This window comes from Lissotriton helveticus, chromosome 7 (genome assembly GCF_964261635.1).
Source record: "Lissotriton helveticus chromosome 7, aLisHel1.1, whole genome shotgun sequence".
NCBI classification, from domain to species: Eukaryota; Metazoa; Chordata; class Amphibia; order Caudata; family Salamandridae; genus Lissotriton; species Lissotriton helveticus.
In genome coordinates this window covers 1,394,268,078-1,394,340,166 of record NC_136068.1, presented here as the reverse complement: position 1 = coordinate 1,394,340,166, position 72,089 = coordinate 1,394,268,078, and the positions used below count along the sequence as shown (strand labels likewise).

General features: G+C 44.5%; 1 long non-coding RNA gene across 1 annotated transcript; it reads left to right on the top strand.

The window, feature by feature from the left end:
- The first annotated feature begins 35,039 nt into the window (after positions 1-35,039).
- Positions 35,040-64,817, top strand: LOC144770311 (uncharacterized). Its single transcript, XR_013598861.1, has 2 exons — positions 35,040-35,546; positions 61,652-64,817. It is a non-coding gene; the product is annotated as an uncharacterized LOC144770311 (long non-coding RNA).
- The last annotated feature ends 7,272 nt before the right edge of the window (positions 64,818-72,089 follow it).

The window sequence follows — 72,089 nt, the reverse complement described above, 5'->3', positions numbered from 1 at the left end:
GGGTCTGATCTGCCTACTAATGGACCAGCAGCATCCACCAATAACCAATAGCGTTCAGCCATAACACAATTCCATCTGATTTGCGTTCAGACAAATGATGAGTCTCATTTTGCGCCATATCATTAATCTCAGCAGCAGTAATATTTGCTTTCAATTGCCAACCTGGGAATTGTGTTAAATTAACTTTTGCATTAAAGGTAGTATTTAGGTCGCTAGACACAAACCCTATGTATGTAATTTGCTGAATCGTTTTATTAGTACATTTTCGCTGGGAAGTATGTATGTTTACAATAACGTTTTATGTACCCCAAATACTTTTTTCATTTATATTTTCTTTCTAATATTTCTAACTTATAACAGCAAGTGAGTTAAACTGTATAAAATAAATTAACCTCTCATTGGTGACCAGAACCTTTCCAGTTCTTGGGAATATTAAAAGGCAGATGGGTCTGACCTGTCAATACAGGTAAAATAAGAGAACCTTTTTTGGAAGCTTCTAGGACTTTTTAGAGTAGGAGTCCTACAATGCTCCCACTGTGTATAATTGTATATTTCTTGAGGACTACATGTTCTATGAATATTGTTAGAAATTAGGCTTCTGGTTGGCTAAGATATACACCCAAGCCAGGCAGAACGACCACTCTAGTCAGGGTAAGCTAGATACACAACTGAGATAAACTGTGCTCATCCTCTGGTAGCTTGGCCCAGAGCAGGCATGCTTATCAAAAGAGGCAATGTGTACAGTATGTGTGCTACACACACACATATATACACAGTAACACAATGAATAAACCACAAAAAGACTCCACACCGGTTTATAAAAATAGATTCTGTTCATCTGATCAATAGGAAACCAAAATAGCAACAATGAAATCAAGAATAGTTAAGTTATAAAGTTTTAAAAATAGGACTAGAAAATCGCAGTGCTAGTAATAAGTTCGCTTTCATTAGGTGGATTATGGTAATGTTTACGGGGAGTGCTGGAACAGGCACTCAGGAGTTTGGACTTCGTTGCTGTATGGCTCGACTGAGGTGATTGTGAGCTCTGTACCATGCAGGCGCCAACTTCTCTAAAGAGGATCAAACCACAAGCCCCATGAGTAGCAAACAACTGAGAGTTGCCACGTGGAGCCTCGCCAGTCTGGCTACCACAGTCACAGTACCTGGCCAGCATCTCAAGTGCTGTGCTGAGGTGTTCTTCGACCGTCTAGACATTCTCAGTGGTCCGCTGCGATCCTTGCTCTGGTGGCCAGGCCCCACCGATGGGAGGGTGGTGCATGGCTGACGTTGGCAAAGGTTTCTGTGTTACTGGGGCAACCCTCTGGATTCACGATGCAGGGGCTTCCCTCGGGGCTGTGGTGACCCTGGAAAAAGCACAAAGCGCTGGGAAACGTGCCGCTCTTGGAGAAATACGAAACATTCAACACACACTGATTGGGTGAAATACAAATTACTCCACACACTCGCTGATCTCTGCCACTGCCAGACTCACCAGGGGCGGCTCTAGGCTAATGGCGGCCCTGGGCAGGGCCAAATCCTTGCCAGGGGCCGCCACGCAAATACGTATCCATCCTCAGAGGATTATTATATTAAGTATATATATTGGCGTGGTGGCCCCTGGGGTTTGGTGGCCCTGTGCAGGTGCACAGCTTGCACATGCCTAAGGCCGCCCCTGGACTCACGAGTGACAGAGTCCCACAGCAGCTGTGCAAAGGAGAAATCTTTGAAGGCACTGAGATTTCAAAACAGGGAGCAAGCCAACAAGCCCTTGGAGTGCTTGGGTTTCAAAGTTGTTGAGGGCAGTTTCAATCCTCCCTCACTGCAAGAGGCAGCAGTCAGCAGCCCAACAGAGCAAAGCAAGTTGCAAAATGGCAGTCCCTCTTGGCAGTACAAGCATTCAGCACACATCTGGCCAACACAGCAAAGCAAGTATCAAAGTGGCAGTCCCTCCTGGCAGCACAACTCTACTTCGATGCAGAGTCTCCTCTGGACCCCAAAGTGAACTGAATTGGGGGTGTCTGGGGTCCAGTACTTAGACCAAAATGTGCCTTTGAAGTAGAGGAGACATCAAAGAGGTCTTTGAACCTCACAAGGTCCCTGCCCTTCCTTCCCTGGGTCTGAACTCACTACAGGGGGGTATGCAGCTCTTTGTGGTGTGGGTACAGGCACAGCCCTATTCAGGTGCATGTGCCAGCTCCTCTGTAGTGTCAATAATCTAATCCTGGCCTAGAATTGCCAAATAGAACTTGGAATGTCATGGTAGTGAAATATTGTCTCTGAGGTTTCAGAAGTAGTTGGATAGCATGAGGCACATAGCTGTAACTGCTGGGGACATCAACTGCAAATAAACACACTGGACAAGACTCTGGAGTGGTGTATTTACTACATTTACTGACAACGATCTGCGTCTGAGCAGGGGGCAGACTGAATGGTGTCCTCACCCCTGGTCTAAAAGAATTGAGTTGTAATGTAATCTACAAGAGCAGTAAGATTACATTTTTTTTGTAAGAAAAATATATTTGAAGTTCTTTGTAGGATTAATAAACCTACCGAGGGTCGAACTTCCTGTTCCTCGTTGGATTTAAAGGATTTTATTAACCTTGTCGATTCCGATCTTGCTGATTGCAGTTATTGCGTGAGCAACACTTTACAATTGGATGCTTGTGACTATTCTGCCACTACCGCCTCTCCGTGAAGCACGCGCTGCCTGGATTGCAAGCTGCATAACAACCGATCACATGCTCAATCGGCGCATGCTACCCCATCATAAATCCTTCACGCCGCATAGGCGTATACATTCTTTATGCCGAGGGGGAGGCGTCAGGCACATTACTCTAGTGCAGGTGTTCATCGGGCACACTGTTTGGGTGCTGGCGTGTTTGGATGTGCACAAAAGCAATACAACTAATAAAAAGGAACTTTACTTACCTTATGGCTTATGGCTTCTGGCCTCTGTATGTTTCCGAGGTCGTGACAGAATCCTTTTTCTCTCCAATGTCATATGTGAGATAAACACAAAGAAAAAACTGAGGAAAAAAAAGGAAAATGTGTATCCACATATTTAGGAATAGGCAAAGAAGAAGAACAAGGAAGGAAAATGGAATAGTGTTTATCTACATATATTTGGACATAGATAAAGAAGGACAAAGAAGAACAAGCATTTACAATGCAATGGTTTCGCCTTTGGAAAAGTTAGAGCTATTGGCATTGCTCATGACATTTCTTTTTTTTTTTTTTACTTATAAATAAATGGCATTGTTATTTACATTGCCAACAGCTCTCTCAGCCCATACAGCCCACACAGCTCTCACAGCCCACACAGCTCTCACAGCCCACACAGCTCTCACAGTCCACACAGCTCACACAGCCCTCACAGCTCACACAGCCCTCACAGCTCACACAGCCCACACAGCTCTCACAGCCCACACAGCTCTCACAGCCCACACAGCTCTCACAGCCCACACAGCTCTCACAGCCCACACAGCTCTCACAGCCCACACAGCTCTCACAGCCCACACAGCTCTCACAGCCCACACAGCTCTCACAGCCCACACAGCTCTCACAGCCCACACAGCTCTCACAGCCCACACAGCCCACACAGCTCTCACAGCCCACACAGCTCTCACAGCCCACACAGCTCTCACAGCCCTCACAGCTCTCACAGCTCTCACAGCCCTCACAGCTCTCACAGCTCTCACAGCTCTCACAGCCCTCACAGCCCACACAGCCCACACAGCCCACACAGCCCACACAGCTCTCACAGCCCACACAGCTCTCACAGCTCTCACAGCCCACACAGCTCTCACAGCCCACACAGCCCACACAGCCCACACAGCTCTCACAGCTCTCACAGCCCACACAGCTCTCACAGCCCACACAGCCCACACAGCCCACACAGCCCACACAGCTCTCACAGCCCACACAGCTCTCACAGCCCACACAGCTCTCACAGCCCACACAGCTCTCACAGCCCACACAGCCCTTATGGTACCTGTCAATCAATGTCCAATAGCTTAACAGGAGCACTCAAAGCAAAACTCTTCTTAAAGCACCAGGAGAAATCCGGTTTCAAGTGGCCCTCTGCCGGTGGTGTGTGCAGGTTAAATGGATAGGTCAATAGTATATATCAGCATGAATACTAATCAACAAAAATAAATGGCATTGTCATTTACAATGCCAATAGTTTAATCTCTGGCAAATGCCACACAAAAACACACACCCACACACACCAACTGAGCCCCCCACACACGCACAGAGCCACACACACACAGACCCCCACACACACGGACCCCCACACACACAGACCCCCAGAGCCACACACACACACACACAGAGCCACACACACACTCAGGAGAGCAAGTACAGTGAGTGGGCAGGGAAGCAAGCACAGCGAAGGGGCAGGGAAGCAAGCACAGCGAGGGGGCAGGGAAGCAAGCACAGCGAGGGGGCAGGGAAGCACTTCCTCTCACTCCCAGACCCTCCCAACATCCCGTCAGCCTTGCGCAACATCCGAGGGCTTCACCATCCCTGCATGACACACGGTCAGCAACGGCCTCTTGGGGTCCGAGGGCATCCGTGTATCATGATCACCACAGAGAACAAGGGGATTCAAGTGAAAGACTGGGCACGGATTGGGGCGCAATTAAGCCAACAGACCAATTCTCCTTGTTTGTGCAACACAGGCCCACCTTACAGTAGGTGCAATCGTGGAAAAGCACAGGCTAAATCTTCAAGAGGTGGGCATAGTTTGCCAGCCCCCTTCACTCGTGTTCTGGGAGTATTAATCAAAGATGAACCCGTCAACGTACACTCGCGGCTCAGTAAACATGACCTAGCAGTCACTACTACTTTAAATGCTACGGCACACTTAATGAATGGTTTGACAGCTAATACACCCAGCCAAGTATTACTCGCAGAAACTAGTAAGAAACATGGCCCACTCATTATTTGAGGAGTAGGCAATATATCAGATGTGAAAATCCAATGTTGGGAATAACAGATGCCCATCCTTTTGCCCCTACTCATCCTTCACCAATTCATCAGTCTCAGATGGGACATGTGTGCTTTTGCTCGTTTGGAAGAACTTTACCGCCCTTATCCTTTCTGCAGACACACATGGCCCATCATGTAGCGCCACTGCCTTCTGAATGGCCCTCGTGCACAGCTAACCAATGGCTCTTTTGCAGAGCTCTAAGCTACCACTGTTAATACCAGCACTCATAGCATCTACTGCAGCTTCCATTGCCTCTTACACATTGCATCTCTCCTACAGAACAAAACAGCTAATACCCAACAGCGTCTGTCCTGAACACACCACCGGCAGAGCCACCGCTGTATGGAACTGTCATAATCCGTTATACCGCCCCAATGCTTCTCCGCAGCCTACCTGCGTTTACCCTCCACAGCTCATCGGTGCCTCTCCAGCTAGGACCATAACATACACTGCCCACCAGCCTCTCCTCCACAGCTTATCAGTGCCCCTCCCGCACAGACCACCGGCGCTCGTGCGTTTACCCTTCGGTCACGAATTAGTTTAATTACATATACATCCAGCTCCCACGGTACCACTGAAACATCCCAGTGCCCAGGACTCACCATGAAGTCGCTACAGAAGCTGTCGTCACCGCAGGGCTCCTTCCTCTCCATGGCTCTCACCCGCTGGATAAAGCTCCGTAGGATCACCGCCTGCTCCATGCTGCCTCGCGACGTGCCCGTTCCCCTATATCAGCAATTGCTTTCTGGGATTCTGTACAGGCTGGGATCCAGTAGAGGTTATGGATCTGATGCAAGCCAGGATCTTGTGGCAGGATTGGAATCTATTCTAGAGCAGGATTTGGAGAGATTGCAGATAGGGGAAGGAGTAGAGGCCTTAGTTCTGAGGCAGACTGGATTTGGATCTAGTGCAGTCTGGGGAGTCAGAATCTAGTCCAGTCTGGCTATTCGATGCATGCTGTAAGGAACTGGTGCGAGAGGGGGGATCCACTGCTGGCTGGGGATCAAGTGAATGTGAGAATCCCGTGCTGACTGGAAATAATATGCAGCTGAGAGAATACAGCGCATGTTGACAGCCTAGAGGGGGCCAGAAGAGGCAACGGATCGAATGGATCTCGAGATCTCTTGCAGCCTGGCCGGCCCACTACACGCATGTAGATCCCGAGTGTCTGGAGCAGCAGTAGATGCAGTACAAGCGATGCACCAGGTGATCCGGGGATGACTAGTTATGAAGAACTGACTAGGCATACAATGCACCGGGGATCTGGTGCCGTGTGGGATCAAGTGCCGGCTGTCATCAGATGCAGTGCATGCGGCGCTTGCAAAGCACGCTGGGGGCAACAATTACAGGCTGAGGAACTACTGCCAGGTGAGCGGGTTTCACAGAGCGTAGAACTAGTGCAGAGAAGGGTGGGGAGCCAGGGCAGGCTGGGATCTGGTGCAGGGTAGGGAGCCAATGAACGGTGGGGAGCCTGGGCAGGCTGGGATCTGGTGCAGGGTAAGGAGCCAATGAAGGGTGGGGAGCCAGGGCAGGCTGGGATCTGGTGCAAGCTAAGGAGCCAATGAAGGGTGAGGAGCCAGGGCAGGCTGGGATCTGGTGCAGGGTAAGGAGCCAATGAAGGGTGGGGAGCCAGGGCAGGCTGGGATCTGGTGCAAGCTAAGGAGCCAATGAAGGGTGAGGAGCCAGGGCAGGCTGGGATCTGGTGCAGGGTAAAGAGCCAGTGAAGGGTGGGGAGCCAGGGCAGGCTGGGATCTGGTGCAAGGTAAGGACTCAGTACAGCCCATGAAACTAGCGGCAGGTTGGGCGGGGAGTTCGTGACGACCAACAGACCAGGTATGAAGCGCGTGTCTGAGGGGTGAGTGCAGGCTGGGGTAACTACGGGGTAAGACGTTTCTACAGACCAGTGTGTATGATGGAGGGAGTTACTAGACTTGGGGAGGGGTGGGGGGAGAGAGAACTACTGGCTTGCCAATCGTGCAAGCCAGTTGTGGGGTGGGGGTAGTGCAGGCCGCGGTGCAACTACAGACTAAGCTCGTGCGGGCCAGTGTGCGGGAGCTTGTGCTGCGTGGGAAGCAACCTCGGATCTGGTGAAGACATCTGTAGAACTACCGCAGCCTGGGAGCTGGTGAGGGCCACGGACGTCTGGCAGCGCAGCTAGTGTCCCCCTGCACAGACCCCTCCCACCCCCGACCCCACAACCTCTTACCTTGGTGTGCCGGATCTCCAGCAACAATATGGTTTAGTAAACTGGCCCTAAAATCCTAGACTCGCGGCTCGGTAAAGGAGACCTTGCCATTTAACAGCACCACTGACGGTTCTCGTTAAAATGAATGGAACAGTCACCCTTCACATTACACATTGGGCAGAGCTGATGTGTCTATGTTTGTAATAAAACTGAAGTACCTTTAACTCCGCCAATAATGCCCGCAGCATCGGGAGGCGAATCCAAACAACACTCTTAAATGATTGACACTAAATGCGTACTGTACAATCCTGGGTGAGGGGGGCGCCCAAGTAACTGAAGTAAGAACAGATATATAATGTCCCCCTCCTGACTGGGTGCAGAAGCTTTTGGGCGCCCCACTGGGCGAGACACTTGATCGCATCTCTGGGAAGCCTCTGAACGGAAACCGATGCTCTGGTTTAATCTGTGCCTGGGGAGAGGGATCATGATCCCCTTTGAAAAGCTTTTTAAGCCTCCAATTACCGCTCAATCAGCCGCAGGGGGCTGTGGGCGGGGTTGCGCTGATGACTTTAACAGGGCCTTAATGAGCAAATGAGGGGGGTGATAGAAAGGGTTAATGTTTCCCCCTTATCCACCCTCAAATCTCCTCCCCCTGTTCACTGCGCCTAGAAGCGGCTCTGTCCGGGCTCTGCTTCCCTGGGAGCACCTGCTGAACTCGAACATAGGACAGGTCACTATCAGGGTCCCTTCCCATAACAAACCCCATACCTAGGCCGGCCTTTGGGCTGGTTCTCTCCCGAGCTGGACCCAGCGTTCATCACATTCAGTAGGACTAAGAAGAGCAACGCAGCACTTGAAGTTCATTCTGTCCCGTTACAGACCCACGTGAAAATAAAGCCCCGATGACGAGTTCATGAGGGAGGAAACGTCAAGCCTGGAACACAAGAGGCCAGCCTCAGAAAGCACCACGTTCCCGCTGAACCAGATCGCCAGAGCCGTTTACAACCGAGGCCGTACCCAGGCCGCAGGAGTCCCAGGTAAGATACTCGGGGCGGGGAGTACTTACGTCTGGAGAGGAGCCCCGGCTCAGGGCCCCCTGCCTTTGTCCTGCCTGCCACTGGAGGATGTGTGCGACCAGTGCGACTCAATGCCGCTTAGAGTCATTTAAAATAGCAATGGCTTCAGGGAGTTGTAGTCCCAGTTAATCTCAGTGAAACTGAGTGGGTGCGTGCAAGTGTTACCATACATTGGGTGCTGAAGTGAAAACTGAACCCCCGGCAGAGTCACACGGACAGCGGGAGGGGGGCGGGCAGCGGGAGGGGGTGGGCAGCGGGAGGGGGGAAAACGGCCGGCAGAGTCACACGGACAGCGGGAGGGGGGCGGGCAGCGGGAGGGGGGAAACGGCCGGCAGAGTCACACGGACAGCGAGGGGGGGGGGGGAAACGTCCGGCAGAGTCACACGGACAGCGGGAAGGGGGGGGCGGGAAAGGAACGGACAGCGGGAGGAGGGGGGGCAAGGAAGGCACTCACCTGGACTTCTTCCGGCGGCCGTGGTCGGCATGGAGTGATAACAACAAACCCAGAAGAACAAAAAAAAAAAAACTCCGCCCACCGCCCAATGACGATGCAAAAAGGGTGGAGAGCGAAAAATTCTCGGGAACGCCCCCGAATCTGGTCCGGCCTTGACGGACAGATCTCTGTTCCAATGGCTAGCCTCCATTTATGGAGCTAGCCAATGGAACAGAGGGCGGATTCAAGTGTCCCTTACTGAAGACTACAGATTTCTCCTGGGGGCGAAGCTAAAGATCCGTGCCCCAGGCGAAACCTAAAAAGGAAAGAGGAGGGGAAAAAAGAAAAAAATTTATATTAGCTTATTGTGTTAGCTTATTTTATTAACTTGTTCTTTTACCTCCTTACTTTAATTAATTATCTAGGGCCAGATGTAGGTGGCCAAATACCGGTCGGTAACGGCCGAATTCGGCCGTTACCGACCGGTATTTGGCTTTTGAGATGTAGGGGGCAGGAAACAGGCCATTTCGGTAATTTTACCGATTCGGTAAATATACCCGTCGGTAAATTTACCGACCGGTATTTTTACAGAATCGGTAAAATTGAGATGTAGGTGGGACTCTTCTGAGTCCCACAAGCCCTACAAATTCGGTATTTTACCATCAAATTCAATTTGATGGTAAAATAGCGATTCAGGTGTGCATGCACATGTGTGCATGCACACCTGTGCCATATGACAGGCAGACCTGCCCTTAGGGCAGGTATACCTGCCACATGGCCCCCAAACCTTTTTTGGGGGTGCTAGAGGGTGTCAAAGTGACACCCCCTGCACCCTTATCAAAATCGGTATTTACCGATTCGGTAAATACCGACCGGTAATGCCCCATTCATTCCTATGGGCTTCAAAGCCCATAGGAATGAATGGGGCATTACCGGTCGGTATTTACCGAATCGGTAAATACCGACTTTTAAAGATTCGGTAATCCACATCTGGATTTACCTACATCTCGGTACTTCTATTTTACCGATTCATAAATACCGAATCGGTAAAATTCGGTATTTATGAGTCGGTAAAATAGGATTACCTACATCTGGCCCCTAGTTACTTATTTTAAATTCTTATTACATGTATCAGAAATGACCTACCAAGCTATGGCATCACCCCCAACTTTACTTGCCACGCCTGGTAATCCACCTATTCCGTGGGAACAGTGGCAAAAACAGTTTTTTATCTGCATATTGCCCGTTGGTGGTGATAGATATAGGCCTTTTTGACGCCAAGCTATTCTGGTACACCATTTGGGGGTAGAAGGGACAAGATTGTATGAAAACCTCCATGAGGTTTCTGTAGGAATGGGGATGGTCAGCCTAATAATGTGTATGCAATGGCAACCATATATTAGATGCTAAGTCTTTTCAAGCGCTCAGTTAGTGGAGGAAGATATAAATACGTATGTAGCAACATTGCAAGGGTTATTTTGAATTATAAATTTTAGAATTTATGTCATTGACTCATTAGTGATCAGATTGTAAGGTGTACTAATTATAAAAGAGCGAGAGAGGTTATTGATGATGGATCTCAATTTGACAGAAGCCATTCAGGTTGTGAAAAGCATGGCACAAGCTGCAAAATTGTTGAAGGAAATTGACACTTCATCAAAAGTAATTCACAATGTTGAAGGCGAGTGTACTCCGATTTTAGAAGTAAGAGGTCCCAGTGGAAACGCAGGAAAGAATACTACAGGAGACGTGAAGACGTGCACGTCCGGCACAAGGGGAAAGAAAGTAGATCCTACAAGAGAAATAAAGTGTTTTAGGTGTGGTGCTTCCAGACACATTGCTACTAGCCTTAAGTGTGCAACAAGAGGTATAGTATGTCATAATTGTGGTAAAAAAATGGCATTTTGCTAAAATGTGTAGGGCAAGATCTAATCCAGCGAGGGTAAAGGAAGTTGAAGAAGTATGTGAAAGCATTACTGAAATGGTGTTGACCGTTCATGATGAGGAACAAATTATACGATTTCTCAGTGACATTACACATGAATCTGCTAGGAGAGTGGATGGTGTGAAGAAGGAAAGCAGTAAGAAGTTGGGGAAACCACATTTCATTACGTACTTATAAAAATGCTGGTGGATTCGGGGAGTATGTACACTTTAGTGTTAAAAGACACTTTATCTAAAAGTTTACTTGAGGATTGGTCTGATTGTTTGGCTGTCCGATTGTTGGCAATCTAAGTACCCCCAAAAACAGGGTTTACATTCTTCTCCCATCCTCATCAGAAATTTGCTAGATTAGACTTTATGCTTGCCTCCCACACTATTATAACGAAGTGTCACATAGATAAATTACCCAGGGTCCTGTGAGATCACAACCCATTAATCTTAAGTCTTGATATCGATAAAATCTAACAAGATTAAAATAATTGGACATTTGAAAGGGCTCTACTATTAAATGAGAAAGATTGCCAACTTATTGAGAAGTGGATACCGGAATTTCTGGAAGACAACCTGTGTAGTGCACCATTAGAAATAGTGTGGGATACACTTAAAGCCGGAATCAGGGGCGAAACACTACGGTTCTCAATAAGGAATAATCAAGCGGCTAAACAAAACATAACAGAACTACAAGGGAAACTGACAGAAGCGGAGGAAGGGCTTATAAGTGCAATCAAAGGGGGTATAAACACAGAAACGCCGTCACGAAAAGTGGCCATTGCAAAAAATAGACTAATGGAAATATTTGCGGAAAAAGCAATTAGCAAAGCCACAATGCATAAAGAGAAAGTATATGAATTAAGCGAGCAAATAGGGCATCATCTCACTATCCGTACCAGACAGCAAAACACTGCAAATACAATCAAAGATATCAAAGATCATAACAATATCCTTAGCAAGACCCAGAAGAGATTAGGTCAGAATTTCAGAAATACTATCAAGAGTTATATAAAGAGACCGATAAGGATCAAGAATCCATTAAAGAATATCTAGAACAGGTTACTACGACCCAACTTCCACAAACCAACCAAGATAATTTAGCTGCTACACCTCAGTGGGTGGAAATCTTGTTATCCATCAACTGTTTAGCCCCTGGGAAAGCAGCAGGATTGGATGGAATACCCGCTGAATTCTATGTCAAATTTCATAAATCACTAAAAAAAATGTTAACAGATTTAATGATCCAAATCTTCCTAGGGGGGAACCACCAAAATCATGGGCACTGGCCAAAATTGTGGTCTTTCCAAAGAAAAACAAGGACCCAGTAGAATTGGGATCCTATCGCCGATCACATTAATCAATTGCGACTCCAAAATCTACGCTAAATTGTTAGCTAGCCGATTAGCCCCTATTATCTACAAGATCATCTCGGTCCGGCAACATGGATTTGTCCCCGGCAGATCCACGACTGATCATGTACAAAGGGTAATCACACTCTTTGACATAGCGGAAGTTGCAGGAGATCATATGGTGCTCATACTTCTGGATGCAGAAAAGGCCTTTGATAGGGTCTCCTGGCGATATTTATGGACAGCTATGTCAAAGAGTGGAATCGGGGAACAATTCATAAATGCAACACGTAGCTTATACAATAATCCAGAAGCTGTTGTTATGATAAATGGTGGATTGTCGGGCAAGATTGATGTGACCAGAGGGACAAGGCAGGGGTGCCCGTGCTCCCCCTTACTGTTTGCAATATTTATCGACCCATTTATCTGCAATCTAGAGACTAATCAGAATATATTACCCATTATAACTCCAAATGGAACCACCAAGACCCTGGCATACGCGGATGACATCGCGATCGCCACAAGTAATCCTAGCAAAGCCGTCAAAGTGATGGAAGAAGAGGCTAGGCGCTTCGGAGAGATCTCCGGGTATAAATTCAATCAGGGGAAGACCCAGATAATTTAATATAAAAATACAAACTACAGAGATGAAAGGATAGTGGGAAATGCTGTATACCTGGGTGTCAATATTACCTCCAATCTAGATCAATTAGTTAAAATTAAACTACATAATTTACATCTAACCTTAATAGGTAGATGTAACGTAATTAAAATGATCTTTTTTCCGAAATGTTTATATTTTTTCAGAACTATCTGCCTAAACTTTGAACAACACATATTTAAGGAAATAGATAAGATATTTTCTCAATTTATCTGGAGATACACAAGTTCACGCAGAGCCTACAAATATATCTCGCTCCAGAGAGATGGAGGGGGTCTTGCTGTCCCTAACCTCAAGGTCTACTGGTGGGCCACACTTCTGAAATATAGTAAGATCCTACTGGCCCCAAATAAGAATCTCGTACAAGAGGGGGGTTCCGACTCCACAAGAACTCATTCTCGGAACCAAAGCAGGCGAAAATCTGTGGCAACTGACCTACGATAGTCACTACAAAAAAGTCCGCTTCAAAACACTAGCCGACATATACAATGCTTGGAAACATATACGTAAGCTTCTAGGAATTGGAAGGTATTCCTATTACACAAGTCTATCTAGAAAAAATAATTTACCAAATATATTCACAGATATATATATGAAAAGATGGTTGAACATAGGGATCTCTCAATGTGGTGCCTTCTTTTCATCAAAAGGCTTGAAGTCACTCGAAGAACTAAAGAACGAGTACGGGTTAGAACACACAGATTTTTTCAAATATTTACAAATTAGAGACTTTCTAATGCAAAAAAGGGGGGGTAGAGCAGAGTTCCATAAAATCCAAACAATTTAGGTAATTAATCGAAACATTACAGTCAAAATAGGGGAACTATATAATAGCTTAGTCTCTACCCTGCCGGACGATATGGATAAACACATTTTAAAATGGCAAAATAAATTAGATATGAATGAGAACTCAGTACAGCGGGCATTTCAGCTTTCGCAAACATCACTAATGTCATCTAAACTACAAGCACAATATTATAAAACCTATTTGCAACTATACTATACACCATATCAAATAGTTAAATGAGGCACTAGCAAAGGTACACAGTGTTCAAGATGTTCATTAAAGGAAGCGGATATAGTACATATTTTCGCCACATGTGATACACTAGGACTCATCAGACGCGAAATATCAATCAATCAATCATAACATTTGTATAGCGCACTACTCACCCGGCAGGGTCTCAAGGCGCTTGGGGGAAGGGGTCCGCTATTGCTCGAACAGCCAGGTCTTGAGTTGTCTCCTGAAGGCGAGATGGTCCTGGGTCAGCCGCAGATGGATGGGGAGGGAGTTCCATGTCTTGGCCGCCAGGTAGGGGAAGGATCTACCTCCGGCGGTTGCTCTTCGGATGTGTGGTACGGCGGCGAGGGCGAGGCTTGTAGAACGTAGCTGGCGGGTGGGCGTGTAGAAGGTCAGGCGGTCATTGAGGTACTTGGGGCCCAGGTCGTGGAGAGACTTGTGTGCGTGGGTGAGGAGCCTGAACGTGATCCTCTTGCTGATGGGGAGCCAGTGCAGGTCCCTCAGGTGGCCGGAGATGTGGCTGCGTCGGGGGATGTCCAGGATGAGTCGGGCGGAGGCGTTCTGGATGCGTTGGAGTCTTTTCTGTAGCTTGGCTGTGTTTCTGGCGCAGAGGGTGTTTCCGTAGTCCAATCGGCTGGTGACGAGTGCCTGGGTGACCGTCTTCCTGGTTTCGGTCGGGATCCATCGGAAGATCTTGCGGAGCATGCGTAGGGTGTTGAAGCATGATGAGGAGACGGCGTGGACTTGTCTGGTCATCGAGAGGGAGGAGTCCAGGATGAAGCCCAGGTTTCGTGCGTGGTCTGTTGGCTTGGGAGTGGTGCCCAGGGCGGGGGGCCACCAGGAGTCGTCCCAGACGGAGGGCGATGGTCCCAGGATGAGGACTTCCGTCTTGTCTGAGTTCAGTTCCAGGCGGCTGTTCTTCATCCACTCTGCGACGTCTTTCATCCCTTCGTGTAGGCTCGTTCTGGCAGTGGCGGGGTCTCTGGTGAGGGAGAGGATCAGTTGGGTGTCGTCGGCATAGGAGATGATGTTGAGGTTGTGTTGGCGGGCGATGGCTGCAAGAGGTCTCATGTAGACGTTGAAGAGGGTGGGGCTGAGATGATCCTTGCGGTACGCCGCAGATGACTTCGTTGGCCTCGGATCGAAACGGGGGAGGCGGACTCTCTGTGTTCTTCCGGCGAGGAACGAGATGATCCAATCAAGTGCCTTCTCTTGGATACCGATGTTGCTGAGGCGTTGAACTAGGGTGCGCTGGCAGACAGTGTCGAACGCTGCAGAGAGGTCCAGGAGGATGAGGGCCACTGTTTCCCCGTTGTCGAGCAGGGTTCTGATGTCGTCGGTGGCTGCGATGAGGGCGGTCTCTGTGCTGTGGTTGGCTCGGAAACCGGACTGCGAGGGGTCGAGGGGTCGAGGGATCCGTTCGTCTCGAGGAAGGCTGTAAGCTGTCTGTTGACAGTCTTCTCGATGACTTTGGCAGGAAAAGGGAGGAGCGAGATGGGGCGGAAGTTCTTGAGGTCGGTGGGGTCCGCTGTTGGTTTCTTCAGTGGGGCGTTGAGCTCGGCATGCTTCCAGCTCTCCGGAAAGGTGGCGGTGTTGAAGGAGGTGTTGATGACGTCCCAGAGTTGGGGTGCGATGATGGAGTCGGCCTTGTTGAAGACGTGGTGGGGGCAGGGGTCGGTTGGAGATCCGGAGTGGATGGTGATCATCGTGCGGGCTGTGTCTTCGGTGGTCACCGTGGTCCAGGTGCGAAGGGTGGCGGTGGGGGGCGTTGGTTCGACGGTTGGGTGCGTGGGTGGTGCGCTGAAGCTGTTGTGGATGTCGGCGATCTTGCGGTGGAAGAACGAGGCGAGAGAGTCGCAGAGATCTTGTGAAGGCGTGATGTCGTTATTGCCGGTGCTGGGGTTGGAGAACTCCTTGACGATGCTGAAGAGTTCCTTGCTGTCGTGGGCGTTGTTGTCCAGTCGTTCCTTCAGTGATTTCTTCTTGGTGGTGCGGATAAGCTCGTGGTGCTTGCGGGTGGCGTGTTTGAGGGCGGTCATGTTGTCTGTGGTCTGGTCGAGGAGCCAGGCTTTCTCGAGGGTGCGGCAGTTTTTCTTGGAGTCCTTGAGTTCGTCGGTGAACCAGGAGGCTTTCTTGCTTCTGGGTCTGCTGGGAGGGTTCTTTAGTGGCGCGAGGTCGTCGGCGCAGGCGGTCAGCCACTGTGTGAAGTTGCGGGCTGCTTCGTTGGGGTTCGTTGTGCTGGCGGGTGGGTTCTGGCTGAGGGAGGTGGTGAGCTGCTTGGCGGTGATCTTGCTCCAGCTCCTGTGAGGAACCTGTTGCGGGTGGTGGGGGGTCGTGGTTCTTCTGAAGCTGAAGTGGACGCAGCTGTGGTCGGTCCAGTGAAGTCCGGTGGAGTGGCTGAAGGTGATGTGCTTGCTGGATGAGAAGACGGGGTCAAGCGTGTGGCCGGCGTAGTGGGTGGGGGTGTTGACCAGTTGTTTATCCGGTATCTGGAACTCAAGAACAGAAATCACTTTAGCGGAAATAATGCTAGGAGTTGACGGGGATATCAGGCCAAAGGGAATACAGGGTCTCATGTTCATCTCCATGGCTGTTTACAGAATTTGCATAACATCTAGCTGGCTGGATCCGAACCCCACCCCCCCAACCTTCTCACAGTGGCGGGCAAGACTCCTAGCTACATATAATCTAGAGATAGCTATATATAGACGGAAGGGAGTAAAAAGGAAAAAAAAGGGCCTTGAAATTTGGGATCCCCTCATACTGTGGATGCAACATCATGAATCTTAAAGCATAATGTCTTATATATGATTTAATCCTAATATGAATGCAATATTAGGTAATATGTCGGTTATTTATGACTATGCACTAATGAGATGTAGTCCTTCTCAAAATCTCGGATCCCCTCATACAGTAGACGCAATACTACAAATGTTAAAGTATAATGGCTAGTACTTGAAATAATCCTAATATGATGTCAATATGAGGCACAATGTTGGTGACATAGGACTATGTATTAATGAGATATATATCTCTTTCCTTATTTTTCCTTCTCCTGTTTTTTTTCTCTCTTTTATTTTCTTTTTTTCTTCATATAATATATACTACATGAAAAAAGTGACCAGATCGGGGTAGGTATGGTATGGGGGGTGGGGACATTGTTTGTTGTAAAAATATCCTAATAAAGAAAGGTTTAAAAAAAATAAAAGAGGATTGGTCTGAACCTGACATTAGGATGTGGTATATGGAGGGAAAAGAATTGAGATTCTTTTAATGATATGGATGAATATATTGTTTGAGGGACAAGTGGTGCATGGTCAAGTGTATCTAACCGATTTTGGTACTACTAACTTATTGAGATGGCACCATTAGAGGGACTTATGCATAATTTTAAATCCTGTCATGTTATTAACTAAGGAACCGCAATCTGTCAGTCAAATGGATACGTTTGACAAATGGGTGGAAAGAAGTTTCCCCATGTATTCAAGCACAATTTGGGATTACTTAAGGGATTCTCACACATGATTATCTTTAAGAGTGGAGCAGTTTCAGTAGTACATAAAGTGAGAAATATACTGATTTTGATGAAGGAGCCTTTGCAATTTGAATTAAACAAGTTGTTGATTCAAGGGATAACTGAACCCATAGCATCATCTAAATGGTTATCCCCAATCATTGTTGCTGCAAAGGAGGGTGGTAAAAACAGGTTATGCAAAAATTTAAGGGACCTCAATAGGAATATTTGGGTTGACAGACATACACTTCCAAACATTTCAGAAATGTTATCAGCAATGACTGGGGAAAAGGTGTTCAGTGTTGTTGATATATCGGTGGCATATCAGCAGGACAAATTGCATAAGGATTCCAGGTACTTGACGTCCTTTGTTACCCCATTGGGTGCATCCCGCTATTTAAGGATGCCGTTTGGGCTAGCATTGGCATCAGCAGTGTTTCAGAGGGTGATGAAACAGGTTTTTGAAGGCATGGAAAACGTGTGGTATTTCCAAGATGATGTAGTGATAGCTGGAAGAGATGAGTTGCATTATGATGAGCTGCTTGGACAGTCGATGAAACGTCTGGATGAGCGAACGACTGTTAAGCGAGAAAAGTGTCAGTTCAGAAAGAAACATGTCACGTATCTTGGATATGAGCTATCAAGTGAGGGGAGACAACCAAAGGAGAGTATTGTCCAGGGAATAAGTGATGCTCCTTATCCAATAAATAAGGATCAATTAAAATAATTTCTTGGATTAGCAAAGCACTGCTTGAAATTTGTGAAGAATTTTACTGACACCGTTGAGCCTTTAAGGATATTAATGAACAAGAATGCAGAACTTGGAATTTCATGGTAGTGAAATATTGTGTATGAGGTTTCCGAACTTGTTGGATAGCGTGAGGCACACAGCTGTAACTGCTGGGGACATCAACTGTGAATAAACACACTGGACAAGACTCTGGAGTGGTGTATTTACTATGCACGTGGAGTGACACGCATGAAAACGGCATTTCAACAGGTCACGGAAAGAATTATGCAAGCTCCTTCCCATGGTCACTTTGAGATTACAGCTAAAGCATATTTAACAACTGGTGCTAGTAATGTTGGCTTAAGTGCAGTGTTGACTCGAGTGGAGAAGGATCAGGAGAAAATAGTAGAATTTGCTTCCAGGAGGTTGAAGGTTGCGGAGAAGTTATAATCTGTAATTGTAAGGGAGGCTTTAGCATGTTGTTAGGGCATTAAGAATTTTCAGTATTTTCTGTGGGGTCTGCCTTTTAGAGTCAGGACTGACCATAAGCCGCTGGTGCACCTGTTCAAATGTGGCAGGGGATTGGAAGGAGGACTTACACCAAGGATTTCTAGATGGATGTTATCTGTCCTGGAGTTCATTTTTGAAATGGAGTATTTGAAAGGGTTGAGGAATGTAGTGGCAGATTGCCTATCCTGCTTGCCTACCAAGGGGATTGTAAAGGTCGAGGAAATTGATGTGAATGACACAAGTGATATCCAGGAGGGTATGGCATTGAAAATAGAAGAATGGGACATTGCCATGGATGAAGAGTTAGTGTTGAAAAAAGTGAAAGAGAACATAAGGCAGGGGTGGCCACAGGAACTGTGTCACGATATCACGTGGAGGAATATTGGGGTGTTAGAGAGGAGCTAAGCATTTTCTGTGTCAAAGTGATGAGAAGGAATCGTATTATTCCTCCTGTGGTACTTCTTGATCGGATTGTTCAATTGGCACACGAGAGACATCCTCGGAGGACCATGACCAAAAGTAAGATAAGACAGACATATTGGTGGCCAAAATTGGACAGCATGGTGGAAGATGTGGTGAGACATTTCTGTGCTTGTTCCAACAGTGATAAGGTGAAAACGGTGAGGCAACACCCACTGAAATGTGTTGAAATACCTGCAAGACCTTGGGAGAGATTAGCCAGCGATTTTCTTGGTCCCATATATAAATTGGGTTGTGAGTGGAGGTTAATTATGGTACTTGCTTACTATCACAAAGTGTTTTGTGATCAAACCGATGAATAGTATCAATACCGAGAGTGTGATGGACTTTCTAGAAGAGGTTTTCTTGGAGGAAGGTGTGCCAAAATCCATTGTTTCTGACAACGCTGTACAATTCGTATCACGTGTGATGAAACTTTTTATGAAAAAATAAGCCATTGTCCATGAAAGTGTAGCCTTATTTAGGCCACAAGTGAATGAAACGGTAGAGAGAATTAATCGTTTAATCATGGACAATAAACAATTGTCATTGGCCAGTGGGTTGTCTTTGAAGAAAGAACTGAGGAAATTGGTTTGGGTCCACAGGACTACTCTTCTTGCCGCGACTGGGGTCTTTCCCTTGGTTTCCCTGAAGGGAAGAGAACCTGGTAGGAAGGAGAATCCAGATTGGTTAGTTGCCAAGAATCGTTTGTGGGTGGATCACAAAGCAATAAAGGCTGGAGTTACTGGAAAACAGAAGGTTGCAGAAAAGTACTATAATATTAGAAAAGGTGTCAAGGAACCACAAATTAAGGTAGGTGATTGGATTGTCACAAAGAATAGTGAAATAGTCGCAAAAGAAAATACTAAATTCTCCAGCCCACATAAGCTTGTTGAGGTAAAGCGAAATGTGGTTGTCTTGGAAATGGGACTGAATGGAGTGTAGGATATGTCTGCAAGGTTGCTGAACATTCCAGGTAAAAAATACAGTTTGTATATTATCTATATCTATAATAGAAAAACATGTTTGTTTTCTCTCCTATGTTATATTGGTTTTATTAATGTAATTGTGTGGGTTCATGGTTAATTTACATTGGAGGGATTTAGTGGCTTGTTGATATGTTTTTGTATTTTACTTTTTTTTTCATAAGGGAAGAGATGTGTAGTGTTAATTATATAATCCTGGCCTAGATTGGCCAAGTAGAACTCGGAATGTCATGGCAGTGAAATGTTATGTATGAAGTTTCAGTACTGATTGTACAGTGTGATGCACATAGCTGCTGGGGACATCAACTGTGAATAAACACAACTGGACAAGAATCTGGAGCAGCATATTTACTACATCCTCCCTCTGACTCCACCTCAGGATAGCCCATAGGCCCAGATGTCCCCCTAACCCAGACATGTATTCAGAGACAGGCAGAGGCACAGAATGGCTTAAGTAAGAAAATGCCAACTTTCGGACATGCAATTAAAAAAAATGAAGTTTACTAAAGAAGTGTTTTTCCATTGTGCGTCCAGAGACACCAAACTCAATTATCTATCTGCTCCCAAAAGGAGATTAGACGTAAAAGATTTTTCAAGGCAATCCCCATGTTAACCTATGGGAGAGATAGGTCTTGTAGTAGTAGAAACTAAATTATCTGTTTTTCACTACCAGGTTAGGTAAAACTCAAACGTACATGTCCTACCTTTTAACCGCATGCGTGCGGTAGGATTTCCGCCCGTACGCTGGGTTTTAGGGATTCGCACTTTACATGACGAGCTGGGCTCGTCATGAGCGAGCGAGGAGGCTACCTCATGTCGAGCCCAGCTCGTCATGAGCGTCGAAGGGGTTAAATACACTGCACCCAACCCTTTGGGCTGCCTTGGGGGTGACCTACATGTAACAAAAAGGAAGGTTTTGGGCATGGCAAGTAGTTTAACTTGTGAGGTCAACGTGGCAGTTTAAAACTGCAGTGGCAGGTCTGAGTCATGTGTGAAGGTCTTCTGAGTGTGTGGTACAACCAGTGCTTCAAGCCCACTAATATAATTCACAGACCCCTGGCACATATATTGCACTTTGCTAGGGACTTATAACTAAATGAAATATGCCAATTGTGGATAAGCCAATGTCACCATGCTTAGAGAACAGAGCATGTGCATGTTAGCACTGAATTGCAATGGTAAAGTGCCAAGAATCCTAAAACCAGCAAAAATTTACAAAGCAAAACAGGAGGTAAGGAGGCATAAAGTCAGGGGAAACAACATCAAGGATGCCAGGTCTACATAAATGTTATGATGTCCGTAATTATGAAAGCAAAACAGCTCCTGGTGATTTTCCGCATGAAATAAGGATCTTCATTATGTTATGTTATGTTATGTTATGACAATTTATATCGCGCACAGCAGCTCCAGCAAAGGAGCGTCCTGGCGCTTGACAAGGTAAACAACACAACTAAGAAGGCAGCAGACTAAAGAAGAAGCCAACGGGCTTAAAGGAATAAAAAGGTCTTAATGGCCCTGCGAAATGAGAGATCATCGAGCGCACGTATCTTTAAAGGCAAAGAGTTCCACAAGACCGCAGCTCGAACTCGGAATGAGCGGCCTCCCGCTCGGCTAAGCTTAAACCGAGGAACCACTGCGAGTTCATGACCCAAAGATCTTTAAGAACGGGCGGGGGACATACGGGAACAAAAGATTCATAAGAATCGGGGCAGGAGAGCCCTTAAGGATTTTGTAAGACAGGCAGAGCACTTTAAATTGAATCCTCTGCTTAACCGGTAGCCAATGAAGGGAACGCAGAGTATTGGCAGCGGAACAGAACCTGGGCAGACCCACCACTGCTCTGGCTGCCACGTTCTGAACACGTTGCAAACGTGTAATTTCGGCCTGATTCACCCCTACCAGGAGGGAACTGGCGTAGTCAAGCCGAGAGACCGTATCTAAAGAAACATAAGACCTCAAATCATACATCAGTTATTTAACAGTATTTATGTCCAATGAATTTGCAACGGAGCCAGGAACTATAATATGATATTTTCAAAACAAGCAATCTGAATCATTTCTGGCGGACCCATGACTCAATAAGGAACCTTTTACAAAACAATACTGTGTAACACAGGATATGCAGTGATGTTCACAGCACGATGATCCTGATGTGCTTTGTGAAAGAAGAATGCAGCTGCAATTCCCGAACCAAAGGAAACATTGTTGCCTTATCAATAATATAGTTTGAATGCAAACGAAGAATTATCAATATTATAATCCACATTAAAAGTGAGAGCACTCCAGTAGAAAGCAGATGTAGGACCATGGTGGAGAAAGATATCTGTTGCAAAACCAACAGCAAGAGAAACGCCATCGGTGTTGTTGATTAACTGGAGAAAAGTTTATTACTTCTCCTCTTACAAAATCTGCATCAGAGTCTCTCTAACAACACAATTTCTCATAGGGGAATCATTTCAATTGATGTGGGTTTTGTACATGGGTCATAATAAACTACAGCAGTAGTGTTGATGGCTGGGATGGTTTTAATCGCAGCATCAGGTTCACTCGTTGACAATTGTTCTTGGTGTAGAGCTAGAGACACAGCAGACTCCTCAGTCCCCGAAATGGGACTCAGGACTTCAGCATGACTGTACTCTTCTTGTGATAGTACTGCCAAAATAGGGAGATGAAGGGTTGATCTACTCTAAAGTCATTTTGTTGTCAGTGAGGATCTGTTAACAAGACTTTGTCACCTAATGATTTTTCATGTCACTGATCAACACCTTTCTGTTTTTCATTGAACCAGGAAAAGCGGCAGATTGCTGCTCTAGTGCCTTCTATCCCAAGACTTAAAACAGGCAGTATGTAGGATGATCAGGAGACTTTTTTAAATCAGGTATCTTCTCCTGCACCAACCCTCATGCTTTGAGGACTCACCTGTCACCAACTTTAGGAATCTTATCTTTTATCAGTGACAGAATAAGAGTTCTTCACATTAGTTAACGTGGTTCTAGTTTCATGAATGTTCTGTAACAGAGTGAAATGAGTTAAAGTATCATGTATTTTCAACACTGCCACCATTCCACAGACACCAAGATAGGGCACATAAAATGGTACTCTAAAGAGCATGTCAGTCAGTCAGTCATAAAACTTTTATTCGGTTAAAAAAACTTTTGAAACCATAAAAAGTGCAAAAACAGAACATATAAAACATCTCAATATAATTAATTAAGAAAAATGACAAAGACAAAAAAAATAAAACGACTGATTAAATTTAACATTTCCATGGTTAGTGCGTTTAGATGACAGGTCAGTTTGAAAAAAGAAATTAATGTAATATGGTTAATCAATCAAAATTTGAACGATATTTTAAGCAGGATTTTAAAAAACAGGCTACACATTTTGCGACATATTCTGAGTTCAAACATTTCAAAGCCAAATAGGCCGGACGACAGGATCTCATACCAAGTGTGCGTAGGAGCGGCACAATCCAGCGCTTACGGGCAGAGACATAACATCTGCAAAAAAGAGTGACGTGCATTGTTGATTGTGGGGATATTCCGTCACACGGGCACTTTATAATAGTGGGAGACCAGTCCTGTTTTTTAGGAAATGTAACAATACGAAAAAAAGAATCAAAACGGAACCTCGTTAGTAAGTACTTTTCATATGAGGTGAGATGGTAGATGAGGTATGCTTGGATAGCCGGGACGATCTGTACTGTCAAAATTTGAACGTTGGAGGGCTTATTAATTTCCTGAGATAGACGTAGTTCTCTCAAGTGAGTTAGGCGTAACTTTTTTAGATCTTGCCTACTGATATCGGCTAAACAGGAGGGATCTTGAAAGTAGGAAGAACGGTCCAAATCCCTGAAGAAGTTGCTAATATATGTTAGCCAGGGTATTTTATTTCATCTATCTAAACCCAAGCAGTCTGTAATTAGTGAGCGGGTCAAGTGACATTGGGTCTTTGTCCAAATACGGTGCCATAAAAGGATGGGTTGAGACCTAATGATATCTATAAGATGGTCTACACCCAATTCTATGTGGCATGCGTAATTTGGGGCACTTTGTGGTACCGCCAGCAGATATTTTAGAAACCCATTCTCTATGCTCTGGAGGGAGTCGATGTTTGAGTATCCCCAGACCCCGGCTCCATAGACGGCTACAGAATGGCATTTTGCATAATAGATCTTTAACAATTCTGGTGGGGCCAGTTTACCCAACGTTCTCGAAAAAGAAACTAAAGCCGAAGTTGCTCGCTGAAAAAGAAGTTTTTTGCTGTTCATAGCCGGTCTCCAACTTAAATTATCGTCCACTAAGATACCCAAGTAGGGATATACCTTGGTACATTCCAACCTCACTTTGTCATTATAAATACTCTTTGGATTATGTACCCTGGGACCAAGGTGCATAACAAAGGTCTTTTTCGCATTTACTTTTAAGCCTAATGCACCAATAAATTGGCAGTATTTGTTAAGTTGGTTTTGTAATTGGTTCAGTGTTCTGGCTAGAATTACTGAATCATCAGCGTATAGAAGCGCCGGAATTGGGCGGTGGGCTATCATTGGGAGGTCCTGGCTCCCTTCTAGCATGGCCACCTCAAGGCCGTTGGTGTATAAATTAAACAGGAAATGAGCCAGCACACAACCCTGTCTAACCCCTTTTGTGATGGTAAATGCAGGGGATAGTTCTCCGTTTACTCCATACCTGACGCGAGCAGTGGCATCTGAATAGAGTTCGCGGAGATAAATAATGAGCGAGGGGTCTACCCCCAGATCCCCAAGTATGGTCCAAAGTCTAGAATGCTGGACGCAGTCAAATGCTGCGCTGAGGTCTACGTACACCATGAACAGATTTGACTTTTTGGCTCCGGTGTATTTCCCTGTCAAGAGGGAAAGATTCAAAGCCTGCTCCACTGTGCCGAGTCCCTCCTGGAACCCGTATTGCAGGTCGGTCACGATGTTATTTGAGGTCGCCCAGTCTTGAAGGCGCTCCAATATCAACCGGCCTGCAACTTTTCCCAGGGAGTCCAGGAGGGAGATAGGCCTGTAACAGGCGGGGTCGTTGCGGTCGCCCTTCTTAAAGATTGGGAGCAATATAGATGTAGACCAGGAGTCAATTAGGCCGGCTGATGTAACTGCCGCTAAAACCTGGGTAATCAGGGGGGACCAAAGTTCAGGATTATGGACATAAATATCTACCGGTACCCCGTCAGGGCCTGGGGCCTTCCCAGTTTTAGAGGCTGTCAGGGCTTTAACGACCTCTTTGTGGTCAAAAAGAAGATTTATCGGGTAGATTTTGTCCAAAGGTTGACCACCCATGACTGCGCCCTCCTTACTGGTCTCAATTGGCTTACCATCAAATATTTTGGAGAAGTGGGAGACCCACTCATCAGCCGTCACCGCGACATCTAAATGTCTCGCGGCAGATGAGTCAGCCAGAAATGGAGATTTAACTACTCGCCAAAACATGGCACTATCTTTGCTTAGACAGCTCTCATGGAGTTGGGCCCATAGATTAGTCTTAATTTCTTTCCTGCGGTTTAATAAGGCAAGGTTATACTGCTTTCTTAGATTAACTATTTCGATTTTATTTCTCACTGTTTTTCGAAGGGCCGCCTTTAAGTTAGAAAGGGCATAACGGCAGTGAGAATTAAACCAACCGTTGGATGTTGGCTTTTTAGATGTCTGTTTACAAAAAAGCTCCTCTCTAATGATTCTAGTAATTTCTTGGAAGCTAGTAATAACCTGCAGTGGTGGAGAATCTATCGCCAAACATTTTTGCACCCAGGGGAGTGCTTTAATTAGAATTTTTCTGGTCATTTATGTCGGGTCCGTCTTAGCCCATTTGACAGAAAAGCCATTTGTTTTGTCCATAGTCAGGGTTTGTTGGGTTAACAAACTATTAGTTACGGGACTGAGGGGTACAATTTTTGGTAGCACCACTAAACTATTTGGGAAGTGGTCACTTACAGTGTTCGAGCCTGTTTTGAAATTTAAAATTTGACCTTTCATGCTCTGGGAGGACAATATAAAGTCTATAGTACTCGACAGCCCTCTCCCATGAAAGGTTGGCGTGAAATCGGTCGGGGGATCGGTCAATTCGTTAGCGAAGTCCAACTCTAAGGAAAAGAGACATTCATTTAGACAATTGCCGGTCAGTGTGTGGACAAAATGAGACAGAGGAAGACCACGTTCATCTAGTAACCCACAATTACCATTTTTACAGTTTTTACACAGTGGAATGTTAAAATCCCCGCCCCAGATGACATAGACAGAAGAAGACAGATTCTTAATCCGCTGGGCGGTCAAAAAGGCTGTAATTTCATTTAAAATCCTCACACAATTAGCGGAGTCCAAATTATTATAAAAATTAACCAAGAAATACGTTATACACTTATTAAAAGACACTTCAAGGATTTGATAACTCTCTTCACCCTTTAATTCCACTATATGTGAGGGAAAAGAGATTATTGGTTACATAAATTACTAAACCTCCCTTGGGTCTACCAAACACCCCTGGGGACGCCGAGACAAAAAAGTTTTGAAGCCCAAGAGATGAATCGGGTCAGTTGACCATGTTTCCTGCAGGCATACTACTTGATGTGCGTTTATCGTATCCAACCATGGTTGCAGGTTGGATTTTGGGCGTAATCCCGCTACATTCCAGAATAGTATGGAAAAGATGTATGGATTATTGTGGGAAGATCTAGATTCATGGGGTTTCAAATCCTGAGGTTGAATGGGGTCATAGGATATCAAGGGTTTGGAATGCATAAGATTGATCCTATCATTAAGATCTGGAGATACATTACTGTAACCCATATTCTGTTGGGTAACCTCTGTGCTAGCTGCAACTACTGTGTGAACAGGAACCAAAATTTGATTATCGGGTGTTAGGTTCTCTTTAGTGTCATTGATCCTGTTCGACGGGAATACAGTATCTTTGAACCCCAACCGTCATTCGCAGCCATCAAGGCCCGAGAAGGCTTCAAATCTGTTAGTAACTTCCAATGGGGTAAATGGAAGCAAGTGATCCATATCCCTCACACCATGTGGGTGATCCCTCCCCCTAAAACTGTTACCATAGCCCCTGTAGGGCACGGTATCCCACCCACAGGCATTTTTTGGGGCCATAGGTTTGGGCACCTGCGGCGGGTACCGATTACTGAAATTCATAGATTGATTGATCAGAGGGCCAGAGGGGACCCAGGGGCACATTATAGGGGCTACCAGAGCTCTCGGTAGAAGTACGTCAGATCACAGGGCACAATTGTCTTACTGGTGTTCCCTGGCATCCAGTTTAGGATGTATCTGACCGCACTCGGATCCCTAAAGTTTATGACTATTAGGTCGCCCTTGATGTCTTTCTCTCGACTCCCCAACCATGGGAGGCGACGCACATGCACAATTTCACCGTTGATGTAACCAGGGAGTGGTCTGTTCTGGGTGAGCCAATGCATGGTTTTATTTTTTAGCTGAATGGGACCCTCTCTCCTGTCATCCTCTAATATGGGGACACCCGTGAGCACAACTACGTAGGGGACTGCTTCTGGAGGTTGTTCAACTTGACGGGCTCTACGATGTTCTACTCTATTTGGAGACGCCCTCCCTCTTGCCTCCGGCTTGTTTCTTGTAGCAGCTGTGTTCCCCCCTTCGAGGTTACCTTGGGGACATGCGGGCGGATTGATGGGCAAATACATCTCGATCAACCCCCTGATGATTTCGGCTCACAGAATTACTAAATGGATGTAAGTCCTTTTGGATGACAAGATTAGAAGCAGGCACTACGACTGTATGGGGTAAAGCTGAATTAGCTATGTCCTTAGGAAGTCCGACTTTGTTGGTAATAGCCGATTCTAAATGCTCCATCCGTTGCTCTATCCTCTTCAGGATTTCAAGGATGGGTACCGTAAATGACCTAAACAGGCGTTCAATGGAAGCTAAAGAGGGGACAGATGACTGTTCGTTAGGTGTGCAATCCCCAACAAATTCTGGGCCAGATGTCAAAGCAGTTAGTGTAGGGGTCGATGATATTGCTTGAGGAATCGTTTGGGTTAAATCGGATATTAAAGTGTCTTTTGAAGTTGGTGCAAGTATAGCTCTTGCCTTAGGTCCTTTTCCAAAGTCAATATGACTGATCTTGCCTCTTTGTAGAACACCACCCCTCCTTCATCTTTTGTTCGGTGGCGGACCATGCACTTTGGGCACCTCCGATTTTTTAGGTTTGGTTTTTGTAGTCACCATCACTGCTTGTGGGGTATCCGATATAGCTTCTGACCCCATACTTAAGTTACTAGATAGTAATATAACAGTTGTATCCATATTATTGGAGACAGCTTGTGTAGGGGATGTATCTCGGAGGAGTGCTGGAATACCCTGAGTAGATAGGGGGTCCTCTTTTTCTAAGACCAAACCTATACCAGGAGAGTTAGTCTGAGATAGTGGGGTTGAGGGAGGTTTGCTCTTAATACATTCGATGGAGCGACGTCGCTCCGCCCTACGTTCGGCCAGTAAGTTCTCCTTGTCTTTATCAGGGGCAGGTTTTTTAAAATAATTTTCTAAAGTACCTTTACTGTTTCCCCCTTCTGGTGGGAATGCGGCTATTTCAGGGGTAGTAGCCATAAAGAATGACCCACCGAATGATGTTAGCTACAGAAGAACTCCAGGGCACTGGGAAAAGAGGACGCAAGAGGGTGGGCCCAGCCCAGCCTCCTTCAGCCACCGAACGGCCACAAAACGGCCCGCCCTTTGCCCATGCTTCGCCCGCGCGCGTCCCGTGTGCGCGTATGTTCGCCTACCTGAATAGGAGGTGCTGGGGGGGCGGGGCGGGAAGAGGAACCAGGTGCGGCCATTGACTATGGCGCTCAGCAACCTGGACCTCGCAGTCCCGCTGCTGGAATCAAGAAATGCCCCGAGTCCGTAGATTTGCCGGTATGGCTGGCGGCGATGTCCCCACAATAGCAGCAGAGTCCCAAAGTCAGTTTAACATCTTCGAGCGGCATGTTATATGCGGTGTGTCCACCAAATATTAGGTACGTTATTTAGTGCTCTCTGACAGTAGCGGCTTGTAGTTGTAGGGAGTGCTGCAGGCGGTGGGCGGGCGGGGTAGGGGCAGAGTGGGGGTAGTAAACTCTGGCATGTGGCTGACCAGAGGTACATAAATAAATAAATAAAATGAATTACATTGCGCTCGCTGCAGTGCAAATGGTGTTGCAGCGTGCACAATGTAATTCGTTTTATTTATGTAGTTACCTCCAGTCGGCCGTATGCCAGAGTTTACAACCCCCTACCCTGCTCTTCCCCCGCAGCACTCCCACTACGAGCCACTACTGCTCTCTGAACCCCATACAGGTTATGCAATCAGCTTAATTCTGTATCTAATATGCATAGCGGTCAAGGTTTGTTTAAGTGTACAATTGGTGTGTTCAAAGGACCCAGTTATGTTCCAGCACCATGGTTGAGAATATTGCCCAGAGCACATTGAATACATGAACACCTTTGTGGCAAATGCTGGACTATCGCCTGAATGAAAATTATAAACTGCTCCTATTGCTGGTGTGTATTAAGAGGGCATACAATTAAATCAATAGAGAAACCATAGGGTTCTGCTAAGAAGTTAAGTTTACCCTAGTTGTTCAGACAAGATGAATGGGCCACAGAAACATACGTAATTAATTTAATGACAGTGGTGGAAGTAATTGTTCATAGGAAGCACAAAATAGTGGAGGGGACAGAAATGCCACCTTTGTAAAGGGTCTTCAGGGGAGGGTGGGGGAAAACACTTAAATCTCCAGGAATTATGTTGAGGTTGGACTACCTAGGTTTAGAGTTTGAATCAATTTAAACTGTGAGATATAACAGTTTAAGCTCAATGTGGATCAAGCTCAGCAAGGAACATGAGGTCAAGTAGAAAAAGGAATCAGCAAATCAAGAGGAAGTGAAGGGTCGTTGACTGGTAAAATTAAGAATAGCTAAATGATCTAGAAAAGAGACACAGGGGGGTGGGGTGTTAGAGCCATAAGGGAGGGGTTAAAGTTGTTAGGGCTGCTGTGGTATTGATTTTCTATGTATTAGGCGAATAACGATGGCTATAATTATGTTTACTCAATTGTTGAGGGTGTGTTTTTGTAGGCCTAGCTCTACCACTATATGGAACTCACTTTTAACCACACCAAATGTTGTCCTTGTCATTTCACCTTCCTCAAAAGCAGTTCTGTGGGTTTAGAGTATATGGCCTCCTGCCCTAAGAGGGGACTTTGAGGCCTGGGAACAAAATGTGTGTGGCCTGTCATTATTGGAGCAGCAGCCTCAAGGTTAGTCCTCCAGTGAGGCATGTTGGCTTCAATGTGACACAAGAAGCAGCTTTTAAGGTCGTGTTTTACAGGAGAGCTGTCAAACATACATATACATAGAGGAAGTTTTGGGTCCACACCTTTCAAGCACTGACTTTTTGACCAGCCTCTTACACCTATTGGCGTGAGACTATGTCAACCATTTCAAGGCTCAGTTGAGCATTTCCCTCTCATCTGATGTTATCAGCTGTTATGGTGTATTTTTCCACCTTCCCTGCAAAGCAGAATTCGCAACTAAAGCCCTCTCTTTCTCCTCCTGCTGGGTCTCTCCCATGTGCCTCACTCTTAGTTATCTGTGCTCCTCGTACCACACATTCCACCGTCTCTTATTCTTCCCTGGCCCTACTTATTGAAGGTTCACTTGCCATCTGATGTTTATTTGACATAGGAAAAAAACAAGACTGTATAAAAGACAAAGACTCCTTCAATACCTACCATCTTTCATTTCTTTGTCTGCCTTTATTGTGCTTATTCTGCATGTGTTAGCACATTAAACCCAGAACTGTTTGGCTTTGAAATACCCAACTGCCCTACATGTAAAAAAATATTTAATTCAATGAGAGGATAGAATTGCGGCAGTCTAGAAAGCTGTATTATCAATGATGTAGATTTCACAAACGTGAGCACTTAAAACACCAAGAAAAAGAAATAGTTATGTTTATTTATTAGAGTATTGGGTAAACTGAGCGATACAATGGCTTTGATGGAAACGCTGTCAGGTCTGCTGAAGGATGCACGGGTGAGTGGAAGAAAGAGCTCTGTAAAGAGGGAGTACGGGCGCTGACAGGATTGTTAAATGACTGGCAAGGCTCAGAAAATTTGTAAATTAAGGATAGAGGTGCTGGAAGAATTTTCAGAGTGGGTTTGCTGCCATCAAAGTTACATCACTAAAGTCATAGTGACTATAAAATCCAATCCAATTATATAAAGAACAACTTTAGCAAATGAGTCACGCCCATTCAGCAGGAGACTGGTATGGGTGTGGTGCACTTTTGAGAGCACGGTTGCAAATATAGTACTAACGCATGGTGCAGTTGTGCACAGCCATTCACTGACAGCGCATTTTATGTTGAAATGGCCTCAAAATTTGCTCTGAATAGGGTCTTACTGATAGAATTAAATAGCGCTCAAATAAATGATAACATATGGAAATTGGGTTTTAGCAAACATGTATTTATCATGTGCATGTTACCAAGTAAGGTGTATTGAGTTGATCCTTTTGAAATGTTGTTTTCAACACAGTTTAGCATTGCAAAAAATGGTACTTTGTTTGTACTTTCCTAACCGATAATATACTTTGAAATATCTACAATTCATGAACAGGTATTTAAATGTTGTAACTTAGAAACAAATGACATTCTACAGCTTTTCCTTTCACACTCTCTGTACACGAGCAAGATTGTCACAGTTCACTTAAAAAAATCCTCTAACTTTGCAGTGTAAGAAAGAAATGTTAACACTCTTCTCCATGTTAAAAGAATAAGCATCAATCTGTCAGAAGACATAACCCGACATTTGACTTCTGTCTTTGAATGTATAGCAAATGTGACTAGATGAAGACAAAATGTAAAGGCATTTTTATTTGCTCTTTTACCTTCAGAACTCCAACATTGTCATTTCAGTGGTGCTACCCTCAAGTGCCTATGATGAAATAGGAACTGGAGAGTGGGAAGTGGATGTGGGAGGAGCCACAGTGGCAATGCTGGCTTGCCTAGTGGGTAAAGAGAGGTTCTGAAAACCAGTGCATTAGTTTAACCCGACCACAACCTGCCAAGGTTAAAAAAAAATGAAAACTTGTGTTTTTACTCACAACACTCCAGCTATCACTCTTCATCCGATATGTCCCACTACTTGCCTTCTGAGTGCTGCCCACACATGGCTCCCTGCACACACTTTACTCACCATCCTGTCACATGAATCACCGCACATCTGCGAACAGTTTATCTAACCAGGGTTAGTCACCCTGGTATGTCTTGTGCAGGAAGGAGCTCTGGTAACGTGAGTAGTTGTACATGCCACACTTGACAACAGGAAGTCGGTGTGAGGAGTAGCCCTGAGTGCCATCCTCATGGCCGGCCTCGAGTAAAGACAGGATTATTCGATGAGGTGTCTCACCTGCGAGCAAATGTGTCCGCATTCGTATGGATAATTAAAAGCTTTGTCTGTTTTCAGAAACACTAGACTTGCTTCTAAAATGCGACAGGAAGTGCCCACTCGAAATAAACTCCCCGGGGTGTCCGAGATTAGAACCCTGGTCTGCTGCTTCCACGGGCAATAACAGAAACGTAACCACACCCCCCTCCCTCTGGGGGTCGCCTCACTCCTAAAGTGTCCACGAGAACATGATCAAGGCTATTCTTTGAAGCGTGGCTGCCAATAGTGCAACAGGTGCAGTGGCACCAGGACCCAAAAGTGTGAGGGGATCACTACACCCCACCTATGATTGTTAGCTACTTTTCAGCTGGATGGGGGGGGGGGGGGACTACTTTCCTTGCGCCATGTCACACCACTGACTAATCCCACAAACAGCTACACAGGAAATGTCTCATTATTCTGTAATACGTCGACAACTGTTTATGCCTCATGCTAGCAGAATCAAAGTGCTACAAATGTTATGCAACTAAAATCAATAGTAGCAATTTTGTGAGCTACAGAAAGATGACATAATTCACGGCAGGGCTTGCAATTTGCACCTAGACCGCAACATTCAACCTTGTGGACTAGCTTACTGTGATCTCCTGACTGTTATTGCTTCTTTTTATACGGTGTTCTTTCTACTAAACCTTCGCCATTTTTTGCACTGGAAACGACATGTGTTTCTGATAACAAATTCACCTGTCCACAATGTATCAGCCAGAAAGGGTGAAAGTCTGATTCAGCTGTGGCAGAACTTGTGATCCGCAGGTTGCACGTTGATATCAGCTGCAAACACTGAATTCACTGAGCTGTCTTACAGTCACGCCCCGACCGTTTTCATTTTTCAAATTTCAAGACGAAGCAGCGCCAGCGCTCCACGCAACCCAGTGTCCATATATTTAGCAGGAAAATGTGGACTCTTATCCCTGCCAGATCAAAAACGCGATTATTTACAGGTTGTATCCCTGGCAGTGACCTGTCCGTGTTTCTGCAGTGGGCCACTAGGCTGTAACTTGCCGCCCGAGGAGCCATAGCACGGTGACCTCATTAATTAACTAATTAATGGGGGGGAGACGACTTAACGGGGAGGTAAGGCCACCTATTCCATTTGGAGGATTTTTGGGCCTATGACAGGTCTGCATTTCGGGTTTTCCTCTCGCATACCACCGAGGCCATTTTTAGTCTATTACTTGTATGTAAGGACCTCTTGAGGCGTCTGACGGACGTGGCCTTGATATGCCTTTTCCACAGCTAGCGAGATAAGGGAAACTGCAAGGCCCTGGCCTAGTGTTGTCGGCAGATACACATGATTGGTTTAGAGTTGCTCTCGTGCAAGGGGTCCAGCCGAAGTCAAATAACATTTTAAGTATATCAGGCAAAAGTGAGTAATATGGCACATTATGAGAGTGGTATACTTAAGCAGGACAGCCTGTAAAACTGATAAATTAAAGAAAACAGATTAATAATTCTGTTTTTCACCCAAAAGCATGGTGGTTTATGTGATGCCATTATCAGCATGCACCTAGTAGCTACATTGTAGGTGTTGTTCGCTGAAACTCCAAGACTGGTTGAAACAAAGTCACGACATTGGACAAGTTGGCCGCTCTATAGGCCACGCCTTTAGGATCCGTGATAACCCATGATGACCCTGCAGAGGTGCCCAGTTTAATCTGAGCTATCCGCCTTTTCAACGTCAGCTCTGGTCATCACCATGAACGTCAGCACTTACAATAATGCAGCGATAAAGGCAAGCATACAACTACCACCAGTACCAGAATGCAACGTGTTGTGACCTATAACATCATGACTGGCTTTACATATCACACCGTGCACTGTTTGATTGGGATCTTAATTTTATTATGCTATCAAACGACCTTTGATTCTAGTATGAGTGCACGATATCCGCCGCGGTGAGTAGGCTGTCACTAGTAGTGGCATGTTTGACCTGGGGGATTTTTTGTCACATAAATTCAAAGCATTTTATAGGCCGCTCTTTAATTATATGGTGTATTTTTTTATATTTATTCTGAACAATATTTTAAGAAAATCTAAAACGTGGGCGGTCCTATGTGACGATTTGCATACTCGCATCTCCCTACTGCTTGATTCGGGGGAACTGCTCGAATTGTTAAAGTCCTGCTGAGAGGCTGTATAGCTGCAAAGTCATGGGGAATACACTATGGTCGCTTTACACTGTTCCTTACTTGAATTTATATCACCATATCCTAGAGGGAGTTTGAAAAGAATAGGGTGCCCCTTTTGTATATTGCTTAAGTAAGGTATCCATGTAATTTCTAAGCCTTTACACAATGAGGGGTTTCACTCCTGCGCTTTGTTTACTATATGGCACAGTGATGGCTCCACTTCTGATCTTTTGCAGTTTCCTACCTGGAAACCGTGCGCAACTCTTGTCTTTTCAGGAACTGGAGTCGAGTGTTCGCCAAGTAACAATGGGCATATTTGAATCTATTTTCACATAATCTGGAGGGCTCTGCTATATACAGGCCATGCGGCTGGTTCAGATCTCCAAGAAGCGCTTTATGAAAAAAAGAGTCGCCCAGCAGGTTCTTCCGGCCTTGAATGACTGCAGGCGCTGGACGCCGAAGAATGACGGGGCGGTGAAACAGTTAACAGGTGTCCCGGTGAGTTGCCTATGCATTGTTATTTAAGGTGTGTGTGGCATTTAAAAAAGCATTGCTCCTTGGCAGCAGCCAGTTGGCTCCAGACAGACACTTACTGGGGAGGTGCGCGCGCCGGCCGCAGGTGTTTAGCAAAGCCCTCATGCTGCCACGAGACTCTGGGCCCAGGGATGAGGCTGCCCAGACTGCCCAAAGTGGTGGGACGCTGCTACGTCATCCTGCTGATCGCGCTCATCTTTGACGTCGTCGGGCTGGTGTTGCTGCTTGTGGGCATATTGGCCAGCCTCAGCGCCTGGGATTTCTACATCTACACGGGCGCCCTCATCATCGCGCTGAGCATGATCTTCTGGATGTTTTGGTACACGTTCAACATCGAGCTGTCCTACAAGGAGCTCGGGATAGCGCCTTAGAGCGCGGAGACTTCAGGCGCCAGGACTCGCTCATTGGAAGAGCTCCGAGCGTCAGGAGCGCGCCACATTTCAGAACGGAGTTTTTCCGAGAACACCCGAGCGAGCCTGCCGGTTGGATTGGATGTACTTTCGCGGCGCCGTGCCGGAAATGTGTGCACCACAGGCCCGAGGGTATGTGTTGTAGACGTTGTTGTTATTGTAAACATTAGTTGTGCTATCCAAGTATTTATGTTCCTGAGATAGTTCGTGTGCCAGATGGGTGACTGCTTAATGCTGTGCTTTAATACCCATAAGTGTTACCACGGAGGATGTAGCTTAACGGCTAGAGAAGCTCATTTTGACGCTGGGGAACCAGGTTCGAGTATGGTGGGAGACTCAAACATCCTGTGATTCTTGGCAAATCACTGAATCTCCCCGTGTCCGTCTGTAATGCAGCAGGTGCTCATGTAAACCCCTCTGAAACCTTCGGGTCGAGTTCATGCTACATAAATATAATGCGGCAAAAAAAAAACCTCCATGGCACAGATGTCATCTGGTACCTGTCCTGAGCGATCTACTTAAAATTGATTCTAAACTGTTGCTTAGTGTATTTAGTTAAACTCTAGTTCATAAATGATAAAACTCCCAAAGTCGATTTAGCTGTTAAATGAAATGAGGTCCTCTAAGTAATACTGTCTAAATAAGTTATATATGACTGGTATTGGTCAGAAGCACAGATTTCAAGTTGGCCCAGGTGGGGTGTAACTTGTTCATTCAGTCATGGGATTTTCCTTGCGACTAAATTCATAATTGTAGCACTCGGAGCTACAAGTAATAGAGTGATAAGAAAAACCTGAACCTTGTAGATTATTTAGGTGACCTGACTGGTTGGGCAGTGGCCGGTGATAAATGAGTTTATGGTCGGAGTTCAAAAGGGTAGCACTAATGCACACATGATAATCTTATCAAAGAGGCCAAGGGTTGAATGGGCATGGCACTTACTTCGCCACTACCGAGCGAGAGAGGCCCTTTGCACATTATACATTTTTTTACAATAGCAATGGGGTCTCCAGTTTCCCCTTGTGAGGTGTGAGCTACTCATACGTGTATGGGTATTTTTAACGTCGGGTTTCTGTAATTGTCATATGACAAAGCAAAACTACAGATCCCAGAATGCTTTGTGAAATAGGTAAATCCAAGGCCTAGAGAGCATTTAACGGGTCACTAATAAATAGAGAGGTCATCTCACCAACGACATTCTTTTTTTAGAAATGTTATAATAGTTTATTTGGAGTTTGCATAAGTGAAAACCTTGTGTCTTAACAGGCATTCCAGAACGTACTTTTGTTTCATGAGGTCTGCTTCGCTCTGAGACCAGTTGTGACATCATAACCTAGATGACCCGTTTAAACACTTTTTGATCTATTCACATTGGAAATGTGTGTATCCTTTACAGTTGAACATATGGGCAGTGCTTTGAGTGCTACACCCGAGTCACCCACATTCACCCTTCAACAAGCCATCATCAATCAGCCCGTGGCATCTAGGGTGATCCTGTGTTAACTGTAATAGGTCCAAGCATCCGCCTCCCTGTATGGGTTGCAAAGGCTTCATGCATCACTTTACAAGACCATTATGAGCTCATTAATAATCATTATAGGCATGCTTTATTTCAATTGATAGTCTTCTCCGTCAGTGTTATTTTATTTCAAAGTTTTCGAAAGCGCACGCAAATCTATGAGCATCTTAGCACTACGCAGTAAAATAAGCACATCAAGGGTAACCAAGGCCTAAACAAAGAGCGATATATATATATATATATATATATCAGGAGAAACGAATTACGGTCGCCAAGGCCATATTAGAGAGGAAGAGTATATTTTTTGTAATTGTCTCTATAGAGGGATACTAAAACATACATAATAAAGGTAGATATTAAATCTCTGGTGCAGGGATTGTATTCCTTGTAACGTATACTCCACACAGAACCCACACAACATGTTATGTGGATTTTTTCTCTTGCTTCCAGTGTAAAATAAAAATACATGTAAAACTATCACCTTAGTGCACAAGTCAGTCAGTCAGGATTCTTTATTCGATGATTAAAAATCACCATAAAAAGTACAAACAAACAATATACACTCACATCATTAAAAAACAATTAAATTGACACGAATCCTGTTATTGATACAACTAAATCACAGTATGTTAAGAGAAAAAGGTCATTATGGAACTTTAAAACCAGAATCCGAAATCTCACAATTCACAATTCCCCCCCCCCCCCCAGTAGCCCTCAACCGAGCAGCCACTTTAATAAAATTAATAATACAGCACAGTGTAAATGGATCATTCGCCTGTTGTAAATAAATCAAAGCCTCACAGGCGCTTTTTATGTTAGATTTTTTTTAAAATGTCTACCAAAAATCTGCGCCTAGGTACAGAATAAAATGAACATAACAATACAAAATGAAGGGAATCCTGCGGAGACCTATTGTCGCAGCCGCAGGTTCCCTTCTGCTCAATTGAAGTGGAATACCCTAAAGGTGATCCCAATAAATATGGCAAAAGATTGAGCCTAAAAAGATTCATTAAAAACCTGTCTTGAGCATTGTGTATTAAATATAAATAGGGTTCCATTCCTTCTCTAGTCTTTACAAGGTTATAGGCACACACCGTGGTTTTGACCCTATCTGACTCTGTTCTTTGGGTGGCTTTGTGTGGCAAAAACACTTTTTTGACAGTCGTCTTATGGCGGGGGGTGATTGTTGCCGGGTCAGAAAAAAGGTTCCCAAGGCCCAGCGTGTCTAAAACGGTCTTGACATAACTGAGCCACGGGATTCGCGTCCATTTTTCTCTACCCAAGCAATCCTTCATCATTTCCCTACTTAGGGTTGCCTCGGGATTTGTCCAGATTTTTAACCAAGCTAAAATGGGTCTGACTTTCACCAAGTCCTCAAGGTAGGATATCCCTAGCTCCCTGTGTGCAATGGTTGCAGCTAGACTGTGCGGGGCTTTCAGGATGGAGTGCACAAGTCAAATCATGGTTCAGCACAGAGCAATTAACAAGCATTGGCAAAGCTAATAGGTCTAACTTTGGCCGCTAGCCATTTGGCTTTATTAATGCTTGTTTTGTCATGATTTTTGCAAAAGCTTATTTTTGGGAAAGGTGCTGGGGCATCGTCAATCTAAAAGATAACAAGTTGGCTTAAATTAACTTTTTGGGTCTCAAAAAGCACAGAATGCTACAGTAATTACTGGCACAGAAAGGAACTACTTGTCTGTACATGCACTCTTGTGAAAGGAGATAATGCTGTCTCGCACCGAGACGTTAGCTAGTGGATGACCCATTGCTCTGTGCTGTAGTGGACGAAGGAGAAATGTAAATAACACAATAATAGACCAAAGGTTAGGGAGGCCTTGCTGAAAGCTCCTGCAAATACATTTTAAATATCATTTTAGTAAAGTTATAACTTCTTGACCAATACCAGACCTAAAAAGCAACTACATAACTTTAGGACACTCATTGCCCTCTAAGGCAGGAGGGTAGACCTCTCTGAACCTGGCTAGAATACTACGAAGCACTCTGCGTTGAACAGATAAGGACACAGCAAGACCTCCCCCTGTGTAGAAAATGTTGTAGTTTATCCGTTGTAGTTTATCTGGTGGCAATGTGCTTATTCACAGGTTCATAGCGCTATAATATGGCTGGCCTGGCTTTAAAATGCACTGATGTTATCCTTTTTTATTGTATTTTCTTTATATAAAGAGTTTTATATAGCGCTGGCTAGACCCGAAGGTATCAGAGCGCTTTACATGAGATTCAACAATGTAACAGAAAAAGATCAACAATTACTCATTACATCAAAAAATAGGCAATACATTAGGAGAGGAGAGAAAGGAGAGAGAAAAGTAGTGGAGGGGGAAGGGGAGGTGAGAAAGGGAGGATAAGGGAAGAGACAACAGGAGAGATGAAAGGAAGTCTGTCTAAAGACCGACTGGGTAGGTGATGACCAAGGAGGGAATCCACGGCCCATCTCCCCTATAGCTAAACCAGGTAGCTCAATCGGGCATCAGACAAAATAGTTCTGTCTCAAATGGCGAGGGAAGAAGTTCACAGAGAAACAGGGTGGGGACAAAGGGCAAGGGCAGGTGGGGGCAAAGGGCAGAAGCTGGACAGAGTAGGAGCGGCGAGGGGTGAAGGATGGGGGAAGGGAGGGGGGGGAGATAAGGTCAGGAGAGACGCAGGAGCGTTTGCCCAAAGTCCGGTGGGTAGGTGATGGTCAAGGAGGGAGTCCAAAGTCCATCTTCCCTTTAGCTAGTGAGGTAGCCCCACCGGGCATCAGACAAACGTAGCTAGGTCACAGCTGTCTAGGGAAGTAAGCAGGGTAATGGTCCTGGTGGGTGGGTGGGGACAGGGACGGGCGAAGGCTGGTTGAGGTCCCGACACTGATCAGTGATTAAAGACCAGGGGAGGGAAAAAAAAACATCGCAGCGGGTCTCACTGAGTCGGCCATCTAGATCTCAGGCAGTGGGTACGCGACATTGCGAAGTTCAGATACAGTCAGTCCCCATGGATCTCTATGTCCCAGAGGGGAAGTGTTAGGGCAGCCATCTTAAGATTCAGTCAAAAACGGTGGGGCAGAGACAATTAGAGCCATTTGCTATATAGAGATCGTCTTGGAGAACAAAAGTGGCCCCACAATGATAGGCATTGTCCAAACAGTGGGCACAGGTCCAGGTACGATCATCCAGCATGCCCAGGTCTCTTGAAGTTAGAATTTCTGCCCACATAGGACACTGTGGGTTCATAATAGAATCCTTTGGACAAGTTGATGAGACTACTTGTATGGATTGTAAAAAGTAAAATATTCCGTTCTTCGTGTGGTTGGTCCTGAGGAGAATCCCACCAATTTAAGGGATTCGAAACACGTAGACCATCGGGTCTGCCAAGTTGCCCTTATTGCCAATTATTTGTCTTGCAATTTTTGTGGCAACATTACACCATACCATTTAATCAATCCAAATTTGCATATGCTTGTGGATAGGGTGTATTTAAAACATTCAAAACATTCAATGGTTTAAATATTATTTGTTGGCAGACCCAGTGTTTTTCGAACTGGTGTATTCAATCCCTTTTTGTTTTAGCACTGTGCAGGATGAATGTTTGAGGTGTGTTTGTGTAACGACTGAATCAGATGGAATGACAGTATAAGTGTGATTTCTGTGCATTTTTTCTCATTGTTTTTGTGTCCACTTACATTGTTTGTATATATTGTCTTAAAGTTTTTGAAATTCTAAAGAATTTGTAAAACTAATTGTGCGAATAAAACAGCTATTAAATAGCACCAAATGCATTGTACAGTTGTCTATGCATTTTTTGTCAGATTGGGATTTTGAATGAGGTATCACTATTGGCATTTCTCTTTTGTTACTTAATCTGAGTAGGCTCAGCCTTATTGATTAGAGCCAAACCCTGTTTTACTATCGGGTCTCCTCGCACAGCACCCATGAGAGGATGAGATGCTCTGAGTAGTCCTTGTATCGCCGCCATTTTGGGGCATTTGACATTCACTTCTGCTAAGAACATAAATAATTTTAGCCAAGCTGCCCACAGTCCAATTGTCCTTGTACAAGTTACTTGTGTTATGATGCTTGCCAGACTATCGGGGGCACCCCATTGTACCAAAACTGTACAAGCTTCAAACCTAGAGCACGCGGGTCAACCATTTATAATGTCCGATAGCAACGAAGGTGATGGTCTAGTGTAAGATGTAGAGCTCTTTCATGTCAACAGGGAGAAACTGAAGCAGGGCCAAATTAAGTACATTGCAATCATGCCAGGAGGTTTTGCACTACGGTTGAGTAATGTAACCTTAGTTCCTAGTACGTGTGTGCCCGTGTTAAACACTGGTTTGCGCCAACTCACTGGGGGAGAAACTAGAACGTCACTTTTGCACTGGAAGTTGATGAACATTTCACTTCAAAGTCACTGCCAAAATTAATTCAGTTTTTTCTTTTCAAACATGCGTGATAAAAGATACACTGCAAGCACGAAAGACACTCATTCGCCAGACTGCCTCTGACTTTAAACCCACTGGCCTATAGAGAGACATGCAGGAAAATGGGAATAGAGATTGGCCACATACCCAAGTCACAGACAGGCGCGCACACATACGCAAGTAGACAGACACATATACAGGTGCACAGACAGACACACAGTCACACCCAATTTCATTTGAAATTTTTCCTCTCGACCTTGCATTATTTCCTTCTTTGTTTGTGTTCCTCCCATTATTTACCGCTAACCTGATATTATCCTCTGTGAATTGGCAAATTATCCCTTTTTCGTGGAGTGCTTTCTAAATGTTGTCAGAGCAGCTGTTTGTGCTTTTTAGCTGGCGACAATTCACTCTTGAAAAATCCCTTGCTCTCTCTTGAGCATACCCATCTGTATCCTCACCTGAGCAGCCAGAACAGCATTAAGAAGTTAGGCCTATTACGCTGGCAACATAAGCCATGCTGCCCTGGCAGCAGAGTGCCCAGGGCTGCCACAAAGGAGTAAGAGGGGACATTACGCCTCAGTCCCCATGATTTCCAATGCCCTGTACTTTAAGCAATGTTTATCGATCTTTAATTTCAAGCATGCTTGTCGTCTTTGTTAAACCTAGACTTCATTTTCAGTGATCCTGCCGATGAATGGTAGGTAAGTGATAGGCTGGTTGTTAGCACGGTCATCTGAGTCTAGCGCAGGTTTCTGTAGTAGTGAGAGGGTCTGGCCTGTTTTTGAGAGCTTCTGGGAAGATGTATTGGTTGAAGGAGGTATTGACAATGGTGAGTAGGGAGGCAGAGCATCCCAGAGAGATTTTTGATGAAGGATGAGGGTCAGACATCTTCATAAAAAGTGGCTTTGAGGTAGTTGAGTATGTCAGCGAGATCTGTAGGAGCTAGGTCTTTGAAGGCTGACCATTATGGGATTCTATGGGAAGGGTAAGAGATAAAGCAGGCTTGGTGACTTGGAAGTGCTGTTAGATAGCATGTATTTTTTTCCCTGAACAAGAGGTTGATGGCATTGTACTTTTCTGTGAAGTGAGAAATAGGTGACTCTGGCTGAGTATTGATGAAGTGCTTGATTGCCTTGAAAAATGTTGCTGTACTTTTGGTGGCTTCATTGACAGTGTTGGTATAGTGGTTATCTCTGGCTAATGTGATAAACTGTCTGCATTCTGTGCAAGAGACTCCAAAATCATGAGGTCATCACAAGTTCAGTTTTTATTAGATTTACTTTCCTGTCTGTGGATTGATTATTTGTCAGCGAAGTATGCAGAGCATCAGGGTGCTGAAGGCTTTGGCTTGCTCTTACATGTTGTATTTAGGGTGTGGATGTTCAAATAGTTTTCCAAAAATTGTTAAAGTTGCTTGGTGTGTGACATGGAGTTGACAGGATGAGAGATCTGTGTATTTATGGACAAGTCTTTGAAAGATCTGGAGGTTTGTCTTTTTTTCTGGGTTGAGCTTGGTTTGATGGCAGGGTGTTCAGAAAGGAGTTGGGGATGTCAAAGTGGTCAGTTCAGACAAGGGGGGTATAGGTGGTTTGCATTGGACTGGTTGATGTTGAGAAAACCAGGTTGGGGATGTGGCCTTTGGAGTATGAAGTGTGTTGGCTGTTTGACATGTGAACGAGGTTGAAGAAGGAGTCCTCTCTTTTAAAAAAAAAAAAAAAAAAAAAAATCTAGGCTTTTATCTGGGAGATTGAAGTGTGGGCATGCTGGATTGACGAGATGGCCAGGATACCTAAAAATTAATCCATAAAGTCTGTTTATGCCCAGAAGACCTATATATGTCATGGAAGATTGTGGTCTTATTTGCAGAGTGAACTAAATGGTGTCAGTCGCTTCATGGTGTTGGGTATTATTTGCTTGAGTAGGCTGCAGGACCAGAAGGACTTATGGATGACAGCAAGGACTCCTTTCTTCTTATGTGCATGGTCCACAAAACGGATGCTGTAGCTTTTGTGAAGAAGGACATCTAGAATGTGTGAAAATATAAGTTTGAACCATGTTTCTGTGATGAAGAGGATGTCTGGGTCAGTTGTGGCTGGCAGGGAACAAGGGTAATGGAGTGGGGGGGACAACATTTTAAAAAACAGAAAACACCTCTGTCCTTCCATCTGCTGGCTGCCGTCTCTCTTCTGTTGCTTCGACCGGCCGGAACCAGGAAGCACCCAGACTTCCCCATAACCAATCACACCTTCCGCACTCAGACAGAGAGAGAGAGCCTGGGCATGTTCCCACCAGCCTGTGTAATGCAGCCTGGTGGGGAACATGCTAAGTGCGCATGACTGTTTGGCTGGTCTCAGACGGTCGGCCAATCAGTCATGTGCACTTAGTGTGCACAAACCACTCCTTCCCCAGTGCCACCAGACCTCCCCACCCTAACCCATCCCGAACCTATGAAAAATAAAATAATAACTGTTATTATTTCACTTTTTATTTTTCCTGCTCTGAGAGCAGTGGGGCAACGCTTCTCCACCTTAGCAGAGGAGCCGCCCCATGTCAGGCTTTTGATTGGTGATAAGGTCTGAGAAGTCTGGAAGGTGGAGTACTCAAGAGCGACCCTAGAGGGTTCTCTAGGTCTGGTCTTGAGTCGGTATTGACAGTATGGGGTGCTGGGTGAGGCACATGATTATATATTGTCGTGTACATTTCACTGTATAAGGGATTCTGGTCTCAAGCACTTACTGGGCCCAATAAACCCAAACAGTTTTTACTCTTGTCTGTATCTATCCGGTGCTGGGGACACCCACATGACAACACAAGTAGGGAAAAAGCAGACTGTGATGTCACTTTGTGTGCAGATGGATGATGAGAAATGAAGTCCTATTGCCTGGCTTATTTTTCCAAGGCTGGTTTTGGCAGGAAACCAGAGATGTCACTTCCTGTGGAGATGAATAATGGTAAATGCAGTGATGTCTCTGCCTATGCAGGTTTGTGAGACTGTTCAGTGAAGTAAGGTGAGGCTGGCATGCAACTGCCTCTACACCAGTACAGGAGACTGTAGCTGCCAGCTGGTAACACATTATTGGGTTGGGAGGGGGGGAAATAACCTTCAAGCAGCCCGGGTTTTTAGTCCACAGCTGCAGCTTGTGGACCTCTACCTATCATTTGAAACTATAGGTCTCAGAAATCGTTGCTTTTCCAGGGCTGGTGTTACCAACGACAGGGATCAGTTTTGCAACTATTTAAACCGTTTCCTTAAGAACTCGCCACTCTTCTCGACAGACCCATCCGTTTACTTCTACATGTCCGATCATTGAATATCCAAGACCTGTAAACAACAGGGGCTATTATTAGCCAACTGTATTGAGCTCCGTACCGATTTTTGGAGTCTGAAATGCTCAGTCAGTATGTAAAGGTTGTAAAGCTGTAGCTCTGTGAAAAGATCTTTGCAGCAGGTGCATCAATCCAGTGAATTAATTTACCTGTGTACCATAGATGAAGATAAACTATTTTTCAGCGTTGCCAGCCTAAAAGCGAAGATGGTGCTCTCAGGCAGAAGTAATGCCATTCTTGGTACTGCTGTCTGCGTGGTTGCTAGAGATATCCAGATGCAGCCCTTTCCCAGTAGTAACACCGAAGAGAAGAGATCGCTGTAAAGTCATGCTTAGTTGGACTCGATCCCGCTTACCAGCCCTGCCTTGTGGTATGAAGGAGCAGGACGCGCTTGTATTGTTTGGAACATCTTTACCGGTACTATGCCAAAATTATGGCAAAGCATTGTTTCCTCCCCGTAGCTTCCCAGTTTACACTGCTGACTTTCCCTTCAAAACACCATGCGTCATTGCATTCCATCCCCGTCATCACCCAGCGTGCTGAAGAGATCACAGCACGTTCAGCCCAGTACCACACCTCTTCAAAAGTCTACCACAGACCTAAGTTTTATGTTAAGAGTTATTGTTCCAATCGTTTCTAAACCATCTCGGTCACGCTGCAGAACACTTAAAATGCTACTACCGGGTGCATCCGTAGATGTTTATTTAGGGGCTTTTATAAAGCGCAGCCTCTCTACCCGTCAGGGTTTCTTAGCGCTCAGAACATTAAGGTATCTATGTAGGAGCGGGTAGACCAAAGATAGTTGGTTACAGAGCAATGTTTTTAATTTTCTGTGTAGAGCAATCGATGTGGTGACAAACTCCACCGGTTTTGGGTCAGTGCATTCTAGAGTTTGGGAATATGGACAGAGAAAGCCGACACCCCCTTCCTGTGACGTTCTACTAGCGTGCAACAGGAAGTAGCCTCTGATTAGACGAGCACAAGGAATGACTGTCAACATACTATGTTTCTGCCTTAGAAATATCCGGAGCCACGCCATGGATTGCATGATTTTTGATTTAATTTATTCATAATGTGCAACAATACCAGAAACCTAGCTTCAAGGCTCAAAGCATAAATGCAAATGCATTTAATTGGATTCAGATAAAATAGTGCAGTATTGACAACATACATTATGTAAACATCTTTACAAAATGTGGCTGTGTCGCAAATCTTTTGGGAAATTCATTCCAAAACCTCGTTACTGTCCCTTCTAGCGTTTTACCCCCCAAATGTTCTCTGTCGCATTGAATTGCCAATTTTTGCCAGAATTGTAGATGAGTAGGCGGCCTTGCTGGTGAAAGTGCTCATATACTCACTGGTAATCTTCATTATTCTGAGTCCTGGCCTTCTCATTCTATTCCTTACACATGAGCCGCTTGTCTGCTCCACAAAAATCTATTACCTAGCTGAGGTCAAATACTTCCCCCCCAATAGCGGGCTGCTTACCAAGCATACATAAAGGGGCAAGTACGTCATCATGACACCCTGAGAATGCCAAAGAAACCCAAGGAAAGAAAACTCAAAACAAGCACCATAAACAGAAACTGGGCAGGGTGACGGAGGGGGCAGAGGGTGGGCGGTCTCAGGAATGGAACAGGAAGGCCAGGAATCAGAGTAATGAAGATTGGTGGTGAGTAACTGGGCTTTACCTCTTCCCCCTCCAATTCCTTACACACAAGTCTATACCCAAGTGCATGGTGATTGAGCCACACAGACTCCAAGGATGCTGCAAACAGACATGAAAATTTAATGCCAAAAAAGTACAAATCCTATACAGCAGATAAAACATGAGCATCAAAATCAGCCATCTCCAACTGAAGATGTGGTAAGAAACAAAAGTGTTGGCAGAGGCCAATGTAGCAGCATACAAATGTCATGCAGTGGCTCACTTTTAAACACGTGCCAGGATGAGGAACCCTTCCTCCACCCCCTCTCCCCATCACCAATGAGTGGACCTCCCATGGACAGAAGAGGACCGCAAGCAGCCTCTTAAGACCAGAGAACCACACACTTCATCCACTGAGTCAGAGTGGAGAAAGAAGGCTTGAGACCTTTCCCAGAGAGACCCTAGGTCGAAAACAAGGAATCCACCAGCCTAGAATCACTGGTACGATCCAGGCAGATGCAAACTACCCTTAACACATCCAGAGAATGGAGAATCTCCTCTTCGGGAGAAGACTGGTTATGAAAAAAAAAACAGGAAGGACAATATTCTCCTGACCATGGAAATCAGACTTGGACAGAAAAAACAAACTAAGGCGCAAAATCACTTTGTAGAGGCAAAACGCAAGCAAGGGGGAGAAGCCAGCAAAGCCTCAATCTCACCAACCTGATGACCAGAAGAAACTGCCACCAAAAAACCAACCACAGCAGAAAGAAACTTACCGTCAAGGGAAACCAGGGCCTCAAACAGAGGGAAGATTCCAGGCAGGGACTAGAGAGCAGGAGACAAGACGCCGAAGCAAGAAACTCTGCAAAAGATGAGTCACCAAGGAGAGACAGAAGCCATAGCAGATACCCTAAAGGCCAGAACAGCAGCCCTTTAGGAACAGAGAGGAGACAGCCAGACCAATGACAAAACCCTCCAGCAAAAAGTCCAATGCCATGACCGGATCACAGGAGACTGACCCTTCTCTTGACAACAATTGTCAAAGTTCTTCCAAAGAAGACTTTAAGACCTCCGGGTTGAAGGCCTGTGGGTCAACTGTATGCTCTGAGCCTCCTCAAGCAAGCAACTCTGATCCAACAAGGTCAACCTCTTAAGTGCCATACACCCAGCCTGATGCACAGGAGAGAGGATGCACCGAGAAGAGGAGGAAGCAGTAGAGAGGTGTGTATGGGAAACCTCCAATGGGGACACGCTGCCAAACCCTGAAGCAGTTGAAATCAGGGCCTCCGGGACCATTATGGAACAGCCAGAAGAACCTCCGCCCAATCCAACTGAATCTTCCAGAGGACCTTGGGAATTGAGGGAAAAGGGAGGAAAGCTAACAGGACCCCCTGGGACCGCGGGATGGAGAAAGCATCTATCGCCCAGGCCAACCTCTAGGCGATCAGGCTGCAAAGCAGAGGGAGATGGGCCATCTGCTCCGAGGCAAACGGATCTAGCCAGGGAAGGTCAAAACTTGGAGAGAATCTGCCAAAAGAGAAGGGGAGACAGATATATGGTCAGGGATGAGGGGAACACCCTGCTCAAAGAATCCGCAGCCCCATTCTCCTTCCCCAGAAGATAGATTGTCGAGAGAGAAGAGATTCCTCTAGGCCAATTTTCCAGGAAAAGAGAAATTGAGACAGTGCATGCCCCTTGCTGGTTGACATCGGCATAAACAACTTGGTAGTTTGGTCTGAACACAGACAACCTGATTCCAAAGGACAAAAGCGAACAAAAAAAGGTCCTACCAAACCGTCATCAATTCCCTCCAGTTCAAGGACTGGAGAGCCCCAAAATGGAATAGTCTGCCCTGGGCCTTGGAATCCCCCAAAACCGCCCACCACCCAAGCCGCTGGCATTGGTCAAAAAGACCACCGAGGGAGGGGGGTCAAGTTTGAAACCCTGTGAGAGACTGAGAGGAGACAACCAGCACCAGAGAGATTCCAGAGTCTCTGGGGTCAAAGGAATGAGAGCATCATAAGCCTGAGAAGCAGGATCCCAGTGGTGCAGCAGGTGATGCATGAGGGGACACAAATTGAGACGGACCCAGATAAGCACTTGCAGTGTGGAGGCCATCTTCCCTGACAGCCAGAAACAGGGAGACACCTGTGACTGAGACACCACCCAAGAGAGCTGTTGGAACAGAGTCAATTGTCTATTGAAAGATGGGTACACTTTCCCCAGATCCATCCGGAAGAGGGCCCCCATGAACTTCAGAGACTAGGGGCGCCGAACTAGAGGACTTCCTGTTGTTTTATCAGGAAACCAAACAAATCCAGAAGATGACAAACCTGACACACATCCTCCGATGTCTGAGAGAAAGAGGGAGAAAGAGTCAGCCAATCATTAAGGTAAGGATGGACTTGAATACCTCAAGAATGGAGAATACCCACCAGGGGGCCAAGAGTTTCGTAAAAACCCTTGGCACCGATGAAAGGTCAAAAGGAAGCACCTGGAACTGGTAGCGTCTTAAGCCCACCGCAAAGCACAGAAATTGCTCATCCGCCAGATGGATGAGAACATGCTGGTAGGTGTCCATCAGGTCGAGGGAGGTGAGTAAGCACCCCTGATGCACCAATTGAAGTATCGACTGCAAGGTCACCAGCTTGAAATGAAGATGAGGAATGAGCAAATTCACACCTTCAGATCCAACACGGGCGGAAGTCTGGCATCCTTCTTCCAAACCAGTAGGATGATGGAATAATATCTCAACCTCCGGTCCAGGGGCAGAACATTCATGATAGATGCTTTCTCCAAGAGAAGCTGAGCACCCTCCAGCAAAGACATCTGCTTGATGGGATCCCAGTGCAGAGGAGTCTCCGTGAATGGTGGGGCGAGATGAAAATTTGATCCGGTAACCGGAGGACGCTGTCCGAACTGTCCAGGCATCGGAAAGACCCCGCCACTGATGACAAAAGACGATAAGCCGACCAGCAACTGGAAAGGGAGGATAGTCACTTCTTTGGAGAAAGAGCATTGAGGCACCAGTAGTCAGACTGGTATTTGTTACCTCCAGGGGCCCCTTGTCCACGCCCCCTGCCACGAAAGAGCTGGTGAGCACCCCTGGCCTAAGGAAAAGCAGAAGTGCAGTGATACCCATAACCTCTAACTTGGGAGGGAGAGTGAATGGGAGCCACCAGCTTCTGATACTATGCGGACTGCTTCACCATTTCCTCAAGTAGTAGATCCAACATCTTCTAACCTCCAAACGGCAATTTGAAAAGTACAGACTACTGCAAGGCGTCTACCTTCCAAGCCCGCATCCAGATATGGCGACAAGCTGCAATGAAAGCCAGTGAAACTGCAGGAGTCGCACACAAAATATCGAAGGAGATGTCGAACAAGTAGCGGACCTAGAGTTCTATTAGAGCCAACAGAGAGGAAGCATCCCAACCCTCAATCCTCTGCAGAGCCAGAGCCCGGAAATCCTTCAAAATGGATAGAACCATATAATTGGAAGAAGGCGTCGCCTTGATGGAAACATTGGTGGCTGGCGGCATAAGACCTCTTCACTGCACCTTCCACCTTTTTATCGATGGGGTTAGAAGGAAGGAAGGGCATCATTCAAAAGCACCATGCCCTGGGAAGGCAGGCTAGCCATCAGGTTATCCACCTTGACTGTTTAAGGTCAAGGTGGAAAACCCTTCCAAGGTATAACGTTTGCCCAAAAACCGAGGGAATGCAGTTTTATAAATGAACACCCCATTCATGAGCATGCACTTTGCGGACCACACTGTGCAAAGATTCAGGACCAGGGTGGTAGCACTGGGTAAAAAAATAGTAATCCTCCAAATCTTGCACCACAAGAGTAGAAAATTCCAGATTAGCCCTGACCTGGGTTAAGAGATCACAAAGCGACCCCTCCATCCTTCCTCCTCATCTGGGTCATCCATGTCTGCCAAGGTAACATTCCTTGGCACTTGGCAGTAGAAGTGTCCACCTCCCGGGCCTGAACACTGCCCCCACAGCCGCATTAATCAAGAGTGGCAGCACATCCACCATAGGAACCCCTGCAAAACCACACGAGGCAGCCGGCTTCATGCTCACCACAAACACGAACACAAGCTCTTGCAGCATCAGACAAATTTCGAAGGCAACAAAGTCTTGCAGTCCCGGCATCTTGCGGGAACAAATGGCAGCACTGAAGGGCACATCTCACCAGCGACAGCACCAGAGGAGGCTGAAAAACTGGCCTAAGGACGCTCGGCAGTGCAACTCCCATCACGGGCCAACGCCCGCTGAGCAGGGAGGCAAGTTTCGCTGAAAACAGCGACTTCTAGAGTAAGCCACACAATAGGTAAAGAAAAGAAATGCAATAAAAAAATCATAATAAACTTACCAGACCTCCCTAGGTAACAGATGTGCAGTGCAGAAACAGGCTGTCCTTGTGACATAATCATCCAACCCGCTTATGCGTGCTGGGTAGGCTGCACCATATTGGGGAAAGTATTTGATATCAGCTAGGTGATGGGTTTCTGTGGAGCAGAACAGCTGCTTATGTGTAAGGAATGGGATGGAAAGATGGACAAGGAGGTAATGAATAGGTATATGTGGTCCTTTACAGGTCACGGCATTGCACACCTGACTGGCATGTTTATGGTTCGACCAGTAGCTATTGTAACTCCACTCCTTTCCCCGACATATGCCTGCTCTGTTTTTGGCAGAAGGATACAAAGTGCTTTATTTTGTACTTTCTTGATTTTTTTGTGTATTCTTTTTTAGGAAGGCACAGATGTGAAGTATGTTGTGTAGCTGTACTAATAGCTTTCAAAGTTTAGAAGATAAGAGGGTCAGTCTGCGTCAAGCCACTTGGCAATGCAGAGTTAAGACACAGACCATTAGTATGACAGAAATTGTGGCCAATAGTTAAGGCCTTGAAAAATATGTGGCTCTGATGGGATTGAAGTGCACATCTCGACCTAGGGGCAATTGCAGGGCAGTAGGTTGGTACTTCATTCAGTAATCTGGCCGCCATCTTGTGGATGATCTTTGTTTCAGCACACTTCTGGATTACTAAAGATTAGTTTCAATGCAGATCTATTGTTCAGGATATTGCCATGGTCCAGGCGGGTAACGGTCGATGTAACTGCAGTAAGATACCAGGGGGCCAGAGCAAAGATTTGTTATTAATAGCTGGAGTTTAAGGACGTACTTCCGGTGCTGCTTCTTGGATTGGAAATCAGACTTGAAGCCAACAACCAGGACTGGGGTTGGAGGTGTCCCCGATACTGGCCTGAGTACATGAAAAAACGAGCGTGAATGCAGTGGCAGGAGTCCACTGAGATGGCAAGTACAGTGCTACACAAAAGCCATCCAACAAAAGATGTGAGGCCATGACCTATTAGATTCCATTCGCCTATCCCTGTCTTGTAATAATTAAGTGTCCTCAGTCTCCAGCAAGCCCCCTGCGTACATCACTGGTCTTCCTGGACCTCTTCATAAGCAGCACACATGCCTGTTCAAAGAATCTCTAAAAATAATGTCCCTATTTACCTCCAGTATGGATTCCGACCTCGGGTCCTATGCCCATTTTAACCAGCCACCTAAAGCAATGTGGCAGGTTTAGCGCCCTCTGCGTCGGCCCACAGATCATGAGGGCATCATCAGAGTTCGCAGCCTTTGGCCAGGCTCTTGGAACCAGCTAGTGAGGTTATACTGCGCTTTGACAGCTGCTCAAGACTAATTAAAAGACGGCTTGGAACTTCTTGCAGAAACCAGTTACTGTTTGATCTTCCATTAAACAAACAACACAGGTGCCCCAAGACCTATATGAGGTAGTGTTTTGCTGCTGCAAACAAACAGTAAGATGCACCAAGTCACTTTTGTTAACAAATAAGCAGTCAAAAAAGAAGAAATTCCCAAAGTGTATACAAATCTTCTTTTTATTCTGTAAATTGTTTCAAAGTTCTTGTGTAAAAGTTATATGACATCTAATAGCCAATGCGTTTTTTCCAACACACTGGACTTCTTCAGGACAAGTGACAAAGTAGAGAATATCACAGCCAGTAATATAGGTATGTACATCCATCCCAATTTCAAAACAGATCGAAGATATGGAGCATCACATCAGACGTGTCCTAGGATCAATTTTGTAGAGATGTGATACAAAGTATACCGACAAAGTCGCATATGTCTGCCCAAAGCCTATTAAGACAGATTCGAAGTATGAAAACTATGGAGTCAATCCACCCCAAGCAGGCACTAGTGTCGGTGCCAAGATGAACCGACCTGGAGGTCCGACAATTGCTAGAGATTCTGCAGTGGGTCCGCTGTCATGCTTATGTTTGAACTGTAGTGTTTTGCAGCCTGGGGCTCGTAAGGCTGAAAACACAAGAATATCTGCAACCTACGAACTACATTCGGAGACATAGATAGTATTGATGCAACCGTAAATTCCAGGGATGGGGAGAACCTACTAACATACCTGCTAGCTTGAAGAACAACCTCGCCGTGTGAGGAGGGGATGGGGCCTTGGAGGGGGACCTCGTGCTGAGAAGTATCTTCGAGGCACTTTTGAACCCCACCCGTCCCCAAGTCCCCTCCTCCCAAAAAAATCCTTGCTGAGACTGTTGCCGAAGTCCTGAAGTGTTTCAACACCCTCAATGGACGTCGGAAGTTCAAAGCCTCGAAAACTGAGCTGGGAAACCACTATTTGCAGTGGTTTTTAGCTCGGTTTCCCTGCCACCATGTGATATCCGCTGCTCACCGGACGACCGTGTGATGGGCACCCATGTCGTGTCACACGGTGGCACCTGGAGAGTTGGCAGGTATGTACTGATCATTATTCCCCAGGCCTTCCGACCCTTTGTTAATAAAGAAGCAAATTACCCTTGAGCAAATAGTAATTGGTATGCTTGCAACTTGGGAAGCGTTCGGTTCTCTTTTGAATACACGCCAGGTTTGCAAAGCCCAATTTGTAACAGGGGATAACCACGACAGGCATAGCAGAATAGTCGCCAAATGAAAGGTACAACTTTACTTTGAATTCTTATCTGCAAGTCGGAAAGTGTTTTAAAAACAATAGCGCTGGCCAGGGGCTTTTCGTGACCTTAAGTACACACTTGGCATGGAAATTGACAAACACGCCCCAGGATACCAGTGTGACTTTGAACCCGGGCTGGATTTTCATCAACTTGAAGAAAGCGTGCCTGGACCTGTAGTAGCTGTTTCGCTAATAAAACATGTGCCTGCAAGTCACACCTGAGTGTTGTAGATTTTGAAAAGTCCAGAGTGGCTGAATTTTCCCTCTGGAACCCGTCGACTGCTGTCTGCAGAATAATGTTTGTGGTATTTGTCTGCCATGTCTCCCGTGCGGGAAAACGTATAAAAATCCCTCTCCAATTTTGCCTTTATGGATGCATTTAATGAAATAAAGTAAAGAACACTGTTATAACACGTTGAAACATAAAATCGCATTATTTAGGTTACTATAAAATGCTAAACTGTTTTTAAATAAAATAAAAAGCATTTCTAAAAGCAATATGGACTACGTTTAGAAGATAAGTACCCCGCTTATGGCTCTGCCAACACTAGTTGGCTTTGGCATTCAGCATACAATTAAGTTTGGTTGGTTTCTTTCTTTTTGTTACTGTTACAACGTGGCCTCAGCCATCTTGATTACCATTCTAAAACGGCTGATGTGTGCCCAAGATTTGGGAAGCAGCATGCACGTGCAGGCATCACAACGCATGTACATAGAAACCAACACATGGCGGACATTTTTAATTGTACCATGTTCACATCACCGACAATCATGCTGGAATGCTAAACTAACAATAAAACAATGTGTATAATCGAAAGTCATGCGTGCTGACCATTAGGTCTTATCAACTGTCAAGCCCTCTGTAGTTAAATACAGAAACAAATCTTGCAGAATGTGATGGGGGATGGGCTGGGGACCACTAATATTAGCAAGCAGGGGTGATGAGAGTGTGAGACAGCTGCGGCTCTCCCAATAAAAAAAATGGAAAACGCAATTATTTAATTTAAATGAACGGGCAGACTAATTAAAATAATGCACACCAGCAAAATGCTGCGGGCAGTGATTCCATTGCTAATGGACACCCCTGCCAGTCGGTGACTAAGGCCAGCTGAATCACGGTAGCCAGTGGCTGAAAGGGGCGGGCCAACGTCCTATTTCTGTGCCGGACTGTGTACGTTATATTTCGTGCTGCATGAGAGAATGGAAGAAGATTTTCTCTGTAGACACTCGGGTGGTCTGCAGCTGTAGCATTATAATACACCACCAACATCTGGCCACCCAGCTAGGAGATTATGCATCAGAGAGAACTGTGTCTCTCAGGATCAAAACACTAATTTCACAGCTTATTTTACTCCTTGGGCGTTTGTCAGAACTGTTAAAGTAAAACTATTTCTAGGTCACAATTTACCTCTACTGGCTCTGTTGATGGTAGCTAGCTGCGAATATAGGGAAAGGTGCATTAACGGGAAAAACAAGTAGAGAGCAGTCATGTTTAGCAGGTTTTACACAATTTCAGCAGATTTTAGATTTTCTGGAAATATAGATGAGCCAACACCTAAAGCTGTAAATGTCTATGTAAGTGAGGTACCAGAAAGAGCATCGGTCCAGCTGTGCACAGAGACTGTTGACATGCACACCTCTTGGGTTTGGTATTCAAAAGTTAAGTGTCGAGAGGATGAGGACAGCATGGCAGTGGTCATCAGGGGCACAACTAGACCCAAATTTCGGGGGGGGCTAACACTTCAAATGCTGGAGGCGGAGCCAAATTCAGAGTCAGACTAAAATTTGCTTGTGGGTCATCCTGTCATTGTAGTGGTATAATGCATAGGGGTTATTTTTTTGCCAATACATCACAGCTCAATTCGAAGCACACTGGGCTCTAACATTAATGTATTCATAATAGTATTTAACAAGTTTTGAGGAAGTTTAGGACTTTCCTTCAAGGAATTCTAGTAGAACAAATATTAAATGTTGTATTTTAGTACACATTTAATGAGTTTACCTACTCTCATATGACATTTATAAATACAGTTTTGCCAACAATTAGTGACTTATGGATATGATGCACTGTAAAACACCTGAGTTGAATTGTATTAGCTTCAACCATTAGGCATTCAAAGTACTTTTAGAAGATATTTGGGTTCCTCCATCGTCCCACCTCCCAGAATGGTTCGAATAATTGTGGCAAATAGTGCAGTTTAAGCAAACTTCTATAGTTATTGTTTTACTGAATGAAATGAATGATTGCAAATATTATGTAAAGTGCACTTTTACCCTAACCAAGCAGCCTGGTGCTGAGCAATAAATGAAGGAGAGGTGGAGACTGCACTAATATGGAATAGGCACGTTTTTTTTTTTTTTGAAGGGCTGAAGTCTCTGGAGCTCGGGAGACAGAGTTCCAATGCTTTGATGCCAGAAAGGAGCAGCATCAGCATCCAATAGGTACTTGCCTAATGTTAGGAATGCAGGCAGTTGACTACTGCAAAGCATAGGATTTTGGAAAGAATATAAAGAGTGATACAATGGTGAAGAAGCTGTTTTATGGAGAGCGCCAAGATCTAGGAACAACACTTTGAGGTCACATTGTTTTACGTTCAAAGTCAATAGACAGTACAACAGTGAGTGAGAAGAGATTGTGAAGCAAGGGGGAAGTCCTCTTATGAGGCATCCAGGAGGGTTTGAATGATTTGAAAGCAGGAAGCCAAAGATAGACTTCCATTATCTAGTTGTGAGAAAATAGTTGAATTTATAGCAGTCCTGTGATTGCAAGAAGAGTTGGTTTTGCATCACATGAGGATGCTGTTAATGCAAGTAGAAAATGTGCCTGATCTGTTGAAAGAATGAGAAAAAGTAGTTGAAAATAAAATCAGGATTTTTTGCTGAGTCAACCTCGAGTGGCCTATGGGTCCAGCTCCATCGCCACCAAATTAAATACCATATCTATTCATTGAAGGTTCCCTAAAGATGAAGCCCTCTGTGTTGTTACAATTGAGTTTTGATTTGACTTGATCCAGGAGGCAACTGTGAAAAAGCAAGATCATAATTTCTCTTGGGCAGACCCCAGAACATTGCCCAAGAAAATAATCCTATGATATCATCTGTGTAGGACATCACAGAGAAACTAAAGGGTTGTATAAATAAAGTGAACTTAATAAGATAAAGAGTAAACAATGTAGGGCTCAGAGAAAAGCCCTGTGGGATTCTGCAAGTGAGAGGTCTCGGACATGACTAAAATACGGGGATGTGGACTGTTTATGCCCTCTCAGATAGAAAAAAGGCAAGACACTCCAGGGCAGTATCTTCAATGCTACATTGCTCCAAATAATTGGTATTTTAATAAACATTTTATAAAGTTTAAAACAATCATGTTATTACAGTGCATATGAATATCACCTTAAAGCACATACTTTGTTATTTTAAAATGTACTCTTTATGTGACATAGCCTATCCTTCCATAAGTGCAGACATTAAGATGTATACCTCAGTAAACAATACAAAAAAAACTGTGTTGGGGGTCAGCTTTAACCTGCCACCTAAAGTTTCCATGAGTGAATGCTAACAGGCAATATTCCCCAGCCAAGGTTAACTAAGAGCAGCCAGTGGGCCTTATTATTTTGCATACGTACTGGGCTTTAGCCACGAGTCCCATATTCAGGAAAGTTTCCGGGTCATCCGTGTTGCCACTAATCACCAATGTGCTGTCTCCTAAGCCACGGGTGATATTCAAGCCCAGAGATTCATGAAGTGCCTCCACTGCTGCAGCAGCCCTCTCAGCTTGTGTAGAGTAGCGGATGGTCTGTCAACCTTTTGTGTTTTTTTCGTACGTTGCGGTCTGGATTTCAATCTGTTCTGGGATGACCAATAAATAGGGCTACCCAAGTTTGTCAGAGCTTCAGCCCATTTCCAAACTGCTGATGTATCAGTATAGATGTGGGATTTCCCATTGTACAAGACTTTCAGATCCGCTGGGAATGAAAACATGTACTTGAGGTGTAATTTAGGGAGTTGTTTCTGAACATCCCGATATGCTCTCCTTTGTTGTTGCACCATTGGAGGGTAATCTGGAAAAATCAGTACTTGTGTATCATCAATTGTGTATGGTCCATCAAGGCCAGACTAGAGCTTTTGTTGTGCCCTGACCCAAAGAACCTGGCTATCTATATTGCCTAAACTGTGTGACCCTGGGCAATTGCTTTCCTTCACTGTGACTCTTTTTTCAGGATCATTATATTTTAAGGTACCTTGAAATAATTGTTCAGGATGCAAACTGTGCAGAAACCTCTCTTGTATATTGTTTAATGTACCATAATGATGCTGAATCTATAACAATAAAGGCCTTATATAGGAGGCTCTAAATACTTGACTAGGCATGCTTGCCTACCACAACCTGTCAACTGGAAGCCAGACTTTTGTCACAGCATGGGCATGGTCTGTTTCATAGCATGACTATGATTACAGTTAACCCTTCACCCTGAGAAAAATGCTGCACATCACGACGACAGTTTCACTGATAGTGTATTGCATAGCCTCTTCAAGGATAAGAACCTGAAGAAAATTGCCCTGCCTGCCCACTTTTTGGCAGTGCTGGGGTCATCTCAACTAGCACACTGCAAGATTATGCCTCTTTGTCTGTAGTATAACAGTTAGCTCTGTTGTGGCAAGTGAAACGAAATCGAGCAAACTCTGTAGTTGCTGCAGATGACATTATTATAGGCCTGGCTGGCCCTTTGGATGGCAGTAGTTATAATATGGGCCTGTGCCTGTTCAACTGAGAAGAATGATGTCAGGTAATAGGCTATAAGTGTACTTAGTAACCCTTCCAAACAACCTTCAGTGCTAAAACCCTTTGTTTGTTCCGTGAGGCCCCCTATCTGAATATTGGTCCCCATAACTTTCCTTCTATTCAAGGAATGAGATTCTGTCTTGTATGTTTTCAAAGTGCTTCCTGAGCACTCAGATCTCATGTCAGTTTTGCTTCGGCTTCTGATATTAAAACTGCCAGTTTCTTCTGATCAGAGTTAATCCTACATCAAGCACTAGAGAGTCAATCTTTGCTACCAGAGCTGCATGAGTATGCTTTATAGTGAGCAATATAGGTTCAATATGTCAGGAGTGTCCGCAGTTGCGGTTCATCCCTTACCCCCATGCCCTAATCCTCAACTGTCAGCTCTCCCCTGTCTCTTACCTTCTTCCTTGCATGTCTACCCTTCCTCTTTCTTGCGGAGCGTTACTTTTTCTCACTGATTATTTCCCTCATACGCTCACCTTTCCCCCTGCTCCCTCCCTCACTCCTATAACCTGTTACTTTCGCTCTCTGGCTCTGCCCCACATTCATCCATTTTTCCATCCATGCTGTAATTTCCCATCGGATTGCCACCTGGCCAGTGTGTTACCTAAATAGCGGATATTTTTAAGTAACAGCTGGTAAAAAAACCTTGTAACTCAACAAAAGCTCATAGTTATTCTGGTTTGAAATACGAGGTCCAAGCAGTTAATACAGGTATATATCCAGAGCCACTGGAGGTATGCAACTGTATGGCTGTGTTTTTTTCGCGTTGTTGAATATTTGCTGCATTTGCCACAATCTGCAGATATTTACAGAAAAAAAATGTTTTTAGCTTAAACGTTCAAAAGTTACAAAAGAACGCAGCTACATGTTGCCACACAGTTGAAGGACCTTGGCAAATGGTAACTGGTCACCTTTCTGTTGCTTATATCTGTATTTCAGTTTTAAACTGGTATTAATGAGATGCAACCAATGTTTAGACAGTGTTAAAAAGTGTAAAAAATTACAAATTAATATAGTGATGCTATAACAAAATGTGCAGCATTATGCCACATAATTTACTGAACCTTGCTGCATAATTTGGCTCTCCCCTGCTGCAGAATTTCAGTGGCCCTGTATATATCACATCAAAATTATTACCAAGCAACATACACAATTCCTAAATTATTATTAAAGCTAACAGAGTCTTACTCTTTGCTGTTCAATATTTGTCTCTAAACATTTTTGATGACCTGCCTTTATGACTTTGATACTCAGTTGGTAAATGCAATAATTGCAGCTTCACATTCACTGTGCTCCAGATGAAGTCTTATTTTTGTCTATAATATCCGGGTGTGCATCGCGAACTCCTCAAGACCACTATACTTTCTGTAACACTCACTGTACTGTGTTCATTTTAAACCCCACTGTCATTTTAGTTTGGTGTCATTATAAAATAAAATAAAATTGCCTGAGCAAAATAGTTAAGAGTTAAGAGTGATTTATTTTTTATTTTTAAAAAGCTAACAGCAGATTTAGTTGCTATTCACTTACCAGCCTCGTCCCCATTTGCATCTGAAAATATGGCAAACCTATGTATATCATAAGCCAACTTTACAATCATCTCTTGCCTACATTCTTTGCAAAAGTCTGTTGTGATGAGGGTGTATTCCTTTTTGTTTGCAGGATACTCTGTTCATTCCTGGGCAGGGGGAGGGGGGAGGTCGGGGGCTTTGATGTTTGACTTTAACTTCACACCTTTAAACCCTGCAATGTTGCCAGTCTCGCCGCTGTTGTCATGCAGATACAGCCATTAAGGAATGAAAGAGTGATGCAGGGGAGTCTTCTAAAAGAAAGAAAGATGTAAATAGGATAAACAAAAGGAAAGCTGTGACCGCCAGGGCTTTAGGACGGATCGAAAAATACCCTCGATGACCCTTGACTACTGCCTGGCAGCCTCAGCCCAGCCCACGGAACCTGACGGGGGGGGGGGCTGAAGCCCCTTCAGCCCAATGGTTGTTGCGCGCCTGGTGGTCATTGCATGTATGAAGTTTGATTTACATAGCACAGACCTAGCTAGGAATCAACAGGGGCTATATGTTAGCACAAGGGGGGGGGGAGGAAGGGGGAGAGATGATCTTAGACGTATACATCAAGTGGAGATTACACAAACAAATTGCACAGCTTTAGACACCGTAAGGTGAAGTGATTGCCGAGAATCACACAAGGTTGAGCCAAGTGCAGAGGCCAGGATTTGAACGTTGGTTCCAAGGTTGGAAGCTTGACCCACTCTTCCTCTTTCCCATTCTTAATGAAGTAAGACTTAGAAGGATATCTTGGGAGAATTTAAATTGATACAATATAAACTGAGGCAGCAGCTGAGCATTGTGGCTTATGAGACTGGCCTCAATCAAACTTAAGACTGTGATCTAATACTAGAACGACACTAGACAGTCCCACAATGAGAGGGCTACTATAGCTACAGTGAAAAAGGCCTGATGGTGAAATAAGTTTTATGTCTCTGAAGAATTGTTAGAAGACCAACCGTGCAGAAAGGAGGTGCAGGGAAATTCAAATTAAGAAGGATGACATGTATTCCAGTTGTTTCTAGGCTATGTCCCCTCTGGAAAGAAAAACAAGTAACCCAGTTCATGTTTAGACACTTTTTTTTTTTTAGATTTATTTTATTAGCATAGTTACTTAAAACAATCGGTGTTCTTCAGCTTGACTCTCTTGGCCATTCCAAGCAAATTTGCATATGGCTGTAATACCACATAAAAGCTAAAACAATGGAATTCACCCTATTAATTACTAATGGTTTAGATAAATGCCTTTCAATACCTCACATTAATGCCGCCTTTCATATGAAACCATTCTTTGAAGAGGACATCTTTCTGAACGTTTGTGACTTGGGAGTGATTGTGCAAGGCTTTTCAGTGAGGAACTGGGTGAGACCAGAGAAAATGTACTCTCATGGCTTTCCTTCTATTTGGCACACCTATTTTTCCCCTGTCTGATTTTTCTGTTGTTGCTGATAAACATCCTGGCAGGTTTGGAGCACACAGAAGTTTTGCAGTATTGTCATCTGTGAAAAAAGAGGAGGTAGTGCACAGGATTTCGACCTCTGATCTCCGGCACTGTGATAGTGAGCACATGTCTCTCAGTGCGGGTGTAGTTTTCTGTTTTTTGAGTGATGAATGAAGGATGACTGCTTGCTTCTGAGCTCGTGGATTTTCAGTGTAAACCATGTTACAATGATCCAAGCATTATAGTACCCAATAACCCAGATGAAAGAGTGACACGATCTTCCTTCGTCTCATATGCTGGAGGTTTGAGCTCCCATTTGTGTCTTTGTCTTATTAAGGGTGACCCAAATGCATATCATGGCTTAGCATTGAAAAGAACGCCTACATAACCCCCAATGATACTGAGTCATTTAGTGTTTAGAGTTTGACAATTATAGACAGTTGCAATTCTGGCATGGGACTTCAAGAAATTATGATAAATACTTGTTTTCTTGTGTTTCAGAAGTGACCCATATTTGGAAAGAGGCATTTTCAAGAGCGCCCTTTGGAACAGCAATGAAGGAAACAAGGGAACACCACTTGGCAAATACCTCGGAAAGCTCAACTTTGGCTGGAAGCAAAAGCAAGGAAGTACTGGGCCGGTCAACTACAGCGTGCAAAGCCCTCTCTCCTGAGTATTGGAACTTGCGGATTCCGAGAACTCTAAGATCCCAGTGTGATGGGCAGTGATTTAAAGTCGATGTGACATGGCAGAAATTCTGAGCCCAGCAGGCATTCTGCTCACATAAGTAAAGAAAAGCACGCTTAGCTGCTTCCAAACAGACCAGACACCCAAAATGAAGTACAGACGCAAGCATATTTTCATGTTTCTACCTCAGCAACACCGCTTTCAGTCAAGAACCACGCCTACCTAATATATGTGATTAAGAACTTGAAGGATCATCAACTAAGAACATCAACATATTGGGGAATTTTTAATTGCATAAGCGTCCATAACTTGACAAACTCACACACCCGTGGCACATTTAACTTGGTGTCATTAACTCCGTGTCATTTAAAGAGCAATGTGTTCACTAATGGCAGGGCATACAAGGGTTCTATGTATGGCAAACCGGAAAAGACAAGAAGCTCTCTGTCAAAGCTTTTCAGCCTTGTCCTATAAACAATGCTGTGGAACCACTTGAACTTATTGACACTGACTTGCGGGACTTGCTCATTAATGCTTTATGAATCTTGGTGGCTGCTCGTTTAAGCTGAGATAGCAAGAGTAAATCGAATTATTTCCTACATCTAACATCCACTTGGGTGCGACTCTTAGTAAGCAAGGGGTGAACTAATGAATCCGCTATTTTAGAAGTTTGAACGGAAACAGCCAATTAAATTGTTTTTAAAAGGCACCAAGTGAGGGACTATCTAATCAGATTGGTTGATACCTACTGGTGCATCAACCAACCTAATTGGTTAATTCTAACAGCTATACAATCTGTCAATTAAATTGATGGGTATGAGCACTACAACAATTCCTGCTGACTTAGCTTCTGGTGTTCAGCCTCAAATGATCTGATTATTATGCTGTTGTGTTCTGATGTCACACTGCTTGCCCATGTTGAGCTTCCTGTCTGTTTCAAAGAATGTTTTGTGCTCTGAACTAGATGTCAACTTGCTGAATCAACCTTTGAAGCAGCCTTTTTAACTTTCAGAATGTGCATGTGCTCTTGTCCCCTAGTACCTCATTGCTTCCAGTCTCTGGCGATTGAGATGGGGGTTGCAAATAACTGGATTGGCTAGCTCTGACCGGTACATGCAAGCAAGAGGAATAGGAGGAACCAAAAGCGGGGGCTACCTCTGGTATCCCCTTTCTCCTTGTTAATATACATTATCATTTAGTCCCTGCTGCATTTCGATGAAACAAGAATCCAGGTTTCTTTGGAGAGAGGAAATATGCAGTGGGCTCCTCTAGTCTATGAAACTGGTCGAATGTAGTAGTTGGCTAGGAGTCAATATTTACCCGCGTTTTTAAAACTATATGAAGGATTTCCGAGATCTATCCCCAGTATCTGGGGTTTTAAAGTGTAATTTTTCTCAAAATACACAGTTTTTGCTCCTCCTTTTAAATAAAAATATATTTTTTGGACTTTTTTACAGTAAAACAATCAATAACCTTTCATCACACAACCCAATGCGCTGTTGTTATTTTGTAAATTACAAACAAAGTGATGAAGTCATTGGCTGCCTGATTGTTTCTTTTGGTTTAGGGAGGTGACTGGGCTTAAATGGTGCACTTTTGAGAATTTCACACTGGGTGCCAATTTCAGGGCCACATATCTTACGTCAGTAAAATTTCTTACAAATGTTTACTTGTTCTTTTTCATACCATAAATATTTTTTTACATAATTTTATTAATATATTATCAAGGTATGTATATTTTTTCCTATATTGCTGTTGTCAAATCCTGTGTACTATGTCATGTCACATTGATGCTACTGTTTGTGGATGGCAGAGGGATGATCTGTTGGAAAGTCAGGAGATTGTCTAACAGCCCAGGCTGCTCCTCTGACAGGCCAGAAATTAGAAGGTTTTCCAAGTACCTGTCCACTGCCAATTTGTGTTCTGTTCCCTACGAACTCATTGGCTACCAAGTGACAAAAAATAAGGAATGCATCTATCTGAGTGATCGGGATCACCTGCTCTGCAAATTATCCCATATGTGTCAAGTAGGAGAAATAGAGGACAATAACTGGGACCTGGATTGGATGCCACATTGATCCAATGTTTCCTGTGTATTAAGATTGAGATTTTTACCATGTGGGAAACAATATAATGTTCTGCAAATTGAAAAAGGTGAGCTGGGTGAGAGTGAAATCCGGAGATTTGTTGAAAGGCCAGTGCTGGTAATAGGCTCATTGGGATGAGGCGGTGATATGGAGCTAACTGGGTTCCATTCCCAATGGCCTTTCACAGACTTTGGTCCCTCTGGCTATCTTCCAGTTTCCTGATTGAACCATCTATCTTTTTCAATGGATGAATGTGATATTTACTCTCATAGCTGTCAACTGGTCCCATGTCATCAGGATGACTTTTTGTCCAGCTTGTGTTCAAACAGAACTAAGAATGCTGGGACTTAAAAGCTTCAACTAATACGGAGAAAATGTAAACTATAAATTCTGTCCTGCTGAATGATGTTGGTTGAAAGGCTTGGGCAGGATAAAGGTCTCTTCGGTCGACCCCTTTGAGCCAAGGTAACATCCTAAGATTCCAAACATTTCCATATTTAGCCAGAGTTTACTTACTTCTCCTGCTGTGCTTCAGGGTCATCATTTGCCCAGGCATCATGTGATACTCGCCCACCCATTCCAGTGGGTTAGGGGTCTTTCATGTGTCCTAAAATGAATTCCGATGCATGGCTCATTAATGTCTAACATTTCATGTCGATTATGCATTTGTTAATATGAAGGGCTTCTTACCAGGGTCTCCAACCAGTTCTTTATACACAAAATGATCCTATTCCGAGTTTCACCCTGTATTGTATGGAATGTTAATTGTTATCCTTGAAAAATTTGTTAAAACTGTTTTTCGTGTTATAATAACTGTATGTGTTTACTGCCCATTGGTTGGGAGCTGTGCTGCATAAAATGGAAATCTAAATAAACAAAATGAATCCTTTTTATTTGCTGTCAAATTGCACTACCTTTATGTATGTTGCACTGCAAATTATTGGTACTAAACTCCAGAAGACAGTCAGTTGTTTCACGAGCGACTGAGAGAAGTAAAATTAAGAAATTCATCAATAAACAAATGAGGCGCAATCCTGCTTAAGGCAGCTCAGCAGACAAGAGCCTCAGAGCTTCTTACTACTGGAAAGTGCAAACATGCATGCCCAAAAAAAGTGAGTTGCGTGCTTTTAAGGAAAATGAGACAGTTAGAACTTACTGCACACCGATGTGACACATTGGAAGCCAGTCAGAGAATGAAGAGGTATCATCTTCATGTAGCTGATGTAGGTAGAACACAGCATAAAGGCCAAGCAGAGACAATCGCAATGTTCGGCCCATATCTTCTCCAACTCTACCCGTTGTCCCACCTCAACATACCATGACAAGAGTACACTCTAGATGTTGCCATTCTCAAACATAGCACAACTACTAAGGCTAATCTCAGCATCCACATAACAGCGGACCACAATACACTTTACTACACTTCTCCTCTCCTTCATAACAACATGGGTTGTTCAAGTAATACTACACTTCTGTTGACTTTAACACAAACATGCTCACACAGCACATCACTTCTCCTCCCTTTAACACCAGTCCTAAACACAATTGGAATGCAAGCTGTGCTCATTCAGTTTTAGCTCTAATGGCGGTAGAGACACAACTCCACACACACACTTCATCAGGATGAATCCCCGGGACATAACCCATATGTGCCCCAGATTTTATCATAGGGTTGATTTCCCCAGAGCACACAACACATGTATTCCCCAGACTTGTTCACACAATTCACTTTTCAACACAAACAACACATGTATAAATCCTATTTGTTTACAGAATAGCGTTTTGGCACACACAACACATGATGGAGGTTTATTCCCCACCACAAACACTTGCACACCACACATTTGTTCATGAGGTTCAAATCCCAATACACCCTTGACATGCAACAAATTTGTTCATGATTTCTTTGTTTCTCAGATACATTTGCTCACGGGGTTGACTCCCCGCTACACTTCACATGGGACCTTGACAAACATACACACACAATCTAAGAAACTCAACCAACACACCACTATATGCTTCAATATGCAAACCTGTACTCGAAATACCAATATAAATATTTCACAATCTCTCGTGCTGAAAACAGTACATAAGCTATGCTATCGAATAAGAGGTTTTGCCTTTGTTTTCTGTGCTTGTCAACCATACAAAAATGCTGGTAACAAAGAATAGTAGAGTGTGAGAACTATAAATCGTATGTATAGGCAGTGTCCGAAGAGATGCCTGATCTCCTGTAGTGAAGTATACAAAACCGTGAGGGATGGAATGCTTAATTTAATCTTAGCCACTGGTAATTACACGGGCTGCATACCAGTCCATCGTGTTTTCCACATCACCTCAGTTTGGACCTATCCATGTACAAATTAGTCTTGAGTCTGCTCCAATAGGAACAGTCCAGCCCAAACTGTGAGGACAGGTCCACCATGAACCGGAACACAAGCAATCCAAGACCAGTTTTGCCCTTGTTAGGGCTTATCAGTCCGACATAGCTTGGTTCCGGTGGGACAGTGTGAAAGTGGCCACCTCTGGGTATACCTGTCCCACTTAAGGTGTTGCACTAAAGTATACAGAAAAGTGATGCAAGGAATGCTTAAATTAATGTCAGCCACTGTCAAATACTTAGGCCACATCATACTCGATCCGCAACCTAGTCATCTGAATCATGTTACACTTAATCGGATTGAAACTGCTCTGGGGTTGCTTGTGTTCCAGTGCAGGGAGGGCCTGGCCTGGCAGGCTTGGTTGTTCCAGTTGGAGCAGTGTCAAGACTGATTTGCATATGGCTTGGTCCAAACTGAGGTGGCAAGTTGTGCAAAATTACAATGGACTGTGATGCTGCTCAAGTAATTACCAGTAACACATTAGTGTGCTAATGTCATTAAGCATGATCATTGCTGCTGTGTGTTAACTTTCATGAAAATCACAGCGTTTACACGAGTAGAGGCACTAGTAGAGATTATACTAATTGAGGTATTAAATGTTTGCATATATTAGACTGTGGAGAAAATTCCCAGGTAACCTAAGAACATTCGTTAACATTTCATTGGAAAATCAGCTGATCTCTTATTTCACTTGCAGCGCTATATCATTGCTCTATAGGGAAAAAGAGTACTTCATACTTCATGCATTAACCTGGAAAAGTTGAGCACACTCTGCAAATGCTGCCAGCTCCTAGATTGCATTTGACCCATGGTAAGGGTAAAGCTTTCAAATTGCATACTATTTGGCTAGGAGAGAAATTATTTTACTTTCCAGATAAATAGATACAATATTGGGTGTTCTACTTTTGCCAGCTTGCTTAAGAATAAATGCCTATGGGCCTTTCCTGAACTATATATAGCTAATGGAAGAGTAGTGCTGATGATGCCTCCCTGGATTCCCAATGGCTGCTCAGTGTCCCATCTCATGTTTGACAGCTACAGCCAGCCTTATCTTTTTAAGAACTTTGCACGATGGGATGTTTTAGTTTATACTTGCAACACACAGAATGCAACACGTTGGCTAAAAAAATCCATGTCTGACTGAAGGTGTCACACTAGGCATAGGTTCAATTGGTGACTATAATCCCATAACCCCTGTTAAAGCGAATACCAAAGCCACCAAGAAGCATTGATTGGTCCATCAAGAAAGCAGTTTGAACGTGCCTCCCCAGTCATTCCTTCTCATTATGTGCCTCCCTGACAAGTTTGATAAAGACTGGTTTGCAAGAGATTATACTGCGACCCCCTAACCCCTCTCAGCCACCTAAAATGGTGAGCAACTGGATTTGCTCAACTATATTCCCTGACAGAATCCACTACTTCTCCCAGAAAACGACTACCCTTCCAAGAATTCACTGTACATATAAAGCAGAATAAACATAGCTGCCCAAAGTTTATTGCTTCTAGGGAGTGCGTCATGCATTAGAGAGGCCCAGATAACAGTGAGACAAAACTCCGTATGTTGAGTTGGTGTTCATCACTTTGTCGTTCCTGTTGCGATCATAAGGCAATTTCATTCACTAGCAGGAATCGGCTGTGACACTTCCAGATGAGTTAGAATGGAACACATGCTAAGAAATTCGTCGAGACTATATTTTATAGACTTTTAAACCATAGATCAACTAATGAGATTTTTCCATTTTGATACTCGGTAAAACTCACAACGTAGGAGTATTACCTTCATGACAACCAGCTATCCACGACTATTCAGATTAATCTAATGCAGAAGTTCTTAACCTAGGGTTTGCGTTTGTTCAAGGGATCTGCAACTATTTTGTTTAGAAAATGAAATAACATTAGCAGATTAATAAATTATGTATACATAAAAAAAGCAAAATTGAAAATGTTAAAAAGCTCTGCAAAGGAATTTGAAATTTGAGGCTAAAAATTAGATCAGTATCTCTAGCTTGATTCGTGAGAACAGCACACAGAATATAGTATGAACAATTGGTAACTTCATTTGAGCACTGGTATGCGCCAATAAAAAGATAACATGCATTAGGAGCAAAAATGACTTGTAGAATGCTAGAGTTCAGCATATCACTTCATCTTTTGGAAATAAACTCAAGTTTTGAATAGATCAAGCCTTCCTATTAACTTTTCTATTTCAGTTTTTTTTCTACTAGGTAAATAAATACGGGTTTCATAATTTATGTATTTGCATAATGTACACTTGTTTCTTCAATTGTGTTTATTGTTGTGAGGTTCACATTGTAGAGCATGCTTAGACTGGGGTCCTCTGCCTTAGGTAGAGATTCTGTGGGGGTCCATGGAAGTCAATAGGTTAAGAACTGCTGATCTAAAGCATCAAAATAAGCACATCAGACAGGATATTCCTCTACGCAGACGATATCCTGCTCTATTTAGCAGCCCCCACGAAATAACTTTACAGAATTTTAAATATCTTCACAAACTTCGGGAAATGCGCGATTAATTGGTCCAAATCCGTGCTTTTCTCACTACACGGGCCAGTTCCGAGGCTCCCACCGGGGTTTGAGGTGGAGGTGGCGGAGAATGGGTTCTGCTATTTGTGAATCTACACCAGCCCAGATCCCACCATTTGTTTTACACAAAAAATCTAGTACCCCCTTTGGTCAGGCTGAGGAATTATGTAAAACATTGGAGGGCTCTGCCCCTCTCCCTATTGGGCTGAGCTGCCCTTTGCAAAATGCTAGCGCTTCCCCGGTTCTCATATATATACTGCAGAACTGCCCGAATGAAATACCAGAGTCCTATTTTAGGAGCGTCAAGACCGAAGTGAGATCCCTGCTATGGGATGGGATGAGATGGGAGGGTGCCCTGCATAGCCTTGCATAAATTGACTAGGAGTTAATAAGGAGGCATCGCTATCCCAAATGTACACCTCTACTACTGGGCTGTACAGCTGGGGGTGGTTTACCACTGGATATATCAACCCCCAATAGACCCGGGTTATCATCTGGATAAATACCAGATGGGGAGGGAAGGATATCTAGGGGCTCTTTATTCTAAGGCCAAGTGGTTCTTTGGCCCTACGGCTCAAACCATAGTTATTTGGAGGCAAGCCAACGGGAAACTGGGCTGGCTGGATACCCTGACTCAGTCCACCCCGCTCTGGTCGACTCAAAGACGTGGGACACTATATCATCAACCTGGCTACGACAGATGGAATCCCATTGGTATTTCTAACATCTGTCACCTTCGGAAACTAGCATTTGCAATGCAATAGGTCTCACATTGCTGAAAGTTTAAACTGTTGGCATTGCTAATAATAATGCAACGCCAATAGCTTAAACTTTTAGTAATGCAAGACCTATTGCATTGCAAATGCTTGTTTTTGGTATGCACAGGAAAATTAAGTAATTTATCCAAAATCACAGGATATGGAGCTGACGCCCAAACTCGAACCTGGCTGCATCCCCACTTTTAAAGTCAGTTCTGGTTATTACACCAACACAGTTTTGTTTAAATCTGTTGCACTGTTTATTGGCCATGCCCAACCTCCGATTGGAAAAGCGGGCAATCTGCAATTGTCGATGGGCCAAGGCTTAGGCCAGTTGGTGGGCCAGTTTTTAGGTTAACTAAGGACTCCACCCCTGGTGCACAGCATGAAAGGCAATTGTTACAGCCTTAACAAGCATAGCCCCAAAGACATGAAGTCAGGCCAGCGGGCTAATGTCACAGGAAGAATGACAATGGGCTGCTGCGCTCCGACTGTCACAGTATGAAGTGTGCCTGCTTCCCACCTGGTGTGACAGAGTGTGCAAGGAGCTGCTGGTGGGAAGCCATTAGCACTTACTTTTCAGGGAACTGCAGCAAGGAAGAAGTCTGGAGCATCGGGTGGTGGGAGTTGGTGAGGGCCATGGGGGGAGCTCCCAGGTTTATTTTTGTCTCCCTCCACTCTATGGAACAGGCGGAGATAAAGTAGTCTCTGCTCCTCTCCTTTGTCTGCCAGATAACAATTATTGCAGTCCACAGGGACTGGTTGTGGCCTTAGTTGACTTTGAAACTGGAAAACCAGGTTCAAGTCCCAGCCCAGTTTGACATCCTGTGATTCTGGAAAATCACTTTATCTTCATGAACCTAAATTAAAGAATATGACCCTCTGTAATGTTATCAGGTGCTCAAGTAAAGCGCTCCAATGCCTCTGAGCCTAGTTCATATTAGATAAAACTGCACGTAAGTAAAGTAACACTATTTTTTTTTTTTGAGATGCACCTTTCACCAGTCTCTGAACATTGGAGCGCCTCTCAAGTACTGCAAAAAATAAAATGAATATCATAAAAAAGTAAGTGTAAAAGCCATATCTTGTTCCCCAGTGAACATTAATCAAAACATCCACCGCAAAGGAATGGATAAAAAACACAGTTAAAAGTCCGTTCCTTTTTAAAAAAAATAATTCTGTGCAAAGTAAAGTATATTTTTTTCACTAGAATGTTAACTCATTACCCTGAGATGACATAGACTTGATTACCATGTGACATTTTTGTTTATTTTTTGAAATCTCAAGGTTCTTTGTTTCTAGTTTCGATAACGATCTCCACAGCCATTGGAGGTACTCTCACACACATCAAGGGGCAATAGGTCCTACTGCCTCATTGTTGGGGGAGGGTCACTGGGGTGGGGGAGGGGGTGCTCTGGGGGATGATGGGTGGGGGGTGGGCACTCGGTGGTGGGGGGTAAAAAAGGAAAAAAATTCAGTTCAAGACCGACAAGACGTGAGAGATATTGAGATGAAATGCTCTGGATGTAAGAGATGGTTGTTATTTATTACTTTAAGTAAAAAAAATGGCTAGTACTAATTTTCGAATATGTTCCTTTAACGTTTGTGGGTTGAATAATGTGGTAAAACGTAGGGAAGTGATGCATGAAATACGTTTGATACAACCAGACATTATCTGTCTCCAAGAGACACACATATCATGGGGAAACAGTAAAGTGCTGAACGAATTAGGGTATACTGTTCTAGTTGTATCACAACAGTCTACTATGAACCGGGGTGTTGCTATTTTGGGGCGCCAATTAGGTATTGTATCTACAAGAGTTAAAGCTGATAATATGGGCCGCTGGGCAATTTGTGAATGTAGGATAGGGAATACCCCCATGACTATATGTAATGTATATGGCCCAAATAGTGATGACCCTTCTATACTTGAATTTCTGAATGTTGAATTAGCACTCTGGGGTACCCCCGTGTTGGTAATGGGAGATTTCAACATCCATGGGGATATAAATACATGGGACTCAACCTTTAAAGATTATAGGGGTCGAAAACCGAAGGTATTTAGGGGGTTGAGGCAATTATTGCTGCAACATGGTTTGGTAGACTGCTGGCCACTCTCAAATCCACTAGATCCTGGCTATACCTTTTTTTCTTCCCCCCATAAAAAATGTGTTCGTCTCGATTATATTTTTTCAACTCGAGACCTGTTAGTAGGTGCTCGGATGTCCTTAATGCCACGTATCACATCAGATCATGCACCCGTAGTGTTGGATATGACAATTTGTAGCCTACCTCGCACGCAAAGACTTTTTACATTTAATAAGAAACTTTTGGTAGATACGCTGTATGTCTCTCAAATGTTAGAATGGTCCCAACAGTTTTTCGATATTAATAGAGGATCCTCAACAAGTGCAATGGTCTGGGATTGTTTCAAAGCGGGGTTGCGTGGTGAGACATGCAGCTATGGCTGGGCAATGCAGCGT